Consider the following 72,089-nt stretch of genomic DNA (forward strand, 5'->3'; position numbering starts at 1 on the left):
TGGAAAGCACTGGTCAGTGAAGATGAGACTGGGTAATCCTATAAGAAGCTGACAATATTAATAATAATACACACAAAAGTTACAAATGTTAGGTGAAAATATTCATACAGTAAAATTACTATCATTGAGAATTCCTTCATCCCAAAATACCATAATGTAAATGAAAACACCTGCCAAAACAAAAGAAGACAGGCACAATGTACTAATAGGAGAATGTAGAGCAGGAGTCTCTTACTGGAGGGGTAGAAATTAGCATGACTTCAGAAAATGATGGGCATTACCAAGGCTGAACATGGACATAATTTGACACTGTAGTTTTACTTAGGTATGAGACCAAATGAAATGCTTGCACAGCTATACCAGAAGACATGTATACCCACATTCTTAGCAGAAAACTTGGAAGAACAATTGTTGAAAGCAAAAAACTGAAAACAACCCAAATGTCCATCAATAATAAAACAAATGAAAAAGTTACGGAATAATTTCATAACAGTAAGTTATATACCAGTGCAAATAAATGGACTACAGTTACTGCAGCTATGTTATCTGCATGCATTAACCTCAAAAATACTCTTTTTAGAGAGAAGGCAAGTCACAAATGAATACAAACAGCATGATTCCAATTATATGATGTTAAAAACAAGTGAACAAAAACGTGTTGTTCACGTACCCATACACGTGGTACACAACCTGAAGAAAAACGAGATGACTTTGCTTGCAAAGAAGAGAAACTGGGGAACTGCTACAGGAAGGACATTAGTATGTTTTGCTACAGGTATTTTAAAAACAGAAAATGTTTAAGAAATTCCTTCAGGTGATTCATGCATGGTGAAGTTTAATACTGTTTCAGAGCACAATGTGCCAGCTCTCATATATGCTAGGAGTAGGGTGAATAAGAAAAATATACTTATTCTTTCCTACTTAAGAAATGCAACTGTTGCTTGTGAAGGTTACTCTGCTCTATCACCAGAATTCTTGGTCAGCCCTCATTTCATTTGCATGTATACATACAAAATATGTATGTAATACCTTATCTGCTCATGTGTCAAGAACCAAGTAAGTCATCAAAATAATCAGCCTAAATGTATGCTATAATAGGAATTTACAATTATCTTATGTCAAAAAATATTAATGCTCAGAATCATCTTAACCAACAACGTAATACACATTTGCCAGCAGCAAGTCTACATTTCAGAATTTCTACCGTGTTTAAAATATACACGTATATAGGTGCATGTATGTAAATGTCTATCTATATATACATATATGTAAACATACACAAGTATACACGCACTTGCTATATATGCACATACAATTTTGGCCTTTAAGCAGCTAATAGCTATAAATGTGACTATATGGTCTCCTTAGGCTTAGAGATGACCAAATTTTCACTGTTTTTTTTTTTTTTTTTTTTTGAGATGGAGTCTTGCTCTGTGGTCCGGGCTAGAGTGCAGCGGCACGATCTTGGCTCACTGCAACCTCTGCCTCCCAGGTTCAAGGGATTCGCCTGCCTCAGCCTCCTGACTAGCTGGGATTATAGGCGCCCGCCACTGTATCCGGCTAATTTTTGTATTTTTAGTAGAGATGCGGTTTCACCATCTTGGCCAGGCTGGTCTCGAACTCCTGACCCCATGATCCACCCACCTCTGCCTCCCAAAGGGTGGGGATTAGAGGCGTTAGCCACCGCACCCGGCCTTTCACTGTATTTTTATCTTTGAAGACATCAATTCATTCAAGATTGAAACACTGTCAACATTTCATTCAGTAGGCAGAAAAATTTGTTACTGTTACTACAAAAATAGACCAGAATCTCTGAACCGTGGATTCCAAAACTGAGGAATACTGCGCAGCCACACTAATTAGACACTTCCCTACCCTACTGAGGATGAAAGAACATGTAAACATGTGTTTTGCTAACAAATTTCTAAAAAATATTAGAAGTAGGGAAATAAAGCTCAATAACTAAACACTGAATGAACAAATTGAAGCAATGCAATTGCTTTTTTAAAAAAGGGGGAATACACTCAAATTTAAATTACTGCTTGTATTCTATTTTTAGAGACAAGATCTCACTCTGTCACCCAGGCTGAGTGCAGTGGTGCAATCATGGCTCACTGCAGCCTCAAACTCCTGGGCACAACAGATCCTCCCACCTCAGCCTCCCAAACAGCTGGGTCTACAGGTGCATGCCACCACACCAGGCTATTAAAAATTTTTTGTAGCGTTGAGGTCTTGCTATGTTGCCCAAGCTGGTCTTGAACTCCTGGTCTCAAGCAATTCTCCTGTGTAGGCCTCCCAAAGTGCTAAGATTACAGATGTGAGCCATTGCACCTGGCTTCACTTTTTTTTTTAAAGGGGAAAGAGGATAAGTCCCCTTTTCATTTCAGACTCTTATCAGTGAATTCTTAATAAAATTCAGAACTCCAGTGTTCAAGATAGAGTGACTGCTTTAGTACATCTATAAGAGGACCTCTTACTTCTAAGTTTTAACCATAACTCTAGGAAACTATTTCAAGTAGCTTCTAAACTATAATAATTTTGACTATCTATTTAAAATTCCTGAGGTCAGGAGTTTGAGACTAGCCTGACAAACATGGAAAAACCCCGTCTCTACTAAAAATACCAAATTAGCAGGACGTGGTGGCACATGCTTGTAATTTCAGCTACTCGGGAGGCTGAGGCAGGAGAATTGCTTGAACCCGGGAGGCAGAGGTTGCAGTGAGCTGAGATCGTGGCATTGCACTCCAGCCTGGGCAACAAGAACGAAACTCTATCTCAAAAGAAAAAAAAAAAAATTAAGTGCTTACAGAAAAACTCGTACCCTGCCCTCAAATTCTAATAGGGAATCACCATCTTTTACTTCCTGTTTCGTCTTGGACCATAGATAAACATTTATCTGATAGCAGATGCTGTAACTTGAATGTTTATGTCCCTCAAAAATTCATGTTGAAATTCAATCTCCAGACAAGCACAGTGGCTTAGCCGGGTAATCACAGTGCTTTGGGAGCCGAGGTGGGAGGACTGCTTGAGGCCAGGAGTTCAAGACCAGCCTGGGCAACACAGTGATACCCTATCTCTACAAAAAATTAGACAGACATGGTGGCATGCGCCTGTAGTCCCAGCTACTCGGGAGGCTGAAGCAGGAGGATGGCTTGAGCTCAGGAGTTTGAGGTCACAGTGAGCTATGACCTGGGCGACAGAGCAAGACACACATACATACATACATATAAAGAAATTTAATCTCCAATGTAATAGTATTAAGAGGTAGGGCCTTTAAGAGGTGAGGAGGTCACAAGGGCTCTTCTCTCATGAATGGGATGAAGGCCCTTTGCCTGTCTATCACTTTTGCCTGTCTATCCCTTTTGCCATGTGAGGACACAACATTTAAGCCACAAGCTTGTAAGCAGAGGCCAGGCCCTCACCGGACACCAAACCTGCTGGTACCTCGATCTTGGACTTCCCAGTCTCCAGAACTGTGAGAATAAATTTCTATTATTTATAAATTACCCAGTCTCAGGTATTTTGTAATACTAGCATAAAGGGGCTAAAACAGAAGAGCTCTCAGAAAGTGTAATATTTCACCAAACCCTTTCATTTCTCTTATAAACCAAATTATTCAGAGAAAGAAACTACTATTTTTTATCGTTGAAATGTGATAAGTATCTATGACAGAAAAAAGAGATATTCATTTACTTTGAAATTACTTTAATTTAGAAATAGAAAACATCTTGAAAGGAAAAAAAAAACCCACAAAACATACAGGCAAATTTGTATTCTGTGAGTTTCTCACACCCTCACACTTGTTCACCAATCTCTAAGATGAAAAACTCTCTTTGAAAATGTATTCAGCCACCACTGTAAAAGAAAGAAAAATTATTACTTCTGAGCATAGATAAGATTTTAATAATTATTATTATTTGAAATGCAATATGCTATAACTTTAGTGGCTCAAGACCAATTATTTGAATCCCACCTAACTTTATCTAAAGATGGCATAAAAGAATGGCACAATGAACTTTAAAATCCTGAACCTGAAAAGATGATGTGGCTACTGGAAGAGGTCTATGTGTAAACTCACAATGCCCATTCAGGAAATGCCATTTTGGAACAGTCTAGCATAACACCTTTCTGAACACAACAAAAAATATCAACTACATGACAGGATGGTTAGTTGAGAAGCTTTTCAAGTTGATAACGTTGACACACCAGTAGAACACACCAGCAAAAAATAGACTGCAGATGAGCACAAGGTACTCAAGCACTGCATCTTACCATAATCATTGCAAAATCTGGGTTAGTCATGATGAAAACAAAAATCACCTTTTCTACAGAAGAACTTCTGAGTTTTAAAAGCATAAACATTAAAACTGCATAGTCAGATATACATTTTAGTAATGTTAAAGCAAAATAATTCCATTACCATTAGAAAATTATATAAAATAGGCCAGGCACGGTGGCTCTCACCTGTAATCTCAGCACTCTGGGAGGCTGAGGGAGGCAGATCACCTGAGGTCAGGAGTTCGAGACCACCCTGGCCAACATGGTGAAACCCTGTCTCTACTAAAAATACAAAAAAATTAGCCAGGCATGGTGGGGTGCAACTGTAGTCCCAGCTACTCAGGAGGCTGAGGCAGGAGAATCACTTGAACCTGGGAGGCGGAGGCTGCAATAAGCTAAGATTGCGCCACTGCACTCCAGCCTGGGAAACAGAGCAAGACTCCATCTCAAAAAAAAGAGAAAATTATTATATAAAATACCCCTGAGCATATACTTTAATGTTTAGCATTTTAAATGCTTATGCTATTAAATAGTATTGCTATAACTAAAAGGCCAGCAAGTGCCTATTTTAAATTCTAATACTGTGAATATTAATTTTGATTGCTATACTTATAAAAAAAAGAAGAAAAAAATCATAAGAAAAAACTGATAATTCAACCCAATGAGTTATTTCCCTTGCTACCATCTCAAAATGATTTAAACAATGATTATCCTCTTTCAAGCAGGGAAAGCAAGATTCCTTTCAGTTTTACAGCTGTCCTGGCATAACATGAGAAAAGAGTAAGTTTTCTGTAGTGTCTCTCACAAAATGTTTTAATTGGCCTTCATGTTAAGGTAAAAAATATCTAAAGATAGATTTTTTTAACTTCTTAAACATTGAAACCATTTTTTTTTAACTAGAAGAAAAGTTTTCTAAGTAACTAGCTTCTGAAAGATTTCCTGTGTTGCTCTATCACTAGCCATGCAATCTGAGTAGATTACTTAGCCTCCCCATGCCTGTTTCCTCATGAAGATTAAATGAGTTGACACACAGTCATGGAAAGTTCTCAATGAATGTTAACTATTATTATTGCCACCATCACCATTAGAAAAGACAAGAACCTGAAGTTGTTCACTTAATTCAACAAACACTTATTCAGTGCTTTTAACGGATACAAGGGGGCTCTGGACCAGACTCTATAGGAGAGACATACAATATAAATAACAAGGCAGGCCTGCCTCACAACTCATAATCTAATATGAAAAGACGGACCTGAGTATGACCCAAGGCAGACAATGATGTCCGGCAAAAGGGACAAAAATATAGGTTAAGTGAAGGCCAGGGAAAAAATTTGAAAGGTGCTTGTATACCAAAAAATTGGAAAAGGTGGGCTTACGTGTTCTTCTGAAAGGTACAACTAAGAACAATGAAGGGTGATTATCACAGGAAACTAATTTTGTTATCATTTTAAAGAAACACTTCCTATCAATAAATCTGTCTCATGACAGAATGGGAAGCAGAAAGAGCAGAGGCACCGAATATGAAAAAGAAGGGACTTGACGGAGACTCTGCCACTTCTTTTTACTGATTTCCTCATTCTACTTCAGTATTCTCCCCGTGATTCCACAGTTCTACAGTTGGCATTTCTCACTGGTAAAATACAAGGGATTTCTGAACTGACAAATGAGTTATCAGTGACTTGGGCCCATCTATTTCTAACTATTTATGATCCTGAATATCACTTTGTGGCACTTCTGCCTTAATAACTATGGTAACCTACTTAAGAAATCCCTCTGACAATATACATTGTTACTTGTCATTTAAAAGGCAACCTGTACCAGTACCTGGGATAAAATACCTAGTATTTAGGAGATTTATAGTTTAGAAATTTTTTAAATCATTGCTTCAAACTTCACCACCCCATAAAATCAATTGATGTTACTGATTGATATTAGATAGATTTCAATACCATATGGAAGTTCTCAATGAATGTTAATTATTATTGCCACCATCACCATCAGAAAAGGCAAAGAACCTGAAGTTGTTCACTTAATTCAACTAACACTTATTCAGTGCTTTTAATGGATACAAGCACTGATATACCTGATATTATTATCAGGTAATAATAGATTTTATTACCTCCAAACAGTGGATGAGGCTGAGATTAAATGCATACAAAATCACAATGTAAGTTAAGTACTGAAACTTATACTAAGTCCTTACCCTAAACTGAATTACCTAATTGCTCTAATTGCTCAATGCCACAAGGTGTCCCAATGACTTGTAATGAATTTAAAAAGCAAAATTATTTGGAAACGAATAAAGTGATCCCAGTGTTTCTCAGCCTTTTTTGCCTCCTAACATACTTAAAAGTTATGATATTCTCCTATCAGTATCAATGGCTCATTACAGTAACAACTTTCACTTGTATTCTTACCCAAATTGTTTCTGGGGCCTTACATGACTTAAAGTCATAATCCAAGTAAGAACTATTATCCCCACTGAATAAACTGGGCACAGAGAGGTTAGGCAAATTGCCTGAAGCTAGGACAGCTACTGCATAACAAGAAAAAGGTTTTGGATCTAGGCAATCTGGTCCAGAGTTAGAATTCTATCACAGCAGTGATTTTTGGATGGGAAGCATTTGCTCTGCACATTAGAAATTAACAAGGTAACAGCACAAAGAGGACTTAGGTTTCAATGCTGGCTTTGTGACATATGAGTGTCTTTAATACTTTCTTGACTCTGTAAAATTTTATTTATTAAAGAAAATAGTGCCTAGCACACAGAATTTCTGGAAAGATCATGTAAGATCTAAAAGCCCTCAATTATCAGGTACTCGTAAATATCAGTAGACTCCAACAGCACTAAAAAGTCAAGAGATGCATCTCTATATTAACGAAATAACAGCCTGTCATCTCAAATGGTTTCGAGTTTCATTCAATCCTAGTCTATTTCATAAAGTTTACTTACACAATGATGTTATTAATAGGAATATGGATCAATTTCACAAAGAAGCCAATGAATCCCATTATAGCAAATCCTATTGCTGTTGCCATGGCAATCTTCTGGAATTCTGCATTTAAAAACAGGAAATTCACATATTTTTTGCACTGTCACTGAAAGTATGGGGAAAAAACTATCAGCAACATAAATGAACTTAACTAGTATACATTTCTCCTGTTAATAGATATATAATTTAAAAATAAAAAGGTGAGACTATTAACAGTAAACAAGTTGTTTGACAGGTTTTAAAATTTCCATGTTTTGTTGATATTTAAGGAAACAAATAATCATGCATATCTGTCCTAGTGAGTTCATCAGCAAGTACTAAAAATATTTTTTCTTCTTAGCAAATGACCAGAAAATACCAAAAACAAAAAAAGGTCATGGATGAAAGAAATATACATTATTTTTCTTAAGTTTTAAAATGTAACTGTAATTTTTATCATAACATATCGATTATACGGGCAGAAACATACCTTTTTTTGGGTACATTATAAACGATGGGTCCGGTGCCTTTGCTATTATGATGAAGCCAAAAATAAGACTTGAAAAATCAAATTGGGCTGGGCCCAGTGGCTTGTGCCTGTAATCTCAGCACTTTGGGAGGCCGAAGTGGGCAGATCACCCGAGGTCAGGAGTTTAAGACCAGCCTGGCCAACATGGTGAAACCCTGGCTCCACTAAAAATACAAAAATTAGCCGGGCGTGGTGGCGCATGCCTGCAATCCCAGCTACTCAGGAGGCTGAGGCAGAATTGCTTGAACCCAGGAGGCGGAGGTTGCAGTGAGCCGAGATCGCGTCACTGCACTTCAGCCTGGGCAACAGAGTGAGACTCTGTCTGAGTTGAGCACAATTTTATAAAACATTACACTGGTAATATTGTCATTTTATGTTACTTCCTAAGAGAAGCTTTCCCTGATCTCCTGACTTGGTTAGTCCTCCTATTATGTGCTGTCAAACTTCCTTCTAGTTATCTTCCATAATACTTACCACAGCAGTAATTAAAAAATATAACTGCAATAATTTGTTTATGACAGTCTTCCTTGGTAAGAGTCTAAGCTCCATGACAGCAAGGACTATTCTCTTTACTATATTATATACATGTTATATACTATATTATATACTATATACTATATACAATATTATATATATTATATACTATATATACACTATATACTACATTATATATACTATATACATTATATACTATATACTATATTATATACTATATACTATATTATATACATGTTATATTCTCTATTATATTACCAGCTCCTAACTCAATGAATGAATAAAAGTAGACAAATTTAACACATGAATCATGATAAATAACAAAATTAACTTTCTAGTTTGGCAAAAACTATATTGTTGGTTTCATGTTAAGGTTTTGTTCGTTGGGGTGGGAGCTGAGTAGGGAGACTTCAAAGCTTTTCCAAAGAGAAAATAAAATATGTAAGATACTAAAAGTCATAAAATGTTACTAACTAAAATGTTACATGGAACATAAGGCTGTAATAAATAATCTTACACCATTTGAAAATACATAAAAATTTAGACGAGTAAAAAATTTAGGAAGAAGTGACAACGTTAAAAAGCCGTCGCGCAGGATCAATCAATAAAAATGTTGATGAAAGTAATGCAAGGGCTATTAATCAAGATGTTAATCAAACAAAAGGCTTAGAAAATGCAAAGATTTAATTTTTTCTCTCATAGTCAAGCAATTACCTTTTCTATCAGGTTTAGTGCATCTTTTAACCAGCCGAATGGAGTCCTTTACAAACTGCCGACTTGGCTCAACAAACTGCATTACCTGATCCATGACTGCCTGTTTAAAACAAAAAAGATACTCACTGGTATTGGTTCTCATACAATAAGCACTTGCTCATTTATATAAAGATGTAAATGAGACCAGCCACTGAATTCACGTCTAACATGGGTCAATTCCACCTCCTAAAATAAAACAAAAAACAAACTCCAAAGCCTAAATTGATATTATTTTTGGACATTTCAGTTAATTATCAAAGGCAATAAGAAAAGCACAGATCTTACTCATGATATCTTCACTGACAAAGAACAGCACACGCAATATAAAAAGCCTCTCTCTATTAAAAGGTTAAAAAAGGTTACGCAATTGGTAACACATCCATTCCTTTTCTCACTCTGCAGTCCCATCCATTTCTCATTCTACAGTCCCCTCACCGCTCCTAAGGAACCATCAGTGTTGAGATCCAACAATTACTTGCCATATTTTATTTTAAACTACGCAGAAGCCAGTGTCTTGTACAGTGAATGCCAACTACGGTGCTGCAAGAGCCTAGAATGGAGGCAAACGTGAATTTCAACCTTGATTTTTCTAAAACGTGCCAATACAACATACTTTTCTAAAGTATAAAGAATGGCTAAAGGAAGACGCAGATTCTGAGAAGCTACTAGCTAAATTTCAAACTTTTCGATTTGAACACATCTTTTAAGGAAACAGGGCTATATATTTTACCATACAGGTTCTTTTGAGGAATCTATTACCCAATAGAAATGTTATCCGATCTTAGCTTTGAGAGCCACTGCTATAGTAAGTAAAGCGGCCAGGGTGTTATTTGTATTTTCCTCCATTTCCAGTACTCAGAACAGTGGCCAGGTGGTAGTTCAAATCACTGGCTATGGAATGTAAACCTCTGTAAGCCCCAGTTGCCTTACTTAGTGTAGGGTGTGGACAACGAAATGAAATAATGTCAATGAAACACCAGGAATTCTGCAACGTTCTGAGGGCAAAAACACAGTAATGTCTGTTTTCTCAGTATTTCACTTAACTTTGCTCTTGAAATCCAAAGGGCTTAAACTTTTTGTAATCATAGTTGTCACGAAGGAAGCTAAGAATTCTTTATCCAGAAAAACGCACGCTACACACAATACCGCACTCAATATCAGGGGTAGAGATCCAAAAACCAACTATGATCTCTCGAACTAGACTCTAGACCAATGCTCTCACTTTAAACCACGGAAGCGGCGGCAGGACCAGAGCTGAGTACAGCTCTTCCCAGACAGGACTCCACACCAGCACACAGAGCCAACCCCGAAGGGATCGGGCAGCAGGACATCATCTTTGGCTGCAGCACAGAAGACGCCGGGGCAGGACGCTAAGCCCTGGAGCCCCGCGGGCCGGCCACCCAGCTCGCCGGGAGTCCGCGGCCCTGGGTTTGCCTTCCGCCAGAGGCCGAGTTGGTGGGATGTCGGCGGCCAGACCCCGGCCCTGAGCCAGGGGACCACTTACCGCCCGCCCCGCGACGGCCGCCCGGGGAGACACGCCGGCTCGCCCACGCCCTCTGCCCCCAAGAGTCGCAAAGGTGTGGCCGCCCCGTTCGCCCGTACCCACCGGTGGGAAGAAACTCACCTACCCAACCGACACCTAAAATGCCAGAGACACGTAGCACTGGAGCTTGCTGATGGAGGCCCACCGGAACCGGAATCCGGGTTTCTGCCAACAGCCCGCCCACTCCTCCGTCCTATTGGTTCCTTACGCGAAATCTCAGTGCGCAAGCGCAGCGCGACGTGCGCCCGGCCACGCTTCCTGGAAGAGATGCATTGCGGGGCTCGCTAGTGGGGCGTTGGCCTTCCTTAGGAGTGTGAGTCTGGCGTCATCCCTTTTTTCCCGGCTGGGTCCCGGTATACCCCACCAGCCCGACCTCAACCCACTCGCGTCCACAGCACGAGCCCCAGCGGCCTTGCGCGGTGCTTGCTCTCTAGTAGCGGCTGACTAGGTAAATCCTAAGTTGTGGTTTTTTTTCCTGCGGTCCAGCTTGATGTGTGTCCTTACGGTACATACTTTTTGTATGTATATAATGTTGGTCGAAATGAAGCTTATGAGCAATATAATGTTATGGCCTAATTCAAAATAGTATCCCCACCCCAAACTATGACTTTGGCTGTCATTCACGGTAATGAATGCCGCTGTAATTGAGGCCTTTGTCAAACGCTAGGTTTGGTTACGGGAGTGGTCATAATGTACACACAGCTCCCCACTTACCCACAAGGATGCATTCCAGGAACCCCCCGCCGGATGGCTGAAACCGTCAGTAGAGACGGGGTTTCACCATATTGGCCAGGCTGGTCTTGAACTCCTGACCTCACGATCCACCCGCCTCGGCCTCCCAAAGTGCTGGGATTACAGACGTGAGCCACCGCGCCCGGCCATGTTTCCTTTTAGCGATGGAGCATAACGGGATCTGAGGAACAATATAACTCAGGAAGAGCTGATGGAACATTAAGACGTGTTACAACTCTCAGTGCTTCTTAAACTTCTTCAGTAACTGAAATCTCCTGTTAAGTTTTTTAGTAAATGAAATTTGTAACCCCAGAACCTCCAGATATTGATTCAGTGGGTCAGGGTTAGGGGTCACACACCTCCGTATATCTGACTGTAGGTGGTCCATACACACTACACATACCTTGCCTTAGCTTTAAGAGTCACTTTTAAATTCTGAACAGACTGAGATGCGTTTGACTAGTTCTTCATCCCTGGGACTTCAGCCCATGTGTGATCTCCTTAGAGGCCTATAGTGACCATCTAAGGCAATCCTGTCTATCTCATGCTCTTTTTTCCTTTTTCACAATACCTTCTTCATTTGCTGCATAGCATTTGTATTAACATGTATTTATTTATTCCTCGGTCTGTCTCCCTACACTGTAAATCCCCTTACTAGACCATAAGCTCCAAGTGGGTATAATATAGCATCTAGTAAAGTGCTAAACACAGTAAATGCTCAATAAATAATTTTCAAAAAAAAATTCATTCCAAAAAAACATAAAATCACATGTTGGCAAGTTCACCCCAACCACCAAATGTCTGAGTTGACAGTATTTTCAGCAAAACACAGAAAATCAAGTAACACATACAGTGGTTCCCCTTATCCAAGAAAATCTGGTTCAAAAAGGGATGTGTACCAGAAGGTAATCTGAGAGAGGCCACATTCAAATAACTTTCATTACAGTGTATTGTTATAATTGTCTACTCACCTGATTTCGGGAGTTTGAGACCAGCCAGACCAACGTGGAGAAACCCCGTCTCCACTAAAATACAAAAATTAGTCTGGAATGGTGTCGCATGCCTGTAACCCTAGCTACTGAGGAGGCTGAGGCAAGAGAATCGCTTGAACCCGGGAGGTGGAGGTTGCAGTGAGCTGAGGTCACACGACTGACTGCACTCCAGCCTGGGCAACAGAGCAAGACTCCGTCTGTAAAAAAAAAAAAACAGGCCGATAACAGCAAATCTGTGCAAAAATACGTAACAATCAGAACTCTAGAACTCTAATTCCTGGTTACTAGGAGTGTAAAATGGCATAACCCTTTTGGGAACAGTTTAGTAGTTTATCATAATATGAAGCATATATACACCACCTATGGCTCCACAATTCCAATTCCAGGTACTTATTGAAGATATATGAAACTAAATTCACAGAAAGACTTGTACAGGAATGTTCGTAGTAACTTTATTGATAACAGAACTAAAAGCAACAGGGTACCATCAATAGAATGAATAAACATACAGGTATAGTCCCACAACAGAATAGTACTCCATAGCTAAGGAAAGAAAACTCTCTGCCACAACATTGATGAATGACAAACATGGTGAGTGAAACAAGCCTACGCTAAAGAAGGCACAGTGTGCAGTTCCATTTGCAAGAAATTTTAGACAAAGCAAAAATACTGAATGGTGGAAAAAATCAGAACAGTGTTTGCCTGGGGCTACAGATTGAGAAGGCAGGTGAGGGAACTGGGGAGTGAAAGTAATGCTCTGTAATTTAACAGGTCTTGGGGTTTCACAGGGGTCTTAGTCAACGTGAGCAGCTATAACAGAGTATCATAGAGTGGTGGCTTACACAACAAACATTTATTTCTCACAGTTCTGGAGACTGGAAGTCAGAGATAATGGTCAGGTTCTTGTGAAGGCTTTTACTGGTTTATAGATAGCTACTTTCTCATTGCATTCTCACATTGCGGGAGATGGAGGAAGAGAGAAAGAAAGGACCAGCTCTCCTCCTGGTCGTAAGAACACTAATCCCAACATGGGGCTTCAGCCTCCTGACCTAATTACCTCCCAGAAGCCCCTCGTCCAAATGCCATCACATTTGGGCTTCCCCATATGAATTTGGAGGCACACAAACATTCCATCCATAGCAGCAGGTCTGTGCCTTTTTCCTCAAAAAAAAAAAAAAAAAACTCAACAAGTATTGAGCTCTAGTTAATTATACAATTGTCGATGCATTTAGGAGGGAAATGTACAGGTATCTACAACTTATTTTGATTTTAAAAAGGGCAGGTTCATGGTTAGAGGAATAGACTGGTGATAATGCAAATACAACAAAATGTTAAATGTAGACTTAGTTGTGGTGTAAGATGTTCATTGAATAATTCTTTCCATTTTTCTGTATGTTTAAAAATGTTTATAAGATGGAAAAAAGTCAATATATAGATCACCAAATCAAGTTTTAAAAATTTTGACATAAATTGTACTGAGTGTAAATTGAATGTATATAGCAGAAATTTTAAATTGCCCCTCAATTTAAAAATACATGAAATATTAATAATATCATTTGAGATAAGCTGAATTAATATTCCATTTATATTCTTGAATCTCTGCCTGAAGCAAGAAAAAGTTTAAGAAGATCTATGGAGAACCAAGGACTCCATAGCAGCTGTCTTTTTGTTTTGTATTACTTCATTTAGGTATGATGACAAAGTGGAAAGAGCTGTATCTTTTTAAAAATGAAGCTGACACAGTGGTTGAAATTATGAAAGTGTCAACAGTTCCCCAGGAAAAATCAAAGACTGGACCTAGATTCAAACATAAAGAGTCTTTTAGACAGGAATATTTTAAGAGTTAAATGTGATGAGATCAAATAAAGTTTTCTCCCCTCCTCAAACCCTTTTTGAAAAAACAAGGTTTTAAGTACTATAAAAAAAGTTATTCCATCTTATTTAGTTAAAAATGCAGTAACCAGAAGAGGGTGGTGAAGTTGACTCGAAAGATTTAGAGATCACAGAATTAGTTGCCAGTGACTCTATATTATCAATTACAGTAAACAGTTTCAATTGACTACTTCCTCCTGAAACTCACTGTTCCCTTTACTTCATGATCATTTTCTTAAAACAAAAACAAAAACCTTTCTGAATCTGCCTAATGGACTTCTTTTCCTGCATTGGCCTGTATTAGAGAAGTCTAACTGCTCTGACACACATAGCCACCCTCTGGGCTGGCCACGTGCTGATTTCTGCCCAGGCCAGTCTCCGCAGATCTGATGCAGGGCTGTGTTCTTTCCACATAGTAAGTCTCCGCGGATCTGGCACAGGGTCGTGTTCTTTCCACACAGTCGTGCAGGGTTTCAGGCTCTCCAGGGTGCAGTGCTGCTACTGCATGTTAAGGTTCTTAGTATATTTCAGGAGAAAACAACCCAATTAAAAAATAAGCAAAAAGGCCGGGGGCGGTGGCTCATGCCTGTAATCCCAGCACTTTGGGAGGCTGAGGCAGGGCAGATCACAAGGTCAGGAGATGGAGACCATCCTGGCTAACACGGTGAAACCTCGTCTCTACTAAAAATACAAAAAATTAGCCGGGCATGGTGGCAGGTGCCTGTAGTCCCAGCTACTCGGGAGGCTGAGGCAGGAGAATGGTGTGAACCCGGGAGGCGGCGCTTGCAGTGAGCCGAGATCGTTTGCCACTGCACTCCAGCCTGGGCAACAGAGCGAGACTCCGTCTCAAAAAAAAAGAAATAAAAAATAAATAAGCAAAAGATCTGAACAGACATTGCATAAAAGAAGATACACAGATGGCAAATAATCATATGAAAAGGTACTCACCATTACCTGTCACCGGGAGATTGCAAACTAAAACAACAATGAGATACTACTGCAAACCTATTTGAATGTCTAAAGTGCAAAATACTACATCAAGTGCTGGTAAGGATGTGGAGCAACAGGAAGTCTCCGTTGCTGGTAGGAATGCCAGTGGTACAGCCACTGTGGAAGGCACATTGGCAGTTTCTTACAAAGCTAAACGTAGTCCATACTATCCAACAATTGCACTCCTCGGTATTTAAATAACAGGAAGAGTTATGCTCGCACAAAAACTTACACACACGTTTATCACGGCTTTATTCACAATTGCCAAGACTTGGAGGCAACCAAGATGTCCTTCAGCAGATGAATGAATAAACAAACTGTGATAAACCCAAACAATGGAATATGCTAAAAGGAAGTGAGCTCTCAAGCCATGAAAAGACAGGCAGGAACCTCAGATTCATACTGCTATGTAAAAGAACCAGTTGAAAAAATACACACTGTGTGATTCCAACTAGGACATTCTGGAAAAGCCAAAACTATAGAGACAGTAAAAAGATCGGTGACTGCCAGGTCTTGATGGGGCTGAGGGAGGGTGAGAGAGAGGGAAGAATAGGTGGAGTCCACGGAATTTTTAGTGCAGGTGAAACCAGTCTGCGTGATGTTACAGTGGTGGATGCATGCCATTATGCATTTGTCAAAGCCTGAAGAACTATACAGAGTGAACCCTAGTGTAAACCATGGACTGTAGTTAATAATAGTGTATCAATATTGGTTCATCAGTTGTAACAAATGTTCGCTAGTACTGTATTAATAATAGAGAAAACTGTGCAGGGAGGATGTGTAAAAGGTTGTGGTACCTCTTTATTTTCTACTCAATGTTTCTGAAAAGCTAAAACTACCCTTAAAATAAAGTCTATTAGTAAAAATTAGAAATAAAATATAAGATCCTAGGAGAGGGAGAGAAACTAGAGTCATCTCACTGCTTCCTTTATGCTCTGGCTGAAGCACCATCAGGCTCCTGCGCTCTTTCCCTCCACTACCAATCTTTTTTTTTTTTTTTCTTTTTTTTTTGAGCCTTGTTGCCCAGGCTGGAGTGCAATGGCACAATCTCGGCTCACCGCAACCTCTGCCTCCCGGTTTCAACCGATTCTTCTGCCTCAGCCTCCCAAGTAGCTGGGATTACAGGCATGCGCCACCACGCCCGGCTAATTTTTGTATTTTTAGTAGAGACGGGGTTTCTTGATGTTGGTCAGGCTAGTCTCAAACTCCTGAACTCAGGTGATCCACCCGCCTTGGCCTCCCAAAGTGCCGGGATTACAGGCGTGGGCCACCGCAGCCGTCCCCAGTCAATCCTTTTGTCAAGATGCTGAGAAGCCCAGTGCCTTTCCCAAGACAAAGCCATTGACAGAGTCCAGTTTGACCACAAACCTTGTTATAACACGTTGACTTATTTAAACAAGGTAAGGGGTTCTGGCTTCTTCACTACATCCCCTGGAGCTGTATGATGAATTACGACTTATGACAGCATGAAGTCACTTTTTTACATTATTTGAGATACGGAGGATGTTACGGACTGAACTGTGCCACCCCCAAAATTCACATGTTGATGGCCTAACTCTTATGACCTCAGAATTTGACTGTATTTGGAGATAAGGTCTTTTCTGTTTTTGTTTGTTTGTTTGTTTGTTTGTTTTTGAGACAGGGTCTCACCCTGTCACGCAGGCTGGAGTGCAGTAGTGCTAACACAGATCACTGCAGCCTCAACCTCCTGGGCTCAAGCGATCCTCCCACCTCAGCCTCCCCAGTAGCTGGGACCACATGCATGTGCCACCACGCCCAGCTAATGTTTTTTCTTTTTTTTTTTTTGTAGAGACAGGGTTTGGCCACTGGAGATAAGGTCTTTAAAGAGGTTATTAAATTAAAATGAGAGGCTGGGTATGGTGGCTCACACCTGTAATCAGCACTTTGGGAGGCTAAGGCAGTTGGATCACCTGAGGTCAGGAGTTCAAGACCAGCCTGGCCAACATGGGGAAACCCCATCTATGCTAAAAATACAAAAATAAGATGAGCATGGGGTTGCACTGCCTGTAATCCCAGGTACTCAGGAGGCTGAGGCAGGAGAATTGCTTGAACCCAGGAGGTGGAGGTTGCAGTGAGCTGAGATAAGGCCACTGCACTCCAGCCTAGGCAACAGAGAGAGACTCCATCTCAAAAAAAAAAAAAAAGTTAAACTGAGGCCAGAGGTGTAGGCTATAATCCAATATGACAGGTGTTCTTATGGACACAGATGTACAGAAAGAAGGTGATGTGAAGACACCAGGAGAAGATGCACAAATTAAAAAAAGAGGCTTCAGAAGAAACCAACCTTGCTGGCATCTTGATCTCAGATCTCCCGCCTCCAGAACTGTGAGAGGATAAATCGCTGTTGTTCAGGCTTCCCAGTCTGTGGTATTTTGTTATGGCAGCCCTCACAAACCCACATAGAAGGCACGCTTTCATTGCCTTTTTTCCCCTCCTGTTTCCTAAGAGAGATATTAACAGTTCAAGCGAGTATAATTTTTGGACGCACACAGAGTAATCTCATAGGAATATAAAAATCAGGACGTGTCCTGTCCTATTGCTGCAAGGTAGAACTAATCTTTTAGGAAGAGAGCTTTGTGAGTACTCATGTGAGGGAAAGGGATCATAGTTTTGAAACTTCATTTTAATACTTATTTCTTAATCAGTTAAATTTTATTGTCAAGTGGTTTTCTTTAAGGAGCTTAAGGACACGGTTTTTCCTGAGTTTATGTGTACCTGAATATGCCTGTCTGTATACTTTAGTGATGTGGGTGCATATAAATTTGGGCATCACTTTCTTTTCTTTATAATCTAGTTGAAAGATAAATACTCCATTACATCTTAGCACTCAGTGTTTCAGAAGGGAAATCTGATGCTACCTCAGATTGTCCCATCCTTGTCCCCTTGATGTGATTAAAGGATTCTTTCTCTGCAACTGAGATTCAGTGACAAACAGGATCTCAATGAAAAGTGACATTCTATATCATTTTTTCCCAAGACTGCTCGATTCTTACTTCAGGGAAATGTTGTGTTCTTATAATATGTTTTCTGTTTGATCTGTTGGAGTATCTGTTTAAGGCAACTACCCTTTTGTTAGCTTTTCTTTGTTCTTTTTATATTTTCTTAATTGTCTTACCTTAATTACACCTCTGTACTCACCTTGGTCAGCTCAAGTTTTTTTATTTTTATTTTTGCACTTTATTAACTCCATTTTTAACTACTGTGTTTCTTGCTATTTTAAATTTATTTTGTGATGTCATTTTGGTTCTCAATTTTTTCTTTAGTGGGACCGTCTTCCATCCTGTTTCATTCTATTTTTAGGTTAGTTCACTGATTGAGAAGCGTTTTGCAGGACTCATGCCCTGAGACCTTTCTGGTTGCAGAGAGTGGCCATGGAGGCCTCCTGTCTCCGAACTGCCTCCTCACCAGCCTCCTCATCTGGCTTCTGCATGCGACCGCCACCTCTCGATGTATTTATCTTTCAGTGGCATATTTGTATAATTTAAATTTAGTAGATCCTTTAAAAAAATGTATGTTATAAAAGTTTAAAACTCAAAACTGAAGAGAATATAATCTTGTCATGGCTTTTCTTGCACATTCAGAGCAAGCGGCTCTGCCTTCCGCCTTGCTCTCTGCTGTGTGGCCAGGCTTCTCTCAGTGCCCTTGGTACATTTCCGGAGTCCCCTGTGCCCGGTAGAACTCTCGCCTGTAAGCTGTGCTTTGCTTGTGTTCACTTCAATGTAGACAGATGGCTAGGCCTCGTTCCAGCCGCTCCTTTGCAAAGGATATGGATTCTGTTTTCTCCTCAGAAGTGTGACCCAGGGCCCTATCCAGGGCACAGTGACAGTGGGGACAACCCCGGGTCTCAGGCTCTTCCTCCAGGGCCCCAGCTAGCGTCCCTCTGGCCCGTGCTCTGCATCTTGCTGGAGAGGTCTCTGCTCTTGGATTGTGTTTTGACTTTGCCTGAGCTTCCAGCTCAACCCCCTCAGACAACATTTCTCCAAAGCAGGAACGATTTGTGGAAATTCTCAACATTTTTTTCACTCTGTTTTGGGGGCTTAGGGTCCATGATAGGGAGCTATGCCAAGTCATGGCAGAGTGTTCTTTTTCTGTTTTCTTATTTCATTATGGCAGCATGAAGTTGTACACGTTTCCGTATTGGGTTCTTGCTCTTGCTCTTTTTGCTGCTGTCAATAATTATTGTTGATTACATCAGATGTTGGAGGAGGTGAATTCTGGGTGCCTGTTTTACCTCACAGCCATTGCTGTTTTAATAAGAAGATGGGGCTGGCTAACACGGTGAAACCCCGTCTCTACTAAAAAATACAAAAAATTAGCTGGGCATGGTGGCGGGTGCCTGTAGTCCCAGCTACTCAGGAGGCTGAGGCAGGAGAATGGTGTGAACCCGGGAGGCGGAGTTTGCAGTGAGCTGAGATGGCGCCACTGCACTCCAGCCTGGGCGACAGAGCGAGACTCCATCTCAAACAAAAACAAACAAAAAAAATAAGAAGATGGGGAATTAAAATATCATGCCCTGCCATCTTGTGATCCTTTTAACTCAGGAGTCCTTTTTAACTGGAAAACACAGAGATGTCTCTACTATTTCAAGAAGCTATTAGATATGTCCTGTTTTTCTATGCCATTCACTTCCCCTGAATTGCTCTGAGACCTACCCTGTGCTCGTTGGTGCAGTGGGAGTGATCTAACCTTTAAGGGGATAGCTGTTCCAGCCTACCGAGATGACCCCACTAAACACGGGGTAATGCTAGCCGGGAGAGAAACCAAAACAGTAGAAAAATGAAGGAGCCAGCAGGTTTATTGTAAAGAGTTCAATTGCCTACTGTTACAGACAGAAATGGAAGCAAGTGAGGAAAATACATATAGATGCTTTTGAACCAAGTTTCCTAACTCCCAGGACAGACATTTTTTCCCTCATTTTATCTGTATGCTTTTCTGCCATCCCTTACTGGCCCCTGGATGGTTACTTTCTATCTGTTTTTAGAAATGGGAAATTAATACCTAGTCCTCAGGTTAGTTCAGTTCAGTCTAAGAATTGAGTATCAACGAAGGACATAATTTATTCACTGTACAAAAGACCACCCAGCTACAATGCCCAGTTTCGTCAGTTATAACTGGGATTAATTAAGTGGATTTTCATATCTCCTCCCTTTTTATTGTTCATAAAGCTTCCCACCTAAGACTGATAGTGCTGTCAACAGCTCTGTTGAGGCCAGGCACAGTGGCTCAGTTATCCCTGTTATCTCAGTGCTGTGGGAGGCCGAGGCAGGAGGATCAATTGAGGCCAGGAGTTTGAGACCAGCCTGGGCAACATAGTGAGACCCTGTCTCTACAAATAAAAATAAAACCTAGCAGGGCATGGTGACATGCTCCTGTGTCCTAGCTACTGAGGAGGTTGAAGTGGGAGGATCTCTCGGGCCCAGGAGTTGAAGGCTATAGTGAACTATGATTCTAGCCTGAGTGACAGAGCAAGGCCCTGTCTCTCTGTTAAAAAACAAAAACAAACAGAAAACAGCTCTGTCCAAGGGGTTGGGAGATCCTCGATGAAGGAAGAGAAGATAATTGGTTGGGTCTGGAGTGTACAAGGACTTCAGGTTCTAGCCATGGCGGAGAAACTGGAGCAAGACCTGCACTCCCAATACCAAAAATGAGAAAACTGGACAAAATATGTGAAACAACTCTTTCAGACACTGGGAAACAGGAAGTACAAGACTATGATTCATAAGGGGAGGGTAAAAAAGTAAAGTGAGTCTACCCCCTCAGAATTCTGCTTGAAAGGCAGTTTTCAAACCAAAGCCACAAGGTAAGGGGAAAAGATTATATGCAGAGAATGGTAATTATTAGTGACCAGGAAGATAGATGGGTGGAATTTCTAGGGCATACTAGCATAGAGGAGGGTGCTAAATGGAAAAAGAGCTCTAGAAGTCTGCAAAAACCTCCCATTGCGTCTATTGAGGAAAACCAATAGTGCCTATGTAAGATGCAACACCATGAGGCTGGGCTAACAATGACCAGGAGCTGTAAGATGAACAATTCGCAGAGGACACAAGGGCTGGGAGACTACGAGTTCTAACCAGCCAGGTGGAGAGTCCTCCTTGACTGTATGGGACATTTAGTGGAAACCTCAGGAGGGTGGCATCTTAGTAACAGGGCTAAATTTGCCATAGTGTAAAGATTTATACAAAAAAAGGAAGGAAAAAATTAAAGCTACACACTTGAAATTAAAAATTATGTTTGACATCCACTCAAAATTACAAAACATGCAAGAAAGCAGAAAAATGTAGACTTGTAACCAGGAGAAAAGTCAGTCAACAGAGGCAGATGCAGAGATAGCAGAGAGGAAGGACTTAAGTGAGTGACTTTAAAAATCATTTGTAAAAATAAGCCCAAGGATTTAAAGAAAATTAAACATAATGAAAAAATCAATAGAAAATGTTTTAACAAGAACCAAACAGAACTTCTAGAGCTGAAAAACATATCTAGAATGAAAAATTTCCACTATAGGTGTAACGTCCAATGAGAACTTCAGAAGAAAAGATCAGTAAATTTGAACACAGCCATAGAAACTATGATAGTAGAAGCACAGAGAGAAAAGGAGATTGAAAATGAGCCCAACATTAGTGAACTGTGGGCAGAAATATATTGGCAAATTTTAACAAATACCTTTATGGAGAAAAAAGCCTCAATCTATAGCATTGGCCAATTTTCATGATGTAAATATTCCCACTCTGGCTGATTTCAAGGTGCCAATGTGACATCAATGAATACAAAATTTTCCAAATTTGACTAATTATAAACTGACGTATCCAATAAGCTCAGAAAACCTAAATAAAAGACATAGTAGAAAAAGATAATCTTAAAAAGCCAAATTTTAAAAAGTACACATATACAGAGGACTAAAGATAAAGCCAAGAGCAGATATATCATAGGAAGCAATTAAGGGCAGAATCACCTCTTTAAACCACTAGTTGGGGTGGGGAGTGAGAGGAGGGAGTATGAACCTCAAATTCCATATCCATTGGGAATGTTCTTCAAAACCAAGGAATTATACTTTCTTCATCAGAAAGCTAGAAAAAATGAGAATATTAACACCAAAGTAAGTAGAAAGAAGCAAAAAGTAAAGATAGACTTTTAATAAAACAAGGGTCAGCAAATCACAACTTTTCAGGCAAAAATATGGCTTCACACTGTTTTTGTGAATATTTGCATTTGAAAATAGTCCCACTCATTCATTTACTTATTGTTGTGTAGTGCTGCCTTACAAATCATATGGCCAGCAAACCTAAAATATGTATTAGTTATTTACAGAAAAATTCGCTACCCCTAGAAACAGACAACAGAGATAAATCAATACAACTAAAAGGATTCTTCAAAAAATCAATCTCGATAAATCTATTGCTAAACTGATCAGAAAAAAAGAAAAAAATAGAAATTTCCAATATTAGGGATGAAAGAAAAGACAGTGCTACCAGTCCTACAAACATTAAATGGGTAATAACAGTACAAACAAATTTATGCCATTAAATTTGATACCTTAGAATCAATGAAAAAATTGTACAACAAAAATTGTTGCTAGAAAATCTGAATAGCTCTATATGTATTAAAGAAATTGAATTCATAATTTCCTTCTTACAGCAAAACTCCCAGGCCCAAATGTCTTCACTGGTGAATTTTATCAAACATTTAAAAAAAGCAATAATAATTGTAATAAAACATAACCTCTCTCAGAATATAAAAAGAACCCTTTCCAACTCAATTTTTGAAGCCAGCATCATGCTGATACCAAAACCAGACAAATAGAGAAAACTTTACACCAATATTCTTCATGAATCTAGATGCAAAAATCTTTAACAAGATATTAACAAATAGAATCCATCTATGTATAAAAAGGACAATATATTACAATCAGGTGGAACATTTCTTAGAAGTGCCAGGTTGTCTTAATATTTGAAAAACCAAGGCAACTCCTCATATTAATAGGAGGGGAAAATGTTTTTTTTTCCCTAAGGGCTAGAAGAAAAAGTGCACTTGACAAAATTTAGCCACATTTATTACAAAAACTTTCATCAAAGCAGGAATAAAAAGAAACTCTCAAGCTTATAGAGGGCACTTTTAAAAATGTGCAGCTAACATCATACCTAATGGCAAAAGACTGAACTTATTTTCTCTAAGAACAGGAGCTAAGAACAGGAACAGAGCTGATGCTGGTACAATTATATATCTGTATGGAAAAAAAAAAACTTTAGTATTTCCAACATATGATACACAAAAGTTAACATGAAAAAGATCATGGATGAAAATGCAAAAAGTAAAACTATAAAACTTCTAGGAAAAATGTAGGAGAAAATTTTTGTGATCTCAATGTAGGCAAACATTTTTGAGGTAATAAATCTATAATTTTTTTTTTTTTTTTTTTTGAGACGGAGTCTCACTCAGTCACCCAGGCTGAAGTGCAGTGGCGCAATCTCGGCTCACTGCAAGCTCCACCTCTCGGGTTCACGCCATTCTCCTGCCTCAGCCTCCCAAGGAGCTGGGACTACAGGCGCCCGCTACCACGCACGGCTAACTTTTTGTATTTTTTTTAGTAGAGACAGGGTTTCACCGTGCTAGCCAGGATGGTCTCAATCTCCTGACCTCATGATCCGCCCGCTTCAGCCTCCCAAAGTGCTGGGATTATAGGCGTGAGCCACTGCGCCCGGCCCACAAATCTGTAACTTTAAAAAATGATAAATTAGACTATCAAAATTTAAAATGTTTGCTCCCCAAAGGATACTATTAATAATATAAAAAGGCAAGTCACAAACTAGGAAAAAAAATTACTATATATATGTGACAAGATACTTTTATAGAGCATCATATATAAAGAAATCTTATGATTCAATAATTAGAAGATAAATAACCCAATTTTATAAAGTGAGAGAAGCAAATGAATTAAACAGACTTTAACCAAAGAATATATACAAATAGCCAATAGCCACATGCAAAGATGCTCAGCATTATTAGTTAGCAGGAAAATGCAAATTAAACTCATCATGAGTCACCTCCACACACCCATTAGAATCAATGTTCAAAAGGATGATCATACCAGATATTGACAAGGACATGGCTCAGCCAGAGCTCTCACTGATTGCCGTGGGAATAGAAAATGGTGTAACTGGCCAGGCGCGGTGGCTCACACCTGTAATCCCAGCACTTTGGGAGGCCGAGGCAGGTGGATCACTTGAGGTCGGGAGTTCAAGACGAGCCTGGCCAACATGATGAAACCCTGTCTCTACCAAAAATACAAAAATTAGCCAGGTGTGGTGGCAGTCACCTGCAATCCCAGCTACTCGGAAGGCTGAGGCAGGAGAATTGCTTGAACCTGGGAGGTGGAGGTTGCAGTGAGGTGAGATCGTGCCACTGCACTCCAGCCTGGGCAACAGAGCAAGACTCCGTCTCAAAAAAAAAAAAAAAGAAAAAAGAAAATGGTATAACTATTCTAGGAAATACTTTGGCTGTTTTTTTATAGTTAAATATCTACTTACTCTACCAGTAATTTGCTTCTAGGTATTTACCAAGAGAAATGAGAACATTTGTACACATTTGTTACACACATTTGCTCATAGCAATCTTAATAGTCAAAAACTGGAAGCAACCCAGGTGCCCATCAACAGGAGACTGGGTCAATAAATTGGGGTATATTCATACGAGAGAATAGTACTGAGAAGGAAAAATGAATAAGATACTGTTAGATTTAACAAAATGAATAGATCTCAAAAGTGTTATGTTAAATGGAAAAAGCAAGTATTTACATAGACACAAAAGAGTACATGCTATATAATTCCTTTTAGATGAAATTCTTAAAAGTCAGAACGGATCTTTGCTGACATAAAGCAGATCAGTGGTTGCCTGGACAAGAGCTGGGGTGAGCTTGCCTGTAAATAGGTACAAGGGTACTTTGGGAGGTGATGGAAATCTACATGCTGTGTTGAGGTTGACTGGGTGTATACATTCGCCAAAACCCCTTGAACTGATATAAAGGTGCAGTTTATTGAATATAAACTACACCTCCGTGCAGTTTTTTAAGAAGAGTTTATGTGTATTTTCTCCTGTTTGAGCTTTGAAAGAACATTCCAAAGCTCCCAAATGCTTTGGAATCCCAAAGCTCCAAAAATGTTTTCTATTAGAAAACATTTAGAAGTGCTCAAAGTAGCAAAAGGTTTGCCTAGTTTTATCGGAAGTATGGAGAAAAGACACAAGATGGCGGTGTTACTCAGAGAAAGCAAAAGTGTATGGCGTCTTTCTCAATAAAGTCTCATTTCACCTGGCAGTTCTTCACGTCATTGACACGATTGTCCTCAGTACTTTCTTCTCCAGGTGCTTATGGGAGTCTTCTCTAATATACTTAATTACTGTCTACACTCAATAACTACGTCACGGATCCTTTAAACATCTCAAGAGCTTTTGTTTTTCTGTTGTTATTGCAAATAAAAGTGAAAAATGTAAATAGTTTGCAGTCCAGTAATCTATTTCGTTATTAGGGAGACTCATGTCTACTGCAGTTTGTTACTCCATAATGGAAGCCCCTGAGAAGTCGCCTTACCTCTGGGAAGAGCGCTTTGCTTCCCAGAGAATCTGATTCGCATTTCAGGCAGTCAGCCACTGGAGGGCAGTGCAGAAGCGTGAATGCCCTCACCTGCTCGGAGGCGGGAAACCCTGCAGCAACTGCGTCTTCTAAGGGAGCCTAGGACCAGGTTATTAGCAGAGGGGAAAAGAAAATGAATCCATTCTGGAAACCATCCGTTTGATTCAGAATGTTTTGTGTAAGACAGTATTTCTTGGGCCAGGCACAGTGGCTCACGCCTGTAATCCCAGCACTTTGGGAGGCCCAGGCGAGCAGATCACTTGAGGTGAGGAGTTCAAGACCAGCCTTGCCAACGTGGTGAAACCCCTTCTCTAATAAAAATACAAAAATTAGCCGGGTGTGGTGGCGTGTGCCTGTAATCCCAGCTACCCAGGAAGCTGAGGCAAGAGAATCGCTGGAACCCGGGAGGTGGAGGCTGCAGTGAGCCGAGATCATGCCACTGCACTCCAGCCTGGGCGACAGAGCAAGACTGTCTTTAAAAAAAAAAAAAAAAATTATTTCTTGGTAATTACAAAGTTGTGTCCATCAGACGAACTCTAGAACTCTACAGATAACTGTGGACTCTAGCCTCCATGTACAGAGCAGCTAAGTGCAGACTGGAGAGAGGGCAGGCAGGGGCCGGCCGAGGGCGGGGTCCTGCAGGAGGAGGAGGCGCCGGTGAACCTCCCATTTCCACAACTTGTACTCTTGGGGCAGCCCCTGGTCTGTGCCACGTGGATGGTGAAAGCTCACATGGAGAACATCCCACTGCCTTGAAGAACCAGAGGACAAAGTTTAGGACAACCGCAGTCACTGGCTGGGGGGCGGTGTGGGGCAGGGATGGGGGACTGACAAACAGAAGAGCCAGGAGACAGGGAACCTCAGACCATGAGTAAAGGCTAACTTCCTAGCTGGGCCATGCATGGACCTGACAAGCTTCCCTCGCTAAGGCCCAACCATGCAGCCCTGATGGCCCTGCTGCCCCACCCAGGTTCCCCGCACTGTGGGGAGATAAGCGGAAGCTGGAAGAGGGCAACCCTGGGCTTACAGCCTGGTTCTGCTCCCAACCACTACTCCTAATGTCTTGAGCTTGTTACCAAAGCTCCCTGAGCTTTAGTTTGTTTTCCAGAGAAAAGATGAAACCAGACCTCTCTCCTAGGGCTGCTTTTGAGGACTACCAGGGATAATGTGTGCAAAGCGCCTGACACAGAGGGCTTCACTCTGTCATTAATTTGCTTCCCACCTCTCGTTTGTGGTTTCTCTGGAATCTTGTGACTAACTCCTGTTGCAGGAAGTCAGGGACCCCAAACGGAGGGACCGGCTGAAGCCATGGCAGAAGAACGTGGATTGTGAAGATTTCATGGACACTTATCACTTCCCCAGTCAATACCCTTGTGCTTGCCTATGCCTGTCTTTACTTTAATCTCTTAATCCTGTCAGCCAAGGAGGATGTATTTCGCTTCAGGACCATGTGATAATTGCGTTAACTGCACAAATTGTACAGCATGTGTGTTTGAGCAATATGAAATCTGAGCACCTTGAAAAAAGAGCAGGATAACAGCAATTGTTCAGGGAATAAGAGAGATAAACTCTGACCGCCAGTGAGCTGGGCAGAACAGAACCATATTTCTCTTCTTCCAAAAGCAAATGGGAGAAATATCTCTGAATTCTTTTTCTCAGCATGGAACGTCCCTGAGAAAGAGAATGCACGCCTGGAGGTATAGGCTTATAAACAGCCCCCCCCAGGTGCACCTGTCTCTTATGGTCGAGGCTGCAGAGATGAAATATACTCCAGTCTCCCATGGTGCTCCCAGGCTTATTAGGAAGAGGAAATTCCCACCTAATAAATTTTGGTCAGACCGGTTGATCTCAAAACCCTGTCTCCTGATAAGATGTTATCAATGACAATGGTGCCCGAAACTTCATTAGCAATTTTAATTTCGCCTGGGTGCTGTGGTCCTGTGATCTCGCCCTGCCTCCACTTGCCCTGTGATATTCTATTACCCTGTTAAGTACGTGATGTCTGTCACCCACACCTATTCACACACTCCCTTCCCTTTTGAAAATCCCTAATAAAAACTTGCTGGTTTTTGTGGCTTGTGGGGCATCATGGATCCTACCAACGTGTGATGTCTCCCCAGGACGCCCAGCTTTAAAATTTCTCTCTTTTGTACTCTGTCCCTTTATTTCTCAAGCCGGCCGACGCTTAGGAAAAATAGAAAAGAACCTACGTGATTATCAGGGCAGGTCCCCCGATAAACTCCGTTTCTGAGATCAGTTCTAGTGGCAACCCTCCAAGTCAGCTAGGCCTCAGTTCCTGATCTTACCTGTAAACACAGTGAGTTTGCTTCTCACAAGCTTTGGTTATCTTGTCTGTCTCCCTTTTTGAAATCCAGGTTTGAAGACTATTTGGCCATGCTTTTGCAGTGAGCACCAGCTTGCTAGAGCCCCTGGGGGGCCGCAGCCAGCAAGCTGGAGAGTTACCAATGTTCCAAGAATGTTTCAGAACCACTTGCTTTGTCAAAGCTTGGCCTTGTGGACTTCCCGTTTTACATGAGATTCTCTAGTCTTTGCCCATCTTCATTTCCTATTGCCTCCTATATTTTTTTTTATTTTTCTTTCTTTCTTTCTTTCTTTTTTTTCTTTTTTTTTTTTGTCAGTGGCAACTTTTACATGATTTTCTGTGATCATGCACACAGGGACTAAAAGCACTCACTCTCTCTGCATCTGGGACCCGTCCTCTCTTCTACCTCTCACTGCAGTCAATGATGTTTGCTCCTCTGCCCTTTGCTCTTGCTGGACCTTGGTGACAGCTTCCTGTCTAGGTTCTCTGCCTTCATTCATGGCCCTGTGTGCCATTTTCCCCGACATCCAAGACTTAAACTTTTAAATACGGTCATCACATCATGTTAACTCTTCACTTTCACTTCTCGCGTAGCTGCTTGCTGTAGCTGGAGTCAAATCTACCCTCCAAAGACCCCCGGCTCCCTCTCTTCCCCCGACTGGCTGTGCTCTGGCTCTTTCCGACCACACGTGTGTCAAGCTCCTACTATCATCCAGGCCTCCCCACGTGCTTGTCCTGTGCTCTAATCGTCTTTCTTCACCCAGCTGCTGCCTTTTATCATTCCTGCTTTGGTTCTATCACCGTCTCCTCAAAGAGGTCTTCCCGGCTGTCCCAACTGAAGTAGTCCTCACTTAGCCTCAGCCCCTGTCTAAGCCATGGCAACGTTTCGTTCCCTTCATCACACTTAGCACTGTTGAAAATTGTCTTTATTTATTTGTTCCAGCACCACAAAGTTCAGGTGTAAAATAGAGTTTACTGGAGGAAAACGGGCCAAGAAGTAGTGGGTTGCACGGTCTCCTTAAGTCGTGTTACTCCTTAGCGCTTAGACAGGATATAGACAGTCTGGTGCATCAGGGCCAAGGCACCAGCAAGGAAGGACAATGTCCCCATGACACTCTGTATATTTATGGTGTGTATTTAAGAGAAGGGAGCAGGGGATATCTGTGGGACCACACACGTTCTCTAGTTGAGAAAGTGGCCTTGTTGGAAGGGAAGGTCCTCCAGAACCTGGCAACCAGACACTGACCCGTCCTCCTATTAGGCTCGGGTAGAGCGCCTACCAAGTACTCTGCTGAGCTATTATATAAAGGCAGGGAGGAAGTGAGTCCCTGGGGCCATGCTCTTCTGCCTCTCCTGAGTAAAATATAAGCCCCATTAAGAAACAGAGATTATCTTGTTTACCACTACAATAGTACCAGGCACATAGAAAGGCAATCAAAAAATATTTATTGAGTGAATGGGAGAATAGCAGAATGAGTAATAATAAAATCATGATTCAAAAGTAACTGAAATTCAGAGAGAAAGACCAACTTTACTAGAAATGGTATCTTGGTAGTGACCTGGAGCTGATGAGGAGGGGGTGTCTAATTTACTGCAGCATTGTAACTACGCATAGAAGGCACAGCAGGAGGGCAGCCACTGATGTGGCTCCAACTCTTAGAGGTTCCTTTCCTGGTTTTAAATACATGCCATGGCTGGGCACGGTGACTCATGCCTGTAATCCCAGCACTTTGGGAAGCCGAGGCAGGTGAATCACGAGGTCAGGAGATCAAGACCAGCCTGGCTAACACAATGAAACCCTGTTTCTACTAAAAATACAAAAAAAAAAAAAGCCGGGTGTGCCTGTAGTCCCAGTTACACGGGAGGCTGAGGCAGGAGAATGGTGTGAACCCAAGAGGCGGAGCTTGCAGTGAGCCGAGACCACACCACTGCACTCCAGCCTGGGCGACAGAGCAAGACTCCATCTCAAAAAAAAAAAAAAAAAAAAAAAAAAGGACAACGCATGTTAGTCCTGCACTGCCCACAGCTTCATTTACGGAATTACCACTGTCAAGTTGACATGTGCTGTCTCTTAAATTACTCTTCGGTATGAGAAGCAAAGTTGCATGTTTATTTTTGTCAGAGAAAGAGACTGGGATTCTTTGGAAGACATAGGCCAATTGCCCTTCATACCAAGAAAAATCTTTCTCATTCTGACTGTTTTGTTTGTCTCAAACCAGCATCACAGACTGCCCTGGATGGGTTTTGGCAACAAGAGTGATAATGAAGTCATTTCCATGGTGATAAGGTCAACGTTGTTAATGCTTACTGCATCACAATCAATTTTTGAAATGCTTCTAAATTAGAAAAGTGAAAAAACGTGTTAAATGAAGGAAAAGTGTACGATGAGCTAAATGCTGAGGAGAATGACTAATACTCCACATGAAATACTCATCAAGCACTTGATCACATGCACCTCTGGAGGGTTTCTTATTAGAAGACACTTCCCTGGAGATGAAGTCAGTGTTCTGGTTGCCCCCATTTCACAAATACCAACCTTGGAATAGATATTATTGACTTGTAAAATGGACAAAATTTGTTTTCAAAATGTCAATAAAAACTATTAAGTAAGCAAAACAAATCTTTAGCAGTCTCTATCATGGCCCATTAGTGGAATTACTTTTCTCCACCAATGTAATAATCTGTGTTTCAGGTCTCTTAGGAACTGAAAAAATTACGTATAATGGAGAAATTATACCTATTAGGTCACTATGTGTTTCTACAAGTCAAGTAGTCTGTTGCAGTAGCTTTAAAGCAATTTTCTCAAGCTAATGATTAGTTTAGCATGGTCTTATCCTCTCTGACATTTTACACTCCTGACGACTTTTTTCTTAGAATTCTCCTTAGCGCCATGTTTCCCCATTTTGATGCTGCTCTTTTCCTGCTCCCTGTTGGGGCTTTTAAGTGATGTTTCTTTCTTTGATCACCTCCTGAACATCAATGATAGTCCCCAGTTAATCCATTCTCCTCTTATACTTGACACTTTTTTTTTAACCTCATCTGATCACATAGATTCAAATTTCACTTAAATATAGGCTTTCAGTCAAACTTCTCAATAATGTTTGTAGCCATATCTAAAACTGGACTCATCTCCACTCAACAGTCCCCCAGGTTCCTCACACTCAACTCACCCACAGCTCCTCCGTCCCCACCACCAACTCCAGGTGCTTCCTTGATGTCCACATTGGGATGGATGTGATTCACTTTCCAATGCTAAGTGTGGGAACCTTTCTGCAGCCCACCCTTTCACTCACCACCGTTCTCTGAATCCAGCCATCAACCCAGCAGCCTGCAATTCCTTAGGATCTTTTCTCTTTTCCTTCCTATATATCTTATTCCAACTGGAACCACTGTAAGGCTCATGCCTAGTCTCCCTAAGCTCAGAAGGCACTCAGCTTCCAGCTGGGAGGAGCGGGCCTCAGTCACCAAGTCTCCTCAAGCCTCTTTGACGAGATGAGGTGGGACCTCTTCAATATTAATATGGCTCTACATTCATTATACTTAAATTACAGAGAGTTTATCAGGAAGAAATACAATTTATGCTAGTAAATATTTCTTCTATATAAAAAATGTAAAAGAATTTGGGAATAAAAACCATGGAAGTGAAAGATATGAATCCTGACCTTCAGAAGGAGTGGGAGTGGGTGAGAAACCAAGATTGCAGTGACCTGGGTCTGGATTTCAGCTCCTCCATTTGTTTGACTGGGGCAAGATATTTTAGTTTTGGTTTCTTTGTAAAATGAAGAGGAACACTTCAGTCAAAGGTACGTTTTGACATTTAAATTATATTGCATATGAAGCATACATCCCCAAAACTTGGACATGGTAGATTCTCATCAAATCATAATTATTATAACTTAGAAGCACAAGACTTTCATAATTGAAAAGTAAAATATCAGTAATAGTTTAAAATAACAGTTTAAGTAAACAATAATAGAAACGCCATGAGGAATCCACCCTGTCTACCAAGGAACAGTGCGGACTGCCATTCCTCAAGGAGCCCAGATTGTCTGGAGCGGAAAGAAATTACAGACAGGAAACCCCTACCTAGACACAGCAGCACCACACACCAAATGTTCTCTGACTCCTCAGCTCCTGAAAAAGAAGATTTTGCTACACAAAGCAAAAAAAAAAGAGAGAAAGTTTTATAGATTTTTATGGTCTTTAAATAAGATTAGGGCCAGGCCCGGTGGCTCACGCCTATAATTCCAGCACTTTGGGAGGCTGAGGCAGGCGAATCACGAGGTCAGGAGTTCGAGACCAGCCTGACCAACATGGTGAAACCCCATCTCTACTAAAAATACAAAAAATTAGCTGGGCGTTGTGGTGCGTGCCTGTAATCCCAGCTGCTCAGGAAGCTGAGGCAGGAGAATCGCTTGAACCCGGGAGGCGAAAGTTGCAGTGAGCTGAGATTATACCACTGCACTCCAGACTGGGTGACAGAGCGAGACTCCGTCTCAGGGAGAAAAAAAAAAAAATTGAAAAGTTAAAAAATAAGATTAAGACTCACCTCTCACCTGTACCCAGGGACTTCTAGGTTTGAAAGCATTTCCACCACTACTGATGATCTAAGGGAGGCACTGGGGAAAGTATAGCTGCATAATCCTTCCCTGTGGGTGTCACTCCCTAACCTCCAGGCTCTCCTGGGTGTGGACTGGTTGGGGGAGATGATTGGAAACTGCCATTTGTGTCTACTGCGCACAATGATAAGAGATAAACTTGGCTGGGGCTATTAGAGGTCGTTTATTTAGTTCAACATTTCGTGTACTAAAGAGGAAACCCAAGTTCAGACCGGCTGAGTTGGAAAAGTCACCTAGCTACTGGAAGCAGAGCCAGGCCTAGATCTCCTAGTCCAAAACTTCTTTTCTCCCACACCACAGCTGCTGCTTTACATTACTGGGGTTTTGGAATTTTACTCATTCAAATGCAAATGTTTTGTGTGCTTCTTTAATGGGACATTTTTTGTCTTACTTTACTAAGTAAAGTACAGAGTGAATGAGAGTGGATTGGAGGTGTTGAAATCGTCAACCTCTTTTAAAGCATCGTTATTTTTCCTTTGTTTCTCTTTACGATGTGAAACACTTACTTCTTTTTCTTCCCAGCTTGAATTGGAGACAGCAGGACAGATAACTTGACTTTCTTGTTCTAGTGGATGATGCAAGTAGTGAGGATGCGATTAACGAAATCAATGGCTCATGGGAAAGCCTTCCCATTTCCAATCTCACCCCTACTTTAGGATATGGTCCAGTGAATCCGTTGCTATGAAACAGTGCTGCAGCTGGGCTCAGTGGGGGTCTGGGTGGTCTCACAAAAGCTAGCAATAGTTGTGACTTGGAGAAATTAGAAGTGTTAGGGCCGTCCAATATCACATCACTGGGATAAGTCATGATCGTGTGACTTCATAAAGTTTGCCATTGACCCATTCATCAATTGGTTATTGAAGTCATACTATATTCCAGGTATTGTATTAGGTTCCAGAGATATACTGTCCTTGCTCCATAGTCCACATGGACAAATCAGCGAGTGATCGTGATGTGATGTGGTGGATGCTGTGATGGAGAAAGACGAAGTGAAAATATTCATGCACCAGAGTGGCATCTAACCCATCTTCCGAGGTCAGGGAAGGCTTTTTGGAAGAGATGATATTTAAGCAGAAACCTGAAGAATAAAATAGATGGCACAGGTGAAAAGGTGGAATAGAGGATGTTCCTAGCAGAAGAAGCTGTATTGTATGTCAAAGGCTCAGAGGCATCAGAGAACCGGCAGAACGCAGGGAAGTACAAGCGCACAGTGTGCCGAGAGCACAGGATACAGGTGCAAGATTGGGAGGAGGAGGTGTCCACAGATGGGGTGGAAGCACTGCACAGCCGCCAAAGCTGTACACAGCCTCTCCTTGTCTGCCACAGGACTTTGCGTGTGACCACTGCACCTCCAGGAAGGCCAGGTGCACATCGCTTCCCATGCGCCCGGCCTCATGGCCTTTGGGGGTTGTCGTGTGGAATGGAGATGACACGAGTGGTGCATGTGAGGTCAGGGAATTGGGTATGCATGTCACCACTCAGAATGGGGCTCCTGGGTGGTGGAGGGAGTGCAGTTTTCTGCAGTATCTTTGAGCAAGGACAAAATGGCAACAGAGGAGTAGCTACAACTAATAGAAAGATTTCAACTAGCAATAGCTTAAAGAAGGTAGAAGTCTTTTCCTCGCATGGGAAGGCAGCCTGCATACAGGCAGCCTGGGCCTTTTGTGACAGCCACACAGCGTCCTCTGAAAGGGCAACTCGCCTCCCAGGTTTCTGAAGCCTAGTTCTCCGCATGTGGCTTCTACCCTGGGGCTGTGTAAACGTCAGCATTCTAGCATGGAGCTGGGCTGGACAGGTAGCAGCCCTTTCCCTAAGGCTAATGCATTTCTTGTTTCTTTCCAGGTCAGTCAGGATCTTTGATTTTGGAGCACAAGCCTTCTGCGTGCTACTGACTGGGTCCTGGCCTCCCTCCTTCCATGGCATCGTCGTGAATGGGAATTTCCACCACTGCCTCCATTAGGTAACTATGGTGAGCCTGGCAATCGCTTACTATTATTTCCAGTGCTGCTGTTTTTGTCTTTTTAAAAATTATTCTTTATTTTTAACATTTTATTTTTAAATAATTTTGGGGCTGGGCGCGGTGGCTCACGCCTATAATCCCAGCACTTTGGGAGGCCGAGGCAGGCGGATCACAACGTCAGGAGATTGAGACCATCCTGGCTAACACAGTGAAACCCTGTCTCTACTAAAAACACCAAAAAAATTAGCCAGGCCTGGTGGCGGGCACCTATAGTCCCAGCTACTCAGGAGGCTGAGGCAGGAGAATGGCGTGAACCCGGGAGGCAGAGCTTGCAGTGAGCTGAGATCACACCACTGCACTCCAGCCTGGGTGAAAGAGCGAGACTCCGTCTCATAAATAAATAAATAAATAAATGTGGACACAAAAAGTTACAAAAATACTACAAAAAATTCCCATATACCCTTTTCGTACCTTCCCAAAATGTCACTATCCTAAATAACTGTAGTATAATCATCAAAGCCAGGAACTCAAATTGATAGAATACTAGAAATACATCCATATACCTTATTCAAATTGCAGTGTCCCACTAATGTCCTTTTTCAGGATCCAGACCAGGACCACAAGTGGCATTTAGTTGTCATGTCTCAGTCTCCCGCAACATGACTATTGTGCCTTCTAAATGCATCATATCAGACTGTGTATGATCTTACACTTTGATGCCTTGGTTAAGGTAGTATATGGCAGGTTTCTCCACCATAACATTTACTATTTTTCCTGTTGCAATTATTAAATATCTTGTAGAGAGCTACACTGAAACTAAGCAAATGTCCTGTTTCTCGTTATACGGCTCTCCTGCCCAGCTGGTTTTAACACCTGTTGATGACTTTTGCCTGCAACAGCTGCTCCTGTGGTATTTGTCAAATAGTGATTTTGTTGTGGTCTTTTAAAGTGCCATCATGGGCATACAATCCACAGCTGGGTTTGAGAATGTCCAGGAGTTGACTCTTGTCAGACCACTATCCCCTGTGGTCCCTGGTCCTTCCAGGTCTGCTATGCTGACACGGGCCCCTTCAAGGCTTCCCTGCGAAAGCCAGCCCCAGGCAATAGCACTGTTCCAGGCTCCACTTTCTGCTTATTCTCCACCTGCTGCTTCTGCTCTTCTTTCTCTTCTGGATCCAGGCTCTGGGGGTTATTCCTGGAATAAATCTAGATCTAAGGTTGGGCTTTGCCTGTTTTTGGTGCAACACCCCATCGTCTGTCCTCCTGGGTTTATTAAACCTGAATTCCACCTTCCTCCTCCCCTAACACAGTCCTCTGAAGTTGGAGTCTATCACAGCCTTCATCATGCAGGTCATTTACGGAGGTCCAGCTCTTCAAATCTCTGTGCATTTGTGGAGGTGTTCTCTAACATTTTCTCTTTGAAAGACTAAGAGCCAATATTGGACAAATTATTCATGTACTTGGGAATTTGTAGACATAGTCAAATTGAATAAGTGATTATTTTGTCATTAAAAAGAAACTATGCTCACCCCTGATTATCCACCAAGGGATGATGGGAGTTGAGGAAAGGGGTGGTAGGGGCAAGTCCCACAGAGGAGTAGGTCAAAATCTCCTTGGAGAACTAGGCATACTATTTTTATGTTCATCAGAAGTATGCACTGATCAAAAAGGCTGAGAAATTGTCTTAGCACAAAGTAGACTACTTTGAAGATCTAGATGTGAGTATAATTGAGACAGGATTGGGGTGAAGGAGTCAAGCTAGTCTCAGCAATTGCAGCATAAAACAGGAGGAATGCAATAATAGCAATGAGATCTTTACTGAGTCCTTACTAACTCATTTAACCTCCACAGCAACCTAGGGCAGTAGGTAAAATTGCTGTTCTCATTTTAGAGCTGTGGGTTCAGAGTGACAAGGTAATCAAAGGGCACTCAGGCAATTACTTGGGGAGCCAATACTGCAGCCCAAAGCATCTGACTCCAGCACTCACATCCTGATCATTGCCGACCATGCCTGGCCAGGTATGAAACAGAATGAGGTTTCGCTGTGATCTGGGGGGACGTAGTTTGTAAGGGTGCCTGCACCCCTGCCTGTCACAGAGCACACTTCCCATTGGGAACATCCCTGTCGACACTGCTGGCCACCATGGCGCCCTCTGGCTTCCTGCCCACAACAGGAACAGACCGTGGCCTCCTTGGTGATGGTGGGTCTTACTTTGGCTATTGCATCACTGCTCACTTACCCTCATCTCACCTAACCAGTAAGTCCACATGTGGGATCCCTGTCCCTACCACACACACATTCATTCAGGACAGGAAGTGCATGATGTGACTCACGAGCAGAGGGAAAGGGAATTGCGCTCAGCTGGTAAAGGCAAAGAAAGAACAAATAGAGGCTATAGCCACCAAGAAGAAGAAGAGAAGAGAAAGGACCAAGGCTAATAAGCACTGAGATGGCCTTGCTTCTTGTTAAAATATTGAGATGTGTCCAACTGCTTGGTAAATGGCCACTGCTCCAAGCCCACCCCCTTCCTAGTGCCCTGTCACCCTATCACTGTCTTTCCCCTTTCCAGCAGCTACAGAATTCAGGATGGTTTAATTCAGAATGGTTAGGTCCTAACCACTTGAATATTTTAAGTATTACCCCAGAAGAGAACTAAAACCAAACATTTGGCAAAAGTAGATTTTATCTACCTTTCATTGCCTTACTCCAGAGCGCGATTTCTGTGGCGCACAATTCCTCTCCCTGTCAAAATGCTCTTCCCCTTGGCAGCTTTTATCCTGCAACGCGGTTGCTGAAGATTCTGCTTTCACTCCCCTTCCTTGGGAAAAGCCCAGCAGAGAGGACCTTCCAACCAAACTGCCCTTAGCCATTCAGCATGGCCTTGCTGCCCAGAAGTTCACCCTCTTGGCAACTGTGGCCTACACTGTCCCAGCACGGACCCACGGCAGAAGAGGGCCCTCATGCACTCTGCACCCCTGTCAGACTTCTGTGAAATTAATGGCTCAGATAGCAAAGAAACCCAGTTCAGCCACCAAACTACTTAAAAGGCAGTTACAATCAAGGCATAAGATGTGATAATTTGATACACATATTCATTGTGTAATAATTTTCACATTAACACATCCATGGCCCCCAGTAGTTATCGTGTGTGTGTGTGTGTGTGTGTGTGTGTGTGTGTGTGTGTGTGTGGTTAGGACATGGGCAGTCTGTCAGATTCAAAACCAAGAACAACACTTCTCCAGCATTCCTTCCTCCAGTCCCCATTCTCTGCACCCTAGAGCAAACCCGCCTCCTGTGAGTAACACAAATTAACTCTAGTGTTAGTTAGAGAATTCAGTGTTTAGGAAATGGCCTTTGAGCCTCGGACTCAGTCTAGACGTTTTTCAGCCTGTGCCTCATCTGGGTGCCTTGCCGTCCTGGTTTCAGTGAGACCTGGAGCCGGCTCCGCTTTCTTTCCTGCCCATGCCGTCTACTTCATGCTCCCATACTTTTCTTATAAAACAATATTTTAAACTCTTAAATAAAATTGTAGGAAAAAAGTCATCCATAAACCTAACTCACAAAGTAATTACCTTACATTTTAGTCTATTATTTTCATGTCTGTAACCATATAAATAATTATAGCCATAGCCTTAAATTTTTCTCTCAAATGTTTTATTATTACATAATATAATTTCATATTTTTAAATTACCATTTTAATAGCTAAATATGCCATTTAGCTACTATGTCCTAATTTCCTTAACCATTTCCTTATTGTTAGATACTTTTTTTTTTATTATTTTACAGTTACAGATCACGTTACAATCAATACTTCAATGGACTTCACTTTTTTTCCTTTCCACTGTTTTCTTAGAATAAATCCTTAGGAGTTAGAATACTGGTCTGAGTCTTATAAATATTTTTATAGCCTTTTAACTTTCCATGAGGGCTATATTTGTTTATACCACTTGCCTCATTTCATGTCTGCATTCTACTTGCATGTCTTACCCAATCTTCTTGTGTAATTTTTATATTATCCTTTCTTTTACTTAGAAAAATTGTATATTTTTATGTAATTGCATCTGTTATTTTTCTCTTCTATCTTATATTGCCTTAATTCTTAGAATGTTATCAACACTTTAAAGTTCTGCCTTTTTGCTGGCCCATCTATAATTTCCTTAATATCTTGTTCTTTGATATATTTGGGAATTTTGAATATAGTTGTATATATTTTTTTCCACAACACTGTATCATTAACTCAATATCATTTATGATGTTTTGCTGTTTTACAAGGTTATAGTAATCCTACACTAATCTAGGTCAATTTCTGGGCTCTCTACACATTTGCATTCATATGTTTTTATACTTTTCATTCATATTTATTTGTTTTCAACATGATGCTACAGTATGTTTTGATATCAGGTACAGATACTTATTCCTTGTTATTATTTTTCTAAAAACATTCTTCTGTTATACTCTGACAATCTTCACTTCCATGCTATTTGAGTAGTCTGTGCTCTTGGCCACACCCTAAGCTAAGCCAGCACCGTGATTATCCCACCTGTGAAATAATAAACTTAAATCCCACTAAACCACGTACTCATTCTCTTCACCTTCTCCACTCTTTTATTCCAAGTCACCCTGCACTTTGCACCATTGGGATCTATTACTCCAGCTCCTCACTTCACTCCTCATCACCCCGGCGGAGCAAAATGATCAATTATTTTAGGATAATTCCATCAGCATTTCACGTTTCACAATTTCTTGTCTATCCGCCAAAGTTACGTTGCCCATTTCCAACTCTGGAGGCCCCTGTCTGTCCAGGCTCAGTTTCTCCCCTCAGCTGCCCGCTGCAGCCTCACAGAAATCAAGGGCCCCTGTCACATTACAGTAGTTTCTCTGGTTGCGCATGCAGGATTTGGTCAGGGTGGTAGAAGATTGGAATTGGCAAATCCAAATATGCTGCATTCTCCAATCTACGATGTTGTTATAGTGAGTGTTAAAAATTCTGGAACAGATTTTTTGTTGTTGTTGTTGTTGTTGTTGTTGTTTTCTTTTATTATTATACTTTAAGTTTTAGGGTACATGTGCACATTGTGCAGGTTAGTTACATATGTATACATGTGCCATGCTGGTGTGCTGCACCCACTAACTCGTCATCTAGCATTAGGTATATCTCCCAATGCTATCCCTCCCCCCTCCCCCCACCCCACATCTGGAACAGATTTTAAAACGTGTCAGTCACCAACTAGGAGACTAAAGAGTTACCCTAGAAACACTGCATGGCATGTAAGAGCAAATTTCCTTTTTTACCAGTAACATTCATTTAAATAGGAAATAGGAAACTATAGAAGGAAATATGTGTGTGTGTGCGCGCATATGTGTGTGTGTGTGGGTGGGTGGGTGGAAGGGGTAAAACGGAAACACAGGGACAGAGACAGAAACAGTTGAGAATTCCTGCCTCAAAAAACCCGATCTGCTGGAGTTTGTATACATTGTCTTTTCCAAGCTTGAAAAAAGTTCTCCACAGAAGTAATGACCCTGGACTTGCAGAAGAGAGCGCTAAAGCTCAGAAAGTAAAGTCAGCTCTCAAGAAGACTTCGCTAGTAACTGGCGAAGTAGGATCCCACCCAGATCTGCGTTCTCCACCTGCTGTCACATGATGCAGTGAATCAAACAGTACTGTCACTGCATACCTCATTACGATGCCACGCTGACTGTCTCAGCTCCACGACAGAGGTTATTGGCCATTTTGTTCAATGACACCTAGCAATGCCTGCTTCCTACCAGTTACTTAACAATAGTTGTTGAATAAATTGCTCCATTCACTTATATTCATGGCATATGGATGAATAAAGAGCATGCTCACCAAATATTTGGCTAGCAAGTACTCATGTATGTACAAAAGAACAGCCATGTGTCGGGCAACAGAATCAGGGTCAGAAACTCTCCTGTCGGGGCAGGGAGCAATGTGGTGGGACAGGGGCTGCCTCAAAGCCTCCTTTTGGGTTCAAAACCCACAGGAAAATGCAGCAGAAGAGTTTAGGAAGAGTACTTTCTATTTTGTTTGGAGGTTGGTTTTTTTGGTTTTTGGCTATTTTTAAAAATTAACACCTTGCATTGGTGTGGTACCTTTGTTACAACCAACAAACCAACGTTAGTACATTACTATTAGCTAACATCTGTAATTTAAATTAGGGTTTACCCTTTTGTTATATAGTTGGATAATTTGTGTTGTAGAGTTTAATGAGTTTTCACATATGCCAGTATCACTCATCCATTATCATAGCATCATACAGAATATTTTCACTGATCTAACAATCCCCTGTGCTTAACCTATGTATGCTCCTCCCTGTAGCTCTCAACACCTGGAAACCACTGATCTTTTTACCATTTTTATAGTTTTTTTTTTTCAGTGTGCTGTACATTAAGAATCATATAGCATGGAGTCTTTTCAGACTGATTTCTTTTACTTAGGCATATGCATTTAAGGTTCCTCCATGTCTTTGTGGTTTGAGAGCTCTTTTTTTAAAACCAGTGGATAATATTCTGTTGTCTGGATATACTGCAGTTTGCTTATTCATTCAAGTATTAAAGGTTATTTTGGTTGCTCTCAATTTTTAAGTTATGAATTCAGTTTCTAGTTAGCAGAGAACACATGAGCGTCAGTCTCTGGTACTATGCTGTTTCTAGAGCTCTATAGATGTGAGCCTACCACATGCTACAGCAGGAGAGACGTCTGCACACAGTGGGCCTGCTCTTCTCTGCAGTCTTCAGACTGGCTTTCTGATGCTTTTCATGATTATTTATTGAGGAATATAGTGTTAAATTCTAAGCCCAAATATTTTCTGATAGACTGGCACATTCGGGAAAAAAATGCAACAAAGACAGTTGAACGACTCAAAATCCTCTCCTTTGAGGAAACACGGAAGAAGAGAGAATTCAGAGATGCTGCCAACCATCTGCAGCCACCTTAATGGCAGTCATCGGAAAGAGGGCCAGCCTCGCTCCGCAGGACCATGGGGGATAGAAGTAGGAGCAATGGGTGAAAGGAACCTTGGAGCCGTTCCAGGTTTTGAGAGGACGTTGAGGATTCCCATGCATTTTGTTGCAGACATTTCCCCATCTCAATCATCAAAGAGCAGGGGAGAGTTGCCATCTGACCATCGAGTCTCAAAATATTGCAGCCCTGATAAGTTCTTACATATACCCACAGGAACTTGATTCAGAAACGTGTCAATCAAAAACATTTCTGAGACAATCTTGAAATTGAGTCCAGTAACCCACACAGCCCAATTCTGTTATCTCAGATGTCATCAGACGCCCTTGAAGGTGATTGAGGTTGCTTTTGTAAAGTTGGAGTTTAGAACCCTTAAGTGAGCACATCAGCTCTCGCATGGGGTATGGTGGCACCTGGAGAAGGCAGGCATTGCTTTCCTCTGGTGCTTGTGAGTTTTCATATTCAACACGTTTTGTCTTCTCTCCACCTGGGTTCAGAATTCTTCCTGCAGTTCTCACCTGAAACCACAGCCATGGGTGGCCCCACAGTGCTTTTCACTGAGTGACATGAGGACCCTGTAGGTCTTCTTCCCTCTGGAGCTGAGGCATCTGGTGTACCCCCTGTTTCAAGCAGTTCTTGCCCCATGGAGGGAGAACCTCTTCTGGGGACTTAGTGCCACACAGACACCCGTCCAGGGCCCAGCGCGTACAGCAGCTCCAGGAAGAATGCTGGCTGTTTTCAGGAACTAAGCTGGTTGGGTCCTTAATTTCATGCCTGAATCTCCTTTCATTTTCTGAGAGCCAAGTTATGTGGTATTTTCCTTGATTGAAATTCTTAAAATCATCTTGGTCCAGTGCCTACCACCCACCCTCTGCCTGTTGTTTCTCAGTATTTCTATAGAAACAGACATCCAGGTATTAAAATCCTACAGTCCTAGAAATGGCTGTTCTCACCAGAGGAGGTCAGAGCCCTGTCCTTTGTTGTCCAATGCCCAGTGCAATCTCCCTGTGGCTCAAGCTGGGCTCTGGACAAGGAGATCGTTTTCCACAGGCAAGAGCAGCACCCCTGGGACACGCCTCACCTTCATGAATTCAACCTAGGCTCCTCAGGCCAGAGTCCTAAAAGCAGTTTTGAGTCAAACCTATATTTCTTTTGGCTTCAAGGAAGAACTATATAAATTTCAGTTTGGCTACGCAGGTCAGGAAAGTAAATGTCATTACAGGCCTTTATTTAAGATCAGATTTTACATTTGACACCTTTTCTGTCAGAGGAAAGTACATGGAAATATCAAGTCATGCTTATAGTGCAATCAGTTTAATTAGTTTGTACACACTAGTAAAATATCAAACATTGGCAGAGTCACATCTTATGACTGTGCCCCTTACCATGAATGCATTACATTGTTGCCATGGAGTTTCATGTTAAAACACTATTTCATCATTTCACACTCCAAAACACTATTTGTTCAGCCAGTTGTGCCAAAACAATTGAGGAAGAGAAAAGCAGGCTGCAAACACAAAGCCAAACCTTTGTGGTGAGGTGGGATCGATGGCCATTTTAATCCTGCACCATTCTGTATTTTCTTAAAATTTTCCTCAGTGACAGATTAAGGGGCCTAAGGAAAAGTTACTGTGCAAAGAATTTGAAGAGACAGAATGAATTCCAGAAATTGTCCTGATCAGAAACTGGTAAGCCCAACAACAGTCAAACTGAGAGCCAAGTCAGGAATGCAGTTTCATTCACAATTGCCACAAAAAGAATAAAATACCCAGGAATACAGCTAACTAGGGAGGTGAAAGATCTCTACAATGAAGTTTACAAAACACTGCTCAAAGAAATCAGAGATGACATAAACAAATATAAAAACATTCCATGCTCTTGGATAGGAAGACTCAGTATCATTAAAAGGGCCATACTGCCCAAAGCAATTTACAGATTCAATGCTATTTCTATTAAATTACCAACGACATTTTTCACAGAACTAGCAAAACTTATTTTTAAAATTCGTATGGAACTAAAAAGCCCTAATAGCAAAGGAATTTTTTTTTAATTAAAAAGTAAACTTTAATGTCAAAAATGCAAACTTGGGGAGGGCAGAAAGATCACACACAAGGCTGTCACTTCACACTTGGAGGGTTGCTTCCCAGAAGGTGGGCAGCTGGGCAGAGGTGCTCCTCTCTTCCCAGTCAATTGGGCAGCAGGGCAGAGGTGCTCCTCACTTCCCAGAAGGTGGGCAGCCGGGCAGAGGCTCTCCTCACTTCCCAGAAGGTGGGCAGCCAGGCAGAGGCACTCCTCTCTTCCCAGACAGGGTGGCGGCCAGACAGAGGCACTCCTGTCTTTCCAGTCAGTTGGGCGGCAGGGCAGAGGGGCTCCTCACTTCCCAGACGAGGGGGGCGGCCGGGCATATGCGCTCCTCACTTCCCAGACAGGGCCTCGGCAGGGCAGAGGAACTCCTCACTTCCCAGACCGTGTGGAGGCCAGGCAGAGGAACTCCTCACTTCCCAGACAGTGCAGTGGCCAGGCAGAGGTGCTCCAACTTCCCAGATGGTGGCCACCGGGCAGAGGTGCTTCTCACTTCCTAGATGATGCCGGGGGTGGGCAGAGGCGCTCCTCACTTCCTAGATGGAGCAGCAGCTGGGCAGAGGCCCTCCTGTCTTCCCAGACGGGCAGCAGCTGGGCAAAGGGGCTCCTCACTTCCCAGTAGCCAAGGAAATCTTAAGCAAAATAAAAGCAGAGCTGGAGGCATCATGCTACCTGACTTCAAACTACACTATAGGGCTACAGTAACCAAAACAGCATGGTACTAGTACAAAAACAGACACATAGACCAATGGAAAAGAATAGAGAACCCAGAAATAAGGCTACACACCTACAACCATTTGATCTTCAACAAACCTGACAAAAGCCACGGAGAAAGGATTCTGTATTCAATAAATGGTGCTGGGATAACTGGCTAGCCATATGCCTAAGATTGAAACTAGACCCCTTTCTTATACCATGTACAAAAATCAATTTAGGATGGATTAAAGACTTAAAGTATAAAAGTATAAAAACTCTGAAAGATAACCTAGGCAATACTATCCTGGACATAGGAATAGACAAATATTTCATGATGATGCCACAAGCAATTGAAACAAAATCAAAAGTTGGCAAATGGGACCTCTTTCATAGTTAAACTAAAGAGCTTTTGCACTGCAAAGGAAACTATCAACAAAGTAAACAGACAACCTACAGAATGGAAGAAAATTTTTGCAAACTATGCATCCAACAAAGGTCTAATATCCAGCATCATCTATAGGGAACTTAAAAAAATGTACAAGAAAAAAACAAACACCCCCATCAAAAAGCAGGCAAAGGACATGAACAGACACTTTTCAAAAGAAGACATACATGCTGTCAATAAGCATATGAAAAAAGCTCAACATCACTGATCATTTGAGAAATGCAAATCAAAACCACAATGAGATACCATCTAACACCAGTAAGAATGGCTATTATTAAAAAGTCAAAAATAACGGAAGCTGGCAAGGTTGTGGAGAAAAAGGAATGCTTATACACATTGGTGAGAGTGTAAGTTAGCTCAACCATTGTGGAAGACGGTGTGGCAATTCCTCAAAGACCAAAAAACAGAACTACCATTCAACTCAGTAATACCATTACTGGGTATATACTCAAAGGAATATAAATCATTTTATCATAAAGACACATACATGTGTATGTTCAGTGCAGCACTATTCACAATAGCAAGACATGGAATCAACCTAAATGCCCATCGATGGTAGACTGGATAAAGAAAATGTGGTACATATATACCATGAAATACTATGCAGCTATATTCTTTGCAGGAAGAAAGATGGAGCTGGAGGCCATTATCCCTAACAAATTAATACAGGAACAGAAAACCAAATACCAAATCTTCTCACTTGTAAGTGGGACCTAAATAATGAGAACTCATGGGCACATAGAGGTGAACAGCACACACTGGGGCCTATCTATTGGAGGATGGAGAATGAGGGGAGGGAGAGGATCAGGAGAAACAACTAATGGGTACTAGGCTTAATATTCCAGGTGATGAAATAATCTGTACAACAAATCCCCGTGACACAAGTTTACCTATATAACAAACGTACACATGGACCCCTGAATTTAAACGTTAAACAAAAAATAAGATAAAAAATAAGCACATGCAAAAAACAAACAGAAAAAGAAACTGGTCAGCTTTATGTGTGGAAGAAATGGGGGGATAGGAGAGTCATCAAATCCACTCAATTTGATGCATATTATTTGGCCTTAGTTCCAGAAACCATGCAAAAGGCTGGGCCCAGAGGTGAGCAGGAGCCCAGCACACACGCATCCTCCCCAGTGTGGGTAAGCACCACCGCAGTAGCCGAGTAGGCAGAGGAGAGAGCTTTCCATTCGTGTGGAGGGGTTGGGGTAGATGCCATGGGAAGCCACTCAGAGGGACTCTTGGATTTAATGAGTCCCAGAAGTAAGAAGAGGAGGTCCTCTCAACGTAATGAAAGATACAGAGGTTGGCTGGGCGTGGTGGCTCATGCCTGTAATCCCAGCACTTTGGGAGGCCAAGGAGGGCGGATCACCTGAGTTCGGGAGTTCGAGACCAGCCTGACCAACATGATGAAACCCCATCTCTACTAAAAATACAAAATTAGCTGGGTGTGGTGGCACATGCCTGTAATCCCAGCTGCTTGGGAGGCCGAGGCAGGAGAATCGCTTGAACCTAGGAGGCAGAGGTTGCAGTGAGCTGAGATCGCGCTCCAGCCTGGGCAACAAGAGCGAAAATCCATCTCAAAAAAAAAAAAAAAGAAAAGAAACAGAGTTTAAGAGGTTATATTGTTTGGGGGCCATCAAATAGAGCACAGTGCTGGTCACAGAATTCCCAAGGGCAGCAGATTTAGCGTCAGGGGCCTCTTTGAAACTGATCCTCTCTCCAGCAAATGTGCATACACGAAGACAATACACGCTGTAAACGATTTCTGGGTTTCGCGGATGTTGAAGAGATCCTGTTGGCAGCCTCTAAGTTTGTATTTGCAGGCTGCCTGGCTTCCCAAGAACCAGGGTTGGTGCTTTGCAAATTAAGATGTTTATGATATGAGTGCTTGGTCACAACTTTGGAACCATGTGATAGCTACTTTCATAAAAATCCAATTAAAAATGGATTAAGATCACTTTAATACTAGAGGAAACTTAAGAGATTGATGAGCTTGGCCTCTTTTCCTCCTCAGCAGACATGTTTTGTCAAGCCATCACAGATGGATGTGCATTTTCTTCCCGAGAACACTTGAAGCCAGGAAGGCCATGCTGCAATATTTTCCTCCAAATGCTTTTATTGAATGAAATATTTTCTGTTGTATTTGAAGCCACTTGTTCTTCCTCGATTCTTTGTAAACACTGAGAAATACTGATTAGGATTTCCAGAAAAAATAATTATTTTCCACTTACCAATTGACTCTGGTGTGTATTTTGTGGATAAAAACTAGAGTAACAACAATAATAGGAATTTTGTCAATATGGGTAAATCATGTGCCCCAACAGCAGTGCCCCCAGCTGGTGAGTGGGTGGGCGACCCTGGCCTGCGTTTCTTTCCTCTTTTGCAATGTTTGTCATGCTGTCTCCACCTTGCATTGATATTTTTAATATTTTGACTGTAGAGTGTATTTCCTTATGCATGCCCTTTAAAAATGATGCAGGATAATTTCTAGAACTGTAAATTTTTCACAGTCAGAAAAACATTGATGTATATCTTTTAAAGCAGTGGTAAGCCTAATTCTTGATGTTTCTTTTAAAAATGTAAATAGCTTAATTCTATAATCAATGAGTCCACAAATGTTTGCAGACATTCTGCTATACACAAGGCAGCATGTTCTTGAAATAACAAAATATTAAATGCGCCATAAAAATTCTCTCTCTAGATTACTGTTTGAGCAATCTGGATATTACATGATTAAACAGTAATTTCCTGAGCACTTCTGCGTGGTTCTTTAATAAAGAAGAGGGATTATTTACTGGTGTAACCTGAGACTCACCAGGGCATAGAGAAAGCAGAGGGTCTGCTTTCAGCCTCGTCTCTGAGCAGAACATCATTTTCTTATCAGTACTGGATTAAGCAATTTGTGGTCCCATCCCCTGGGCCACTAAACCATTTTGTGGGCAATAGTCCATAATCACGGAAAGCTGGCAAGATGTTTGTGTAGCGCAGTCATCACAAGTCTTTCAGGATGTTCTGATGTCGTTGAAAAAAATACTTTGCTAAACCATCAGTGTGAACATGCTTGAGTGACACCTGGTCACTATTCTGTCTGCAGGGAGGCAGGGCTGATTCCCAGAGGCTCCTGTCTTAGAGAAAGATAAGAACCGCTGACAGGGACCACCTTTCTCCCTTCTCTCTCAGGCAGCACCCAGCCTTCTCCTCTAGAAAAGCACTGGACCAAGACAAAGAATCCCTGTTTCAAGGGATGCCAAATGACCACTCTGACCTGTATTAGACCTGGGTGAGCACTGATTTTAAGGTTTTTTCATTGGTAATGATATCCGGTTGAGGTGACCCCATTGTCTAGGGAAGGCAGGGCCAAGGACGCATGTCTCTGCTGAGGTCTGTCTCAAAAAGGACATGTTGGGCCAGAGGATATTGTCTTACACACATGCATCAAGAAAGGGGCTGTATTTGAATCGATAGAAGTAGAATTAAATTTTCTCGTAGAAGCAGTGTTGTGATACTAGGATATAGACTTGGCCAGTGGTATCACATAAAATAGCTCCAGGAGACATTTATTTACTCTTTCATTTACTCCAGGTGCTAGGCTATATCTCAAGTACTTTTCATAAACAAGGTTATTAAGGACACATGCCGAAACACTGTTCTGGAAACTTTTTGTTTTGTTTATTCCAGAATTATGCAAGGCAGAGTGGCATTTCAAAAGCTCTATTTTTCCCAGTTTTTCACAGCTGATTATTTTTTTAAAAGCTGCAGTTCTACCTCCATCTTCAACAGAGGCAGATGCCCAAGTCTTGCCATTGCTACGTGGTGTCCTGACCGCCAAGGAGGTAGAGCTCACAATCACATAGGAACATGTATTTCCAATTTTCTTTGTGCTAACTTCCTTGCCGCCATCAGTGCACTGGGTTTTGTGGATGTTGAAGAGATCCTGTTGGCAGCTTCTAAGTTTGTATTTGCAGGATGCCTAAAATCATAAGATATTATATGCTGGGACATCAAAAAATATATCAGCTGCTAGCTCCAGAATAATGAGACTACTCTCACAAGTGCAAATATGGGTCATTGTCACTGCAATCTGGGTACCTCAAAGGCCTTCTAAGACAGAGACCATTGTCTATGTATCTTGCTATCCCCAGGCCTAACGCAGAGCTTGGCATCAAGCTGGTATCCCACCAATTAATGTCTATGAAATGAATGCATGAGCTATTAGCCCAGAGAAGATCTGGATAGTTTGCCTCATCAAGGCCTGTAAGTCTTGACCAAGGCTGGCCAGGGCAGCACAGGCTTCAGGGGAGAGCCAATCAAAAGGAGGCATGGCCAGCTCTGGGCGGGCATCGTGTACCAATGTGGGGACTAACCACTGAAATGCCAGTCAAGACACAAGAAGGGACCTAGGCCAAAACCTGCCCAAGGTTAGCAGAGCGGCAAGGGAAGGAAGTATCAGGAGGATCGAAGTATTGTGGGCACAAAAAGGCAAAGTGCTAGTATTGCTAATTTTGACCCAGTGCCCGTGGGCCACCAACAGGACAAAGGCGGCTGTGTGGTGTTCCCTGTCCCAGGCATACTGAAGGTGGGATAGAGTGTGAGAACACCGCACAACCCAGGCTGCACCAGGGCGCTGGACACCAGCAGAGCTCACGGATATTTTAGCTTCTGATAATTCAGCTTTCTTCTCTCACAGGTGTAAACTCACTTTTAGAAAAACAGTGAACCATGGGACTGTACTAACAGAAGAACAACAAACGCCCACCACAAGCCCCGCCTGTCTGTGACGTGGTGGCCAATGCAGTTAGGAAGAGAGAGCTCTCATCTCAGACTCGTTCACATCGAGCTGGTCATGACTGGAAAGTTTACACGTATTGGCAAATATGCATGTTTTAAACTATGGTGAAACCCCATGTCTACTGAAAATATAAAAAATTAGCCGGGCATGGTGGTGGGTGCCTTCAGTGAGTTTCTGAATTAGTGTGGGGCATTGAGGAAATATTTCAGGGACAGAACTTCACCCCAGCCCAGGCCTTTTCTCACATGCAAAGGCAGATGCAAGGGCAGAAGTCATCGTCTTGGGATGAAGGTCTGCAAAGTCATTCATTTATGCCCAGGAATTGGAAATCTCAAGACTCTAGGCTGTTTCCCTAGTTAGCCTTTGCACTCTGAACTTGGCTTACTCCCCTCCCTAGTGACCACTCTTCTGAACTTCACTCACATTTCTGTCTAAGAACTAAGACGCAAGAGGAGGTCCCAACCTCAAAGAAACTTGTTTCAAGTTTCTTTCAGAGGAGGAGTTAAGCCAATTAGATGGTTACGTGTTGTGTAACTGAGCTCATAAAACATGAAATGGCTTGAACTAAGGTAACAGGGGATAAGTGGCTAGAAGACTTTTTAACATTCTTAATTTGGCTGTAGGGTGGAACACATGAACGACTTCAGAAACATTTTTGGTGAGCAAGATAGAATGGAATTGTTCATGTATCAGGCAACTTAGTGTTTGGGAGATAACCCCAGATAAAAGGAAAATTATCATGGGATGAAATTAATGAAATAAGTATTAAAAAGTTCTTAGCCATGAAACAGCTAAGGACAATTTACAGAAGTCAGAGAGGCGAAAGTGAGATGAGGAGGAAGGAGGGAAATGCCTCTGACAAACACAGCCAATTAAAAAGTACCGTGATTCTAAGCCGCAGCACGCTCTGTCTGGTCTGGCCTCGCCTAGAGTTCTTCTGCACCCACACCGAACCCAGCTGCTCCCCTCACTCCCCACCATCCTGCGTCTCCTCACACAGCCCAGTGGAATCCAGCGGTGTGCGTGCTCAGGTCAGCCTTCTCTCTTCCAACCCTGGTAGCTCATGACCAGCTTGTGAAAAAGATCACTACACAGCGTGGCAGAATTGCGCCACTGAAAATGCACGTTCTCAGCGTTCAGCTGGCCTCATGATTTCACTTCAGTCTCCTAATTGTCTTTGGTGAGAATTTTCTCTTTTTTTCCTTTTTTTCTTTTTTTTTTCAGACGGAGTCTCGCTCTGTCGCCCAGGCTGGAGTGCAGTGGCCCGATCTCAGCTCACTGCAACCTCTGTCTTCCAGGTTCATGCCATCCTCCTGCCTCATCCTCCCGAGTAGCTGGCACTACAGGCGCCCACCACCATGCCCGGCTAATTTTTTGTATTTTCAGTAGAGACGGGGTTTCACCATGTTAGCCAGGATGGTCTCGATCTCCTGACCTCGTGATCCGCCAGTCTTGGCCTCCCAAAGTGCTGGGATTACAGGCATGAGCCACCGCGCCTGGCCTTTTTTTTTCCTTTTTAAATTTGTTTTTAAATTAAGAATTGTATCTATTTAAGACTTTTCTTTATCTCCTTAAGCCACCCCTCATCTGTGCTAGCAGGCTGCTCGGCATCCTACTTCGAGGAAGTTGAGGACAGCAGCCCTGATCACCCCCAAATGCCTGACCCTGAACTTTAGAGGTATCTCTAGCTTTTCCATAGCTTCCTTTCTTTTTCTTGGCTCAGACCTTAAATTCTTGGCTCCCTGCTTATCTCCTCCACACACTCCCCTTAATTAACGTCATGAGCACTTTTTGGATTCTCTGCCTATTTCCTCTGACTCTCCAATCCTGCTCTCCATTTCTGCCCTTCCCCAGGCTGCAGAGACAAGGACCTAATTGCCTCGGGGGCATCATCCCTATTCTTCTGGCGTCTCCAATGACATCATCACCTACCTCTTTAGCTAGCCCTTGCCTTTTCTGTACTTTGCTGTGGCTGGTGGGGACTATCACCAGTTATCAAAACCTAGAAGTTCTGTCTTTTCCATCACCTTCTCTACCCCTGGAGGTCTTTCCAATTTCCCTTCATTATTATTTCTCCAGCCTGCTCTGCTTTTCGTCGTCTACTCCTACTGCTTCAGTCCAAACCCTCACTAGCACCTAGACAACTCAGAAGCCTCCAAAATCATCTCTAGTCTCAAGTCTTGTCCCTTTTAAATTTGTCTCCCACACTGTGGTTTGGGCACTCACCTTTAAATGGAAATTTGTCTGGCCTAGCCCCTTTTAGTGCCTTGCCATTGCCCACATAAGAAATCCAAGGCCAGGCGCAGTGGCTCACACCTGTAATCCCAGCACTTAGGGAGGCTGAGGAGAATCACTTGAGGTCAGGAGTTTAAGAACAGCCTGGCCAACATGGAGAAACCCCGTCTCTACTAAAAATACAAAATTAGCTGGGTGTGGTGGCATGCACCTGTAATCCCAGCTACTCGGGAGGCTGAGGCAGGAGAATCACTTGAACCTTGGAGGCAGAGGTTGCAGTGAGCCAAGATCGCACACCATCGCACTCCAGCCTGGGCAACAAGAGTGAAACTCCGTCTCAAAAAAAAAAAAAAAAAAGAAATCCAAGTATGCTACCAGCACACACAGGGTCCTCCCTCTCCAGTCTGCCATTGCCAGCTCTGCCTTGCACGTCATGGTCCAGCAACACAGAACTGCCCATAGTCCCCACACTCGATGTGCCATTTCTGAACACCTTACAATTTTTTATCCTCCCTCTTTGGCCAACTCCTATTTTGACAACAAAAATATTTTCCTCAGGACACCCTTCCGAATTCTATAGACCACATGAGGTTCCCCTCTGCATTTCCATGATGCTTTTTGTTAATGAACTTTTAAGAGTTCCTTTTGCTGGGTGCAGTGTCTCACGCCTGTAATCCCAGCACTTTGGGAGGCTGAGGTAGGCGGATCACAAGGTCAGCAGATCAAGACCAGCCTGACCAACATGGTGAAAGCCCGTCTCTACTAAAAATACAAAAATTAGCCAGGTGTGGTGGTGCGTGCCTGTAATCCCAGCTACTCAGGAGGCTGAGGCAGGAGAATCGCTTGAATCCAGGAGGCGGAGGTTGTAGTGGGCCGAGATCGCGCCACTGCGCTCCAGCCTGGGCGACACAGCGAGACTCTGTCTCAAAAAACAAAAACAAACAAAAAAAGAGTTCCTATTATGTTTCATCCGAATGAATTAGACTTAGTACACAGTTGATTTTCTCCACATCTGATGACTAGCTGACACTGAACATCAGTAAGCTAGCCTTCCTACATGAGAACTTCATGTGCATTCGGTAACTCCGCATTTCATGTGATCATTACCTGCATTACTCACATGAAATCTCACTGACCTGGATTGTAACAACCTTTCCACATGTCTTCCTCAGCAGTCCCTCAGTCCCTCGAGAGTGGTAAATATGTCTAATTGATTTACATATTCTAATATCTGACAGTGTGACTGTTTCAAAACAGTTGCTCCATAATTGTTGAATTAATGAAATACTAACTCTCCTCCATTTCAGCATAGTATCCTTCTGTCTTTATGACAAGGATTGCTAATTTCAAGCTTTTAACCCAGTTGTTTGGTAGTCAAGGAATATATAAAACTGTTTCCTCATGGAACAAAAATAGTAATATCCACAAAACCCCATTTTTCCATCCACCTCCTGTATATAAATAAACCTAAGATCGTTAAAAGGGATGTCGTGACTCGAGAGGTCTCCACCTGAAACTGGGACTTGACTTTGGTTTTACTGGCTCTGCTAGGCTGTGGGCTGAATATAAAACCATGCCTAGTCCTTTGAATCCACTTATTATTTCTTTACAAATGCAATTTGTAGTGGACTTCCTGAAAATGTTTCAGAACAGGATATAGCATCTTATTTTTTTTTTACTTTTTCTTTAAAATATTCAAGGAAATCTAAAAAGCAGAGAGAGGAAACTCAGCACAGCTCTGGCAGCAAAGATCAGAACCATCAGAGGCCAGCATTAGGGAAGGTTATGGTAAGAGGCAGCACTTGCAGTCAAAGTCAGATTCTTCATCAGACACAGTGCAACGCCGACCCAAGCAGCTCCTGGCTGGCACGGGGCCATGCTCCAGGCTGGGTCTTCTCCAGTCCTTTCGTTCACACCTGCACTTGTACGTTTTGCTTCAGTTTATTACTCTGTCTTTCCTTTGCACCTAAACAAAACAACTACTTTCCCCGCCCGCCCCCGCCCCCCCAACCCCGAGTAAGTTTGGACCATTCTCTCAGACATTTCTTGGTATGTAGAAATTTCTGCCTGGAATAAAGTTACTTGAATGACGACGCTAACCCTTCTTGGATTTGCCCTTGGATCGTAACTCAAGGACCCTGTGCCCCTCACTAAGTCTCAGATGCATCTCTCTTGTTTAGATAATTCTACATCTTCTTCTGGGTCTTCAGGCCTGGCATTCTTCTTGACATTCTGACGTCTGCAAATCTATCTCATTCACTCCCTTATGTTATCGACTGCAACTTTCTTCAGAGCACTGGCTTTTCGATGCCTGAGTCAATTAGATCAGGATAATTTGTGAGATAAATGGAAAATTCCTACACGTGCTCTTGTGTCAATATTTTCTCTCCATGAGAAATCACACTTTGCTCCTTAGCCGCTTGGGTTGTTACCTTAGCACAGTATGACTGAGTCAGGAGAGCATATTTCTGTTTTTCACTGATTCAAATCTCAGCTGAGGAGCTACCCGCTAGGCTGGCACCTTCCCTCACTACCTACCCGGGCCTTCCACTGCATTTGGTGGGTGCACTCCTGAGCGGCTTGCTGAGTCAGAACTAGTTGGAAGATGACTAGGACTTCCAACAAGGTTGCTGACAAGTTTCTCTTCTAATACATGTGAGCAATTTCCTGGCCTGCTTTTTTTTGCTGCCTCTCCACTAGATGTTCTTTGAAAGCATGGTAACCAGTCATGGAAAGGTTTTCTGACATACAGGAGACCAAATGTTGGCTAGCTAATTCTTAGGCTGAAATTATTACTGTAATTTGAAATAATAATTATAAAAACATGCAGGATGTGAATCTTTAATAATCCAACCAAATTCAGAGACCGAAACATGTTACCAGGCAGCTTGTAAAAATGTTCCCGGTACAGTATGCTGTTGCATTCTGGATAGCGTCTCTTACCCCTCTGAGCAGTGCAATCACCCTGTAATAATTCTCCACCTTTTACACTCTTCTGCCTGGAAGGTGGCAGAGTGGTGTAAACAGGCTTTCTGAATTTAAACAACAACAACGCTGATTTGCGGCATTTGCTGACTTTTGTTGTGTAAAGATTCCTGCCATAGCTGATTTCAAGCTATAAACAGTTTAGCAGCTTCCTCATAGAATTCCTGTGCATTTAACAATTGGTGCTCTGAGCCCACAGGAGCTGCCTCCAGGATAACCCTGGGTGTGGAGCCCAACCTGAGACACCCATCGCCTCTCTTACGCCCAACTGAGGGTTTGCCAAGGTCCATGTGAGAGGTGAGGCCAGCTGGACTTCCTGGGTCCAGTGGGGACTTGGGGAACTTTCCTGTCTTACAAGAGGATTGTAAAACGCACCAATCAGCACTCTGTAAAACACTAATCAGTGCTCTGTAAAACACACCAATTGGCGCTCTGTCAAATGCACGAATCAGCAGGATTCTAAAAGTAGCCAATTGTGGGGAGGATTGAAAAAAGGGCACTCTGATAGGACAGAAACGGAACATGGGTGGGCATAATAAAGGAATAAAAGCTGGCCATCCCAGCCAGCAGCAGCAACCCGCTCAGGTACGCTTCCACGCTGCAGAAGCTTTGTCCTTTTGTTCTTCACAGTAAACCTTGCTACCCCTCAGTTCTTGGGTCTGTGCCATCTTTAAGAGCTGTAACACTCACCATGAAGGTCTGCGGCTTCATTCTTTGAAGTCAGTGAGACCATGAACCCACCAGCAGGAACCAACTCCGGACACACATGGTCTCTTCAGAAACAAAGTGGTCTCAGCAATGAACGTTTCCAGTGAACTCCCTATATAATTTGAATGTAACAATATATCACAACATAAACAGGCTTTCCAATTTATGCAATAGGCTTTACGTTTTCTGTATTTTTGTCTGCATGTATAGAATTGACAAAGCCTATATTTTCCACATAGGAAAATATACAACGAAGAGTTATTTTGTTTTTGTATCAGTGTTGCGTGGAATATTCCACTTCAGTTAAAACAGCTGTTGTTTGGGCAGAGTATCAACGTGTGGCATATACAAGCTAAACAACCCAGTAGAGACTGCATTCTTTAAGAGGAGCTGCTTACCTGGCAATGCCCGCTGGGAGCCTCCCTAACTGGAGGTCCCCTCACTGGGAGCATCCTGCCAGTGCAGACAGACGTATAACCTGGGATGTCTGTTTTTTCTTTTTTCTCTTGATCTAGTCAGAAGATTGAACATGTTGTAACCGTAGAAAGTCCGTCATCCTTGTGTATGCACTTGCTGAAAGATCCACTGAAGAGCAACCTTCATGAACATTACCAGGGGACTTGTGCTCCTATAAAACGCACTGTTTTCCTCACTGCGAGGTGGGTCTCTCACCGCGATGGACTATCTGTGATCACAGAGCACTTCTTCCCTGGGCCTTCCCTGTCACACTGATGGCGTGAGTATGTAGGGCAGGGGTGGGAGTGAACATGTTAATCTCTTTTGAATAAACTGATTTTGAAGTAGATGTCTCAAAAAAAAGTTTGTCGCAATACTTTCTGGGTAGTGACATTAATTCTCCCCACCAAGAGTAGTAGTTTGGAGTTATTACTTATAAGCAGTGTGGCTTATTTAATAGTTTTATTCCCAATGCATTTCAGGCCACACATCTTCAACGTATAAAGTGTTTGTGTAGGGGAGAATTAAAGTAAAACAGAGAGCCACCACTTCCTCCCAACCTGTCTCCAGTGATTCCAGAGAGAATGCGGCAGGTCATAAGTACAGAACGATGCTTTGCACCTGAAATAAACCAATAAAGTAAGGCGGACACAGGAGATGGTTCAATCCCAATTTAGGTTTTGGGGACAGAAGGGCTGACCGTCCTGGGGATGTGGCCTTGAGTGTTCTCTGTACCCCGTGCAATTTTCCACAGGAGCCTTGGCAGAGAGCTGCTGTCAGAGTCTGGGGCTTTTTCCATCCAGAGCTGGGCAGCATCACCTCCCATGCCCTGCCCAGTGCTGCCTGGGCTTAGAAGCTGGCATGGGCTCTTGGTGCAGGCACGCACACATACACCAGCAATGAGGTCCACACATCAGTCACCCCAAACTCAAACCCCTGGGCTCTCGCACGCCAGATGAGAGCATGCTACGATTCTTCAGTTATGTTGAGAAAAGACGTAAATAGCAATAATCTTGAAACAATGTTAGGGAAATAAAAACACAAGTGTAAGCCAGAAAAGAAGTCAGCTGTCAATATAACAACAAATATAAGAACAAAATCAGAAGTCCGGGTGTGGTGGCTCATGCCTGTAATCCCAGCACTTTGCGGGGCTGAGGCAGGCGGATCACGAGGTCAGGAGTTCAAGACCAGCCTGAACAACATGGTGAAACCCTGTCTCTGCTAAAAATACAAAAATTAGCTGGGCATGGTGGCATGCGCCTGTAACCCCAGCTACTCAGGAGGCTGAGGCAGGAGAATCACTTGAACGTAGGAGGCGGAGGTTGCAGTGAGCCGAAATCGGGCCACTGCACTCTAGCCTAGGCGACAGAGTGAGACTCCATTTAAAAAAAAAAAAGAACAAAATCAGAATGTGTAACTTTCAGGGGTAGCAGAGAAATTTTGAACTATTCAGAGGAAGTTTAAAAAAAGGAAGAAAAAAGAAACAAATAAAATATAGAGAATTGAAAATGTAAAATAAGATGAGAGAAACAAATCTGCTATATGAACAAGTATAATTTGGGGAAGATTGAAGTGAGTGTGCATATCCCTGAGACTGGTGAGGAACGTGTGCGTGGACATGAACATGTGGATGGGATGCCCAGGGGTGCATACAAAGCTGGGAGGGGGAGCCAGGGCATGGGCCATGGGCAGGCTGCCCCCCTCCAGCCTCCCCTCCCATATACCTCCTATCGGGGAAATTCAGGAATCCCAAGCTCTGTAGAACTTGGCCTTCTACATCATTAGGCAGTCACCTCTACCAAGGAAGGAGGAGAGAACTTTTTAAATGTACTTTTAAAATTGTTTATTTAAACATTTTTTACTTATCAAATTAAAGTTTGTGGGTTTGATGTATAAATTTTAAATATTTAGACATGTGTGAGCGTGTCTTTGAGCATCATGTGTGGGCCAGGCAGTGAGGGCCCTGAGACGTGGGCAGATCCTGGCAATGCAAAGAGCAGATCCAGCTGGTCTTGCTAGGGGACTGGAGCTGGGGAGTCAAAGAAAGGGGGGCCCATGGACCCACAGTGGACTCAGTTGCCACCACAAGGGATAGGGAAGGCCGTGTGTGGAGTGGATTTGGGGAAGAGCATTCAAGATTTCACTGTTGGGAATGCTGATCACGAAACATCCACGGGAGCTGCCAAGTAGGCATTTGGATGTGTGGGTCTCCAGGTCAGGAGAGGGTCCCAGGTAGACTTCCATTCATGGACAGCAGCAGGCAAATGGAATTTACAGCCATCATAGATGGGGACAGCAGCAAGCATGTGACTGTAGACAGAGAAGAAGAGGAGTGAGGACTGAGCCCTGGGATCTTCCGATGTTAGCCAGTAACTCACTTTACTCAATGCATCACACATTCAGGTATTTGAAGTATATTTTTAAGGGTCTTGTAAGAGATTGGAGAAAATCTAACGCTATTCAAAGCTAACTGGAGTCTATTGAAATTCTCTGAAAAGTTTTAAAGTAAAACTGTTTCTTCTATCAATCTCCTTGATTTCAACAAGGTTTTCTTAACTTTTTAAAGCAAATTCCAGAATGTTTTGCACAAAATTAAAATTAAAGGGTGTTGCCTGTGGGCACCTTAAAGAGTCTCTTTGATAAGTCTGCATATTGGCTTATTGCTCAAGAGAGATAAGTTGGGGTCCCCAATTTTTATAACATACTGTCAACTCTGTAGTCACACTGTCTATTTCATGTCATTGCTTGTTAGAAACAGACTATCCGCACTGAGCAGAAAGTACCAGTAACTATTCTCTGCTGCAGCAGCTGCCCATGATGCATTGCGTGGTGAGCCCTCGCCCTCAGTTTTCTGCCAGGTATCTCTCTGCCCTGCTTCCTCTGGGCTCTCCCTGAAGTTGGGGGACACTCAATCATCACAAACCTTGAGGTGGAGGAGGGTAAAATGCCCAGGAAAATCATCAACCAATGGAAAAGAAAATGCAGTGAATTAATTCCCTGGGCTGGTTGCTCCTGCCTTAGCCTCCCAAAGTGCCAGAGGAACACTTGAGGCCAAACGTTCGAGACCAGCCTGGCCAACATGGTGAGACCGCCCCCCTGCCGTCTCTGCAAAAAATGATACTAAAAAATAAGTGCCAGCCACCTTTGTCTAGCGAGACATGCTCTGTGTGAATGGGGTCCCGGTGAACAGAGACCTAGTTGTGCACCCAGGAATGAGCTCATGAACATACCCTATTCTGACTTTCCTCGCTTCTGTCTTACTTTTCTAGCCACTTCCTTTGGTACCAGTCCCAAATAAAGTATCTGCTCAGGTATCTAAGGAAAGATACTCCTATTAAATAGCACAGGCTCAACTTTATTTTGAACTCTCTAGAAGGATATTACCATATAGGTAGTGTGGAAGATTATCAAATGAAAAGATCTTGTATTACTGTACTAGCTTCAGGCCTTTGCAGTGGCTATTTGCTCCACCCTAAATGTTCTTTCTCGAGATGGTTCACTCCCTCACATCCCTCGCAATGGAAATTCAAATGTCACCCTCCTATGTGGCCTGGCCAGGCCATCTTGGAGACCAGCACACCTCACCCTATGTCACTTCTCTTGTAATTTTTCTTCATAGCATCATCTGACATCATATATGTTTTATTAGTTGTTTGCCTACAAAAGCAAAAAGGACAGGGGTTTTACCTATTTTTTACACCAATATATCCAGCTTTGCCCACAATAGACTTGGTACAAATAGGCACTCAAATTTTTGTCAAAGCAAAATTTATAGGGCAATATTTGTCTAAAGGATATGGCCAGAAACATGCTTTTTTTCTTCAAGATATTTTTTAAAATCTTCCAGTAAGCATTATACATTTATTGTGGCATCTTTTCATGTTGCGGGAAGACAGGAATCCCGAACAGAGGGACTGGCTGAAGCCATGGCAGGAGAACATAAATTGTGAAGATTTCATGGGCATTTGTTAGGTCTCCAAATTAATACTTTTATAATTTCTTACACCTGTCTTTACTGCAGTCTCTGAACATAAATTGTGAAGATTTCATGGACATTGATCACTTCCCCAATCAATATTCTTATAATTTCCTATGCCTGTCTTTACTTTAATCTCTTAATCCTGTCATCTTCGTAAGCTGAGGATGTATGTTGCCTCAGGACCCTGTGATGATTGCATTAACTGCACAAGTTGTTCGTAAAGCATTTGTGTTTGAACAATATGAAATCTGGCCACCTTAAGAACAGGATAACAGCAATTTTCAGGGAACAAGGGAGATAACCTTAAAGTCTGGCTGCCTGTGGGCCGGGCAGGACAGCCATATTTCTCTTATTACCAAAAACGGGTAAGAGAAATATCACTGACTTCTTTCCCTGGTAAGGAATATTAATAATTAACAGCCCTGGGAAAAGAATGCATTCCCCGGTGGGAGGGGGGGGCCTCTAAAATGGCCACTCTGGGGGGTGTCTGCCTTGTGCAGTTGCAGATAAGTGATGAAACATGCCCTGGCCTCCTGCAGCACCCCCAGGCTTGCTAGGATTAGGAAATTCCAGGCTGGTGAATTCTAGTCAGACCGGTTCTCTGCTCTTGAACCCTGTTAAGATGTTTATGACAATGCGTGCACAGTGGGACGTGGAACTTCATTAGTAATTCCAGTTTTGCCCTGACCTTGTGATATCGTCCTGACCTTCTGCCTTGTGATCTTTTGTTGCCCTTGAACCATGTGATCTCTGTGACCCACACCCTATTTGTACACTCCCTCCCCTTTGAAAATTGCTAATAAAAACTTGCTGGTTTTACAGCTCAGGGGGCATCACGGAACCTGCCGACATGTGATGTCTCCCCCGGACACCCAGCTTTAAAATTTCTCTCTTTTGTACTCTTTCCCTTTATTTCTCAGACCGGCCAACATGTAGGGAAAATAGAAAAGAACCTATGTTGAATTATCGGGGGCTAGTTCCCCCGATATTTTTGTGTTGGCTAAATTTAATACTCAGTTATAGCAATTTTTTTGAGACAGGGTCTCACTACGTTGCCCAGGCTGGCACAGTGGTACAATCTCGGCTCACCACAACTTCTGCCTCCTGGGCTCAAGCTATCCTTCCACATCAGCCTACTGAGTACTTGGGACTACAGGCACGACCCCACACCTGGCTAATTTTTTGTTTGTTTTTTGTAGAGACAATGTCACTATGTTGCCTAGGCTGGTCTCAAACTCCTGGGCTCAAGCGACCCACTTGCCTTGGCCTTCCAAAATGCTGGGATTACAGGCGTGAGCCATCATGCCCAGCCAGTTATAGCAATTTTCTTATCATTTGGTTTAGCATTCAATAAATGCTAGCTAATATTTCTGTTGACAAATATTTTCAGAGTTAGCAGATAACTAGACAGAGGAAATCAGCCTAAGTGAAACAAATGACAATTTGACCACTAATACATTTAAATTTGCTAAAGTCAAATACATTTCAGTGTATTAAAATAGATTTTCATCTCGGTTTTAAAGGTCTCTGGTGAAAGACCCCAGATAGATGTGGAAATGTTTTGAAGTAAAGTCAGTGCTGGACATAAGTTCTCAGATCTGATGGGTGAACTCACTTAGATCGAAGCAACTGTGGGATCAAAGCCACTTACAAAATTGCAGTACACTCTGAATTTTAGAATGAAGACATTCTTAGGGACACATAAATAAAATCACACTGTTCTCTGAAGTTAGACTGTCATGTAGATAGTTGGTGCCAATTAACGTTATTACTGGTAAATGTTCTACTGAGGAGGACAGATTAAACCATTTGTTTAGACTGTGAGATATTCCTTCAGCAGTGAGGTAGGAATCCTTCCTGCCACCTTTTAACAAAGGACAATATCATTCTGTGTCTTACTGGTATACACGTTATGAAAGATTATTTCACTTCCTTACACATGCTCAATGGGGTTTCCAAGTCTCCAGAAATGTTTTCTTCTTCCTAAGAAAATTAGTTCTTATGCATCTTAAATATTTTCTTACCAATTCATTGAGGTTCTCAAAACAATGAAATGAATCATTGAAGAAACGCTCCTACACAGACAGAAAAACACCTATAATTCTTGCTGATCAGAGTTCTTTACAGAGGAAATTCCAGAATACATGTTAGTCTGCAGAGTACTCCTAAGATCTTCTAAAGGGCTATTAATTTAAAAATACATAAACAAAATAATGTCAATACAATTTTCCTCAGCCCCTCCTAGAGGCCCCTGGCTCATTTGTTTGTAAACACCTTTTCCCTGCTGTTCTCATGTTAGCATATCTTCGCATCGTTACTATAGTTGGTATCATTTTGTTTATGATTTTTTTTATTTTTACACACACAAAAATATTTTGCTATATCACTAATTTTTTGTGTTGGCCAAAGCATTTCACGGAGAAGAACACACACACATGCACACACACACACACAGAAATGTCGCCTTTTATCATAAACATGGTAGTTGAAGAATGATCAGAAATCACACTTTCTGTTCTCAGGGATTTATAGAAACATAATGAAAACCCAAAACAGGAAGCATTGCTTTTTCTGCAAAGAGGAGATTCCCATCGTATGAGGTCTTGACACAGTTATTCTATTTTCTTTGAAGTAAATGTGAGTTTGTGTGTTTAATTCCACTCTGGGGCTTTCCTGTTTCTTTTTATAGAGTGTCTCTACTTCCATCAAATATGGCTTTTCACATGTTTTTTACTTTAACTGTGGTTTTATGGGAATAAGATTCTTAACCAAGTATATACAGACAATTTCCTGTAAAGTTTCCTGACTTTATGCAGGTCTCCATTATGAACACTGATTGATAAAAATCTACTAAGAGAAATTGTAGTGCCTGTCATCCCCGCTTCACCCTAAACTCATTTCCTGCCAGGCCAAACTCTTGAAATAGTTCAAGCACAGTAATCCTAAGAATACAACAAATTACATGCTGATCTCATTGGAGAGCATTAAGTTTGTGGTTTGCCAGGAGTTCATTTCTAAGTAATGCTAAGATAGATCACTTGCCAAAAAAATAAAAAATAAAAAAAGCTATTTAATGTTTCAGTTGAGCAGTGATTTATTTTCAAAAATATTTCCAGATGTTCCAATTCACCTACACTTTATAAGGCCACATTTCTAAAAGCAAGTGGCCTTGACTTCCAGCTACTCCATCAAGTTATCCACTTTTGTTTAATACGTTGAAAGAAAGATGCCTATTTATCTCACCTCAGGGTCTTCTTGGTGCGGGAAGTCCCCAGGGTAGATGTCCTGAGAGTCAACAGTGAAGCCGCATGGGGAGACTTGTGCCACATCTGCTTGCAGTCAGTCCCTCTGCTGAGGGCCACAGGGCCGCTGCTGCTCGTGAGAATTCCGGCTTTCATGGCCTCCCACTGCCAAAGAGAAGAAAGGGCCAAACTGCCAAGTGACCTTCATCATACCACATGCTTCTCAGTGTAAACACGTTCCTGGGGACGTATACTAAATTCAGAATGGTATACCTTTCCTTCATTCCACTGTCAGAGAGTATGTATGCATTCCTCAGACTGGGGTTTTAAACCTTGGCTCTCGCTCAAACGTGAAGTAATCAGAAGTGATATGTTGATAAATTGTCTACTTGTTTGATGTAAGCAGGGAAAAGCCATTTTCCATGTAGAGTTTGAAAATCATACTTAGTTTACTTACACTAAGTACAAAGAAAGTTCCACCCTCCTACTGAATAGGAGACTTATTGAACCTGCTGCTTGACAGTTGCTTAAAAATATTTTAATATTAGCTGTAGGCTCCTAGAAACAAAAAGTGTATTTATAAAAAAATTACATTTTAGGCCAGGCACGGTGGCTCATACCTGTAATCCTAGCACTTTGGGAGGCTGAGGCGGGTGGATCACGAGGTCAGGAGAACAAGATCATCCTGGCTAACATGGTGAAACCCCGTCTCTACTAAAAATACAAAAATTAGCTGGACGTGGTGGTGGGTGCCTGTAGTCCCAGCTACTAGGGAGGCTGAGGCAGGAGAATCGCTTGAACCCAGGAGGTGGAGGTTGCAGTGAGCTGAGATCGCGCCACTGCACTCCAGCCTGGTGACAGAGCTAGACTCTGTCTCCAAAAAAAAAAAAAAAGACATTTTATAAAATGATCTTTCTCTGCAGAAAGCTGGCTAGTAATGGATATTCAGTGGGTTAATTATACTTACTGTAAATGGGATTCTAATTTATTGACATTAAGTGCACATTGCTTTTGGAGTAATATCCAATTAATACATTACCCATTAAGAGTCATCTTCACAGGGCCTGTAATGCCTACTGCACAGTTCACTGACTTAGGTGTACAGTGTGCACACATGGGGCTCTGAGAAGCTTCTGCTTAGATCCCTGTCTGAGCTAAGACTCTGTGGTAATTTGGAATGATGATCAACACTCCTTTGGACTGGCTGGATGCGAATTCCAACCAGCTCTACCTATCATTCACTGGCTATGCGAACTTAATGTCTCCTCACTTGTAAAATGCAGATATTACATCTTCTCACCACTGTGAGCAATAAGGCACTAAACTAGCATGCTTAACACGGTCTCTGGAACATCATAAGTGCTCAATATAGAATCCTATTTTTATTACGATTATCATTTTTCCATTTGTTTTCATCAACTACAGACCGTCTTAATTATCTATTGTGGAATTCTACTGCATGTCTCCTTGAACAAGAATTAATTATTTACAAAAAAAAAAAAAAAGAGAGAAGCCAGTATTCTTTTCTCAAGCTATATCATGTATTCAGTCTTTTTGAAATGTCATCTTTTCCTTAATTACCTCAAGAACATTATTTTCTGGGTTGGTTGTGGATCTTTTTCATCAGAGACCTTCCGCTATAGGAGATGATCTCTCCTGTGTTACCAGAAGTCACAAGTTAGAAAGCCTGGGCACACTGCCCTGCTGGGCGCCTTCGGGAGACAGCTGCACAGGACAGCTCTGAACTGGATGGGACTTCCTTAGAGCATTGCTGTGGTTTTTGTCTCTGTTTTACACCCCGCCCTGAATTCTGGCTAGCTCATGTGCATGTGCAAACCGCAGAATATTGGATGTAAAATTGGAAAGCTCACACCGTGAAACTTGCCAGGAAGAGTGTCGCTGTGTTTATAGAAAGTAAAATGCTGTTGAACAGTGTTGAACAACGATTTTGAACAATGGAGCAGCCATTTTCAGCTCTGGTGCAGTGCAGAAAGCAACTCTTCCTGCCAGACAGACTTAAAACCTCCAGCTTCCTTTTCTGATTTGCCTTCAGCTAGGCCTGTGTGCTTCTGCTTTTTATTCATTTCATGGGAGTTACGCTTTCCTGCATCTTTTTGCAGACTCCTTCACATAGAAATTTTCCTAGACAAGGTCATCATTTGTAAGCCCTCCTTTGTCTTTGGTTTGCAGCTACCTGTTGAAAATAGGTCCAGGTTGGTTTATTTCTACCACAGATTCCGGACTGAGGAAGATGCATCAGGTGCAGTCTGGGAAGAGTGAACATTTGTCCTCGTATGTCAGACTGCAGCTCCTATTCCAACATAATTAATAGTGCACTTTTACTTGCTAAGTGATCTAGTTTAGAAAATACACTATATGATCACCCTGAATCTCAGCCCCCAGAAAGGGTGAACATAAAGTCATCAATTTTATTACTGATCATGGCACTGCCCCTCTCCCTAGTGAGGAGACTTGCAGGAATAGGTTGATTTGCATCTTCCTGGATTTGTTTATGTTTATCCTTTTGTTTGTTTCCCCAGTTGGAGTATGTTGCAATGAATGGCTCACGGAATGGAATCATGGAAGAACTTATTGGAAGGGGAACCAAGGCAGCTCCAAGGTTTTCCACTCAGGGGCTCGTGGCTGTCCCCATAGAGTGCTTCTACTGATACACTGAGGGGCCCATAATTTCCACTTTGTAGGTTCATACGTTTCTAGATTCTCAGCTCCAAATTACACAATCCTGGCACAAAATTCGACTGGCTCAGTTTGAGTTAAATATTTACTGACTCTAGCAGGAGGCAGGGCTCCTTACCACAGACAGGATGGTTGGGAGAGTTTTCAGAGAAAAGTGAATTGGAGTCAGGCAGCCATCCTAAGTGGTGTCTACTCCATTTATTTTTTCTTTTTAAAATTTATTTAATTTTATTTTTTTATTTTTTTATTTCAATAGGTTTTTGGGGAGCAGGTGGTGTTTGATTACATGAATAAGTTCTTTAGTGGTAATTTCTGAGATTTTGGTGCACCCATCACCTAAGCAGTGTACACTGTACCCATTGTGTAGTCTTTTATCCCTCACCACCCCCACCCTTTCCCCCATGTCCTCAAAGTCTAGTGTATCATTTTTATGCCTTTGCATCCTCATAGCTTAGTTCCCATACATGAGTGAGAACATACAATGTTTGGTTTCCATTCCTGAGTTGCTTCACTTAGAGTAATAGTCTCCAATTCCATCCAGGTTGCTGCAAATGCCGTCATTTTGTTCCTTTTTATGGCTGAGTAGTAGTACATGGTATATATATGCCACATTTTCTTTATCCACTTATTGACTGATGGGCACTTGGGCTAGTTCCGTAATTTTGCAATTGCAAATTGTGCTGCTATAAACGTGTGTGCAAGTATCTTTTTCATATAATGACTTCTTTTCTTTTGGGTAGATACCCAATAGTGGGATTGCTGGATCAAATGGTTGATTTACTTTTAGTTCTTTAAGGAATCTTCACACTGTTTTCCACAGTGGTTGTACTAGTTTACATTCCCACCAACAGTGTAAAAGTGTTCCCTTTTCACCACATCCACACCAACATCTATTAAAGATTTGTTCTTTTCGCTTAGTCTTGCTTTAACTATGTGGGCTCTTTTTTGGTTCCATATGAATTTTAGGATTTTTTTTCCTAATTCTGCGAAGAATGATGGTGGCATTTTGATGGGAATTTGTAGGAGTGGGTTGCCCCTCCGCACCTGTGGGTGTTTCTCGTAAGGTGGAATGAGAGACTTGGGAAAGAAAAAGACACAGAGACAAAGTATAGAGAAAGAAATAAGGGGACCCGGGGAACCAGCGTTCAGCATATGGAGGATCCCGCCAGCCTCTGAGTTCCCTTAGTATTTATTGATCATTTGTGGGTGTTTCTCTAAGAGGGGGATGTGTCAGGGTCACAAGACAATAGTGGGGAGAGGGTCAGCAGACAAACACGTGAACAAAGGTCTTTGCATCATAGACAATGTAAAGGATTAAGTGCTGTGCTTTTAGATATGCATACACATAACATCTCAATGCTTTACAGAGCAGTACTGCTGCCCGCAGGTCCCACCTCCGGCCCTAAGGCGGTTTTTCCCTATCTCAGTAGATGGAGCATACAATCGGGTTTTATACCGAGACATTCCATTGCCCAGGGACGGGCAGGAGACAGATGCCTTCCTCTTGTCTCAACTGCAAGAGGCATTCCTTCCTCTTTTACTAATCCTCCTCAGCACAGACCCTTTACGGGTGTCGGGCTGGGGGACGGTCAGGTCTTTCCCTTCCCACGAGGCCATATTTCAGACTATCACATGGGGAGAAACCTTGGACAATACCTGGCTTTCCTAGGCAGAGGTCCCTGTGGCCTTCCGCAGTTTTTGTGTCCCTGGGTACTTGAGATTAGGGAGTGGTGATGACTCTTAAGGAGCATGCTGCCTTCAAGCATCTGTTTAACAAAGCACATCTTGCACTGCCCTTAATCCATTTAACTCTGAGTTGACACAGCACATGTTTCAGAGAGCACGGGGTTGGGGGTAAGGTTATAGATTAACAGAATCTCAAGGCAGAAGAATTTTTCTTAGTACAGAACAAAATGGAGTCTCCTATGTCTACTTCTTTCTACATAGACACAGTAACAATCTGATCTCTCTTGCTTTTCCCCACAGGAATTGCATTGAATTTGTAGATTGCTTTTGGCAGTATGGTCATTTTCACAATATTGATTCTACACATTCATGAGCATGGGCTGTGTTTCCATTTGTGTTGTCTATGATTTCTTTCAGCAGTGTTTTGTAGTTTTCCTAGTAGAGGTATTTCACCTCCTTGGTTAGGTATATTCCTAAGTATTTTAAATTTTTTTGCCGCTATTGTGAAAGGTGTTGAGTTCTTGATTTGATTTTCAGCTTGGTCACTGTTGGTATGTAACAGAGCTACTGATACGTGTACATTAATTTTATATCCTGAAATTTTGCTGAGTTCATTTACCAGTTCTAGGAGCTTTTTGAATGAGTCTCTAGGGTTTCTAAGTATATGATCATATCATCAGCAAACAACGATGGTTTGACTTTCTCTTTACCAATTTAGATGCCCTTTCTTTCTTTCTCTTCTCTGATTGCTCTGGCTAGAACTTCTAGTACTATGTTGAATAGAAATGGTGAAAGTGGGCATCCTTGTCTTGTTCCAGTTCTCAGGGGGAATGCTGTCCACTTTTCCCTGTTTAGTATAATGTTGGCTGAGGGTTTGTCATAGATGGCTTTTATTACCTTAAGGTATGTCCCTTTTATCCCAATTTTGCTGAGATCTTTAATCATAAAGTATTGCTGGATTTTCTCAAATGTTTTTTCTTCATCTATTGAGATGATCATGTGATTTTTGTCTTTAATTCTGTTTATGTGGTGTATCACATTTATTGACTTATGTATGTTAAACCATCCGTGCATCCCTGGTATAAAACCCAATTGATCATGGTGGGTTATCTTTTTGATATGCTGTTGGATTTGGTTAGCTAGTATTTTGTTGAGTATTTTTCCATCTATGTTCCTCAGGGATATTGGTTGGTAGTTTTCTTTTTTTGTTATGTCCTTTGCTGGTTTTGGTATTAGGGTGATACTGGCTTCATAGAATGACTTAGGGAGGATTCCCTCTTTCTCTATCTTTTAGAACAGTGTTAATAGGACTGGTACCAATTCTTCTTTGAATATCTGATAGAATTCAGCTGTGAATCCGTCTGGTCCTGGACCTTTTTAAATTGGCATTTTAAAAATTACCATTTCAAGCTCACTGCTTGTTACTGGTCTGTTCAGACATTCTGTATTTTCCTGGTTTAATCTAGGAGGATTTTATATTTCCAGGAACTTATCCATCTCCTCTAGGTTTTCTAGTTTATGTGTATAAAGCTGTTCATAGTAGCCTTGAATAATCTTTTGTACTTCTGTGATGTCAGTTGTAATATCTCCTGTTCCATTTCTAATTGAGTGTATTTGGATCTTCTCTCTTCTTTTCTAATGGGCTATCAATTTTATTTATCTTTTCAAAGAACCAGCTTTTCGTTTCATTTATCTTTTGTATTTTTTTGTTGTTGTTGTTGTTGTTTCAATTTCATTTAGTTCTGCTCTGATCTTGGTTATTTATTTTCTTCTGCTGGGTTTGGGTTTGGATTTTCTTGTTTCTTCTCTAGTTCTGAGAGACGTGACCTTAGACTGTCAGCTTTTGCTCTTTCAGACTTTTTGAGGTAGGCATTTAACGCTATGAACTGAAAGGAAAATATCTTGGACCCCCAAAATCACTAAGGAAAACTCAACTAAGGAAACTGCTTAGGGCAAACCTGCCTCCCATTCTATCCAAAGTCACTCCTCTGCTTACTGAGCTAGATGCATATCTGATTTGCCTCCTCCGGAAAGGCTAATCAGAAACTTGAAAGAATGTAATCCTGTATCACCTATCTGTGACCTGGAAGCTCCCTCCCTGCTTCTCGTCTTCCTGCCTTTGCTTCAAGTTGTCTCACCTTCCAGACCAAACGAATGTACTTCCTACATATATTGATTGATGCCTCATATCTCCCTAAATGTATAAAACCAAGCTGTGCCCTTACCACCATGGGCACATGTCATCAGGACTTCCTGAGGCTGTGTCACGGGAGTGTACTCAACCTTGGCAAAATAAACTTTCTAAATTAACTGAGACCTGTCTCAAATTTTGAGGTTCACAGAACTTTCCTCTTAGCACTGTTTTTGCTGTATCCCAGAGGTTTTGATAGGTTGTGTCATTACTATCATTCATTTCAAAGAATGTTTTAATTTTTATCTTTATTTCATTGTTGACCCAATGATCATTCAGGAGCAGGTTATTTAATTTCCATGTATTTGCATGGTTTTGAGGGTTCCTTTTGGAGTTGATTTCGAATTTTATTCCACTGTGGTCTGAGAAATTACTTTATATGATTTTGATTTTCTTAAATTTGCCGAGATTTGTTTTGTGCCTATCATATGGTCTATCTTGGAGAATATTCCATGTACTGATGAATAGAATGTATATTCTGCAGTTGTTGGGTAGTATGTTCTGTAAATATCTGTTAAGTCCATTTGTTCTAGGGTGTAGTTTAAGTCTATTGTTTCTTTGTTGGCTTCCTGTCTTGATGACCTGTGCAGTGCTGTCAGAGGAGTATTGAAGTCCCCCACTGTTACTGTGCTGCCGTCTATCTCATTTCTTAGGTCTAGTAGTAATTGTTTTATAAATTTGAGATCTCCCATGTTAGGTGCATATATATTTAGAATTGTGATATTTTCCTGTTGAACTAATCCTTTTATCATTATATAATGTCCCTCATTGTCTTTTTTAATTGCCATTGCTTTAAAGTTTGTTTTGTCTGATATAAGAATAGCTACTTCTGCTCACTTTTGGAGTCCATTGACATGGAATATCTTTTTCTACCTCTTTACCTTAAGTTTATGTGAGTTCTTAGGTGTCAGATGAGTCTCCTGAAGACAGCAGAAACGTGGTTGGTGGATTCTTATCCATTCTGCAATTCTGTATCTTTTAAGTGGAGCATTCAGGCCATTTACATTCAATGTTAGTATTGAAATGTGAGGTACTGTTCTATTCATTGTGCTATTTGTTGTCTGAATACCTTTTTTTATCATGTTATTGTTATATAGGTGAGATTTATGCTTTAAGGAGGTTCTATTTTGGTGTATTTTGAGGATTTGTTTCAAGATTTAGAGCTCCTTTTAGCAGTTCTTGTAGTCCTGGCTTGGTTGTGGGGAATTCTCTCAGCATTTGTTTGTCTGGAAAAGATTGTATCTTTCCTTCATTTATGAAGCTTAGTTTCACTGGATACAAATTCTTGACTGATAATTGTTTTGTTTAAGGAGGCCAAAAGTAAGACCCCAATCCCTTCTAACTTGTAGGGTTTCTGCTGAGAAAGCTACTGTTAATCTGATAGGTTTTCCTTTATAGGTTACCTGATGCTTTTGCCTCACAGCTCTTAAGATTCTTCCCTTTGTCTTGACTTTACGTAACCTGATGACTATGTGCCTAGGCAATTATCTTTTTGTGATGAATTTCCCAGGTGTTCTTTGAGCTTCTTGTATTTGAATATCTAGATTTCTAGCAAGGCCAGGCAACTTTTCCTCACTTATTGCCTCAAATATGTTTTCCAAACTTTTAGATTTCTCTTTTTCTTCAGGAACACCAATTATTCTTAGGTTTGGATGTTTAACATAGTCCCAAACTTCTTGGAGGCTTTGTTCATTTTCTTAAATTCCTTTTTCTTTGTCTTTGATGGGTTAGGTTAATTTGAAAGCCTTGTCTTTGAGCACTGAAGTTCTTTCTTCTGCTTGTTCAACTCCATTTATTTTTTCAAGTTGAGGTCTCACTCCGTCACCCAGGCTGGAGTCCAATGGTACAATCACAGCTCATTGCAGCCTTGAACTCCTGGGCTCAAGCAGTCCTTCCACCTCAGCCTCCTGAGTAGTCTACTCCATTTTTATCTGTGCTATCTCAGTTACTTTTTTTTGTTTTTTTTGAGATGGAGTTTCACTCTTGTTGCCCAGACTGGAGAGCAATGGCATGATCTTGGCTCACTGCAACCTCCACCTTTCAGGTTCAAGCAATTCTCCTGCCCCAGCCTCCCAAGTAGCTGGGATTGCAGGCACCTGCCACCACGCCCAGCTAATTTTTGTATTTTTTAGTAGAGACGGGTTTTCACCATGTTGGCCAGGCTAGTCTCGAACTCCTGACCTCAGGCTATCCGCCTGTCTCGGCCTCCTA

The 72,089-nt window shown here is 41.9% G+C and overlaps 1 protein-coding gene and 1 long non-coding RNA gene across 5 annotated transcripts; one reads left to right on the plus strand and one right to left on the minus strand.

Annotated features, from left to right (window-relative positions):
- Window positions 1-3,688: 3,688 nt before the first annotated feature.
- On the minus strand, window positions 3,689-15,009 carry SEC61G (SEC61 translocon subunit gamma). 4 transcript variants are annotated; one of them, XM_034964125.3, is made up of 4 exons: window positions 11,285-15,009; window positions 8,989-9,088; window positions 7,232-7,334; window positions 3,689-3,855 (listed from the first exon to the last, which is right to left on the minus strand). In XM_034964125.3, the coding sequence occupies exons 2-4, from the start codon at window positions 9,080-9,082 to the stop codon at window positions 3,846-3,848; spliced, it is 207 nt and encodes a 68-aa protein (XP_034820016.1). In that variant the 5' UTR covers window positions 9,083-9,088; window positions 11,285-15,009; the 3' UTR covers window positions 3,689-3,845. The 4 variants fall into 4 exon arrangements, with proteins under 4 accessions (XP_034820016.1, XP_008967085.1, XP_003815865.1 ...); XM_008968837.5 differs by lacking the exon at window positions 11,285-15,009 and adding an exon at window positions 10,652-10,787; XM_003815817.5 differs by lacking the exon at window positions 11,285-15,009 and adding an exon at window positions 10,656-10,783.
- LOC117980961 (uncharacterized) lies at window positions 10,823-56,587 on the plus strand. Its single transcript, XR_004672476.2, has 3 exons — window positions 10,823-11,018; window positions 34,583-34,700; window positions 56,143-56,587. It is a non-coding gene; the product is annotated as an uncharacterized LOC117980961 (long non-coding RNA).
- The last annotated feature ends 15,502 nt before the right edge of the window (window positions 56,588-72,089 follow it).

The sequence above is a fragment of the Pan paniscus genome, chromosome 6 (genome assembly GCF_029289425.2).
Source record: "Pan paniscus chromosome 6, NHGRI_mPanPan1-v2.0_pri, whole genome shotgun sequence".
Lineage (NCBI taxonomy): Eukaryota > Metazoa > Chordata > Mammalia > Primates > Hominidae > Pan > Pan paniscus.

Coding starts and splice junctions, on each gene's coding strand:
- SEC61G (XM_034964125.3), bottom strand. CDS start 9,082: ATGGATCAGGTAATGCAGTTTGTTGAGCCAAGTCGGCAGTTTGTAAAG. Junction 7,335..8,988: donor CACTAAACCTGATAGAAAAG/GTAATTGCTTGA, acceptor TTTTAAATGCAG/AATTCCAGAAGATTGCCATG.